Genomic DNA, 71,340 nt, shown 5'->3' with positions numbered 1-71,340 from the left:
ATACATTTTGCATGACTGCATGTGTATAACTATATCAAAGTGCTTATTTTCTCAAGAAGAGGGGAGGGGTAGGAGGAAGGGAAGGAATATGGCACTCAAAAATTATAAAAAATGAATGTTAAAATTGTTTGTTTTTATTTTATTTTTTTCTCAATTGCATGCAATTGAGAAAAAAATAAAATAAAAACATTCCTTAAAAGAAAAAAAAAACACTACCTAGAGGAGCAGCTAGGTAGCTCAGAGGATGGAGAGAATGACCTAGAGATGGGAAGTCCTCGATTCAAATGTAGCCTCAGACACTTCCCAGCTGGGTGACCCTGGGCAAGTCACTTAACTCCTATTGCCTAGCCCCTACAGCTCTTCTGCCCTGGAATTAATACACCATATTGATTCTAAGAAGGAAGGTGAGGGTTTAAAACCAAACCCTTCGTAACCTGACTCCTTCTTTGACCTTTCAGTTTTCTTACAGGTGCTCCAGTGACCCTGGAGGTTCCTTGGGCACAGACATCCATCTCTGGACTCCACTGATTTTCACTGTCTTTTCCCCATGCCCTTATTTCTCTCCCTCTTCATCTCTCCCTCCTGGCTTCCTTCAAGTCTCTGCTAAAATCTCACCTTCTTCAAGAAGCCTTTACCAAACCCATTTAATGCAATTGTCTTCCTTCCATTGTGTCTCTCCAATTTATCCTGTATCTATCTTGACACATATCTTATGAGCTATTATCTAGTTCCTTCTGACTCCCTTCTCAAAGACTGTTTACAGTGTCTATCCTGACTTTCTGCCTGCTCATTAGGAGATCTGACTAACTCCCCAGGAGGCCACAGATAATTATAACATACTATTTTTATAGGGCTCTGACCATTCCCTGAGCTATTTTATAAACATATAACTTGTCCAAATCAAGGTAGGGAGGTGGCTCAGAATGCTTGAGTTGGGAAGACTCATCTTCCCGAGTTCAAATCTGGCCTTACTAACTAGCTGTGTGACCTTGGCCAAGTCACTTCATCCTGGTTGCCTCAGTTCCTCCTATGTAAAATGAGCTGGAGAAGGAAATAGAAAACCACTCATATCTTTGCCAAGAAAACCCCAAATGGGGTCACAAAGAGTCAGACAAAACTGAAACAACTGAACAACATAGCTTATTTGCTAATATTTTATTTAAATTTTTATATCAATGTTCTATTGTTCTCTAATTTTTCCCCCTCTGCTTTTTCTTTCCCTGGCTTAGACATCAAATCCATATTTGTATCAAAGGAGTTGGAGATTCTTCTTTCCCTATTATTCCAAATAGTTTGCATATTATCAAAATCAACTATTTTTGATTGTTTAATAGAATTCACTTGTAAATCCTTCTGGTCCTAGAATTATTTTTTCTGGGAAATCACTTATGGTTTGTTCAATATCTTTGCTATTTGGTTTATTTAAATTGTCTATTTCTTCTTTTGTCAATCTGAACATTTTTTATTTTTATGAGTATCCATTTCTTCTCAATTATAAATTTTATTGGCATATAACTGGGTAGTTCTAAAAACTTTCTTGATTTCTTCTTTAATTGTTGTGAATGTCTCCTTTTTCATTTTTGATACTCACAAATTGGTATTCCTAGCTCTTTTCTCAAAGATCAGTCATTAATCTATTTAATTAGATTTTTAAAACCCATTTCCCTGACACTGCTCTCTTCTATCTTCCTGTAGGCAGTACGAATCATCAAAATGTTCAGGTATTGCACTTCAGCTTGTTGCTTACAATATCTTGCTAGTACCTCAAATAAGCTGGAGTTGATACCAAATCAGTGATGATATTCTAGAGATATTCTCTGGGCTTGAACGTATCAGAGGCAGGACACTGACTGTCCTGTGAATATCTACAGCATTCATCAAACATCAGGCTCACTCTCATATGGCACAAGTCTATGGGTCATCCTCATTCCTTAGAGACACAGGTCTGTCAATGACTGCAAAAGAATATTTATCAAATATTTAAGTTCTTATTTTTCTACTATTTTCTCTACAAAAGAGATTCATCTTTAGACTGGAAAGAATAGAAAAAAATGGTTAATAGAAAGCTGATACCCAAGACAAACAGGGAGAGAGTAAAAGAGCACCTAGCTTGCCTTTGATGAATTCAAGTCACCAGGCCAAGATAAACTATATCCTAGGGTACCGAGAAAGAGCTGACAGATGTGATTGCTGAGTCATTCATTGTTAGGCATATCTGCAAGATTATGGAGAATGAGAGAAGAATACAAGTCATTTGAAAAGAATAGACAGAGAGACAGGCCTGGAGTCAGGAGGACCTGGGTTCAAATGTGACTTCAGACACTTCCTAGCTATATGACAAGTCACTGAGTAATTAGCTACTTCTTCGTTTTCTTCTGTCTTAGAACTGATATTTAGCATTGCTTTTAAGACAGAAGGTAAGGGTTCAAAAAAAGTAGACAGGAGCATCTTTGAGCTGTACCCCAATGAGTCTGACTTTGATTTCGACCAAAATTCTAGAATACACAATTAAAAACAGCTAGGTGGTAGAGTGGAGAGCGTTAGACTTGGCATCAGGGAGGCATGAGTCCTGCCTTCCACACTTATTAGCTCTGTCACCCTAGGCAAATCACTTAAACTTTCTCAGTCTCTGTTTCTTCATCTGTAAAAGGAAGATAGCAATGATTTTGTAGGAATGCTGGGAAAATAAAATGAAATAACATAAATAGAACATTTTGCAGACCTCAAAGTACTATATAATATATATATGTACAATATAATAATATATATGTACCATATAATAATATATATAATAAATAATATATAATAATAATAAATGCTGGCTTTTATTAAATTATGAATCAACATCTGAAAAGGAAGTGATCACAAAGAACTTTCATGGTGCTTTCTTCAAGAACACCATGCCAACACTCTCTGTTTCCTTTATTGATAGGTTTATTCAGTGGGGCAATATTATATATATATATACTTTATTTGTTGACTATATACTATAGTTGACCTAGATTTTAGTAAAGCCCTACACAAAGTCTCTCATGGTATTCTTGTGGATGGAGAAATGTAGGCCAGAATGTGAAACGCAGAAGATGCTACAATAAGGTGAATTTGGAACAAGTCAAATGACTAAATCCAAAGAGTAGTCATGTATAATTCAATAGCTATTTGGAAAGGGTGTAGGGCACTGCAGAGTGCCTCGGGGCTGTGCTTAGCACTATGTAGTTTAACTTTTCTGCCAATACCTTGGATAATGGCATGGATAGCAGAGTTCATATATTTGCACATGATACAAAGCCCTGAAGCAAAGCTAATATACTGGATGAGAGTCAGGAACCCAAAAAGATCTTAATAGATTAGAACATGAGGCCAAATTTAACCTTAGGAAATGTAATAGGGATAGATATAAAGTCTTACAAAAATTTAACTTCTGCTGGAGAACTCCCCAGCCTCAGCCTCTCCAGTGACAGAGACTGTAAGGATTGAGACTGCTGGAGCCCAGAGCTTCACAGGAGGCCCCCATCCTAGAACAAGGATGGAGGGAAGAATACAAAATGCAAGCGCCTAAACTTTAGAGCGCCTAAACTGCCAACTATTGTGAACTCAGCTGAGCTGGTGAGCTGAGAAGGGGGAGACCGATTTTCAGTGCTCATCCACTTGCTTTCCCCTGCTACAGTCTGAGTCCCAGAAATGGGATCCAGGACATACCCATTTTCCTTCTCTTTCCATGACTTATAGATATGGGCAGTTTAGAAATTTCCTCCCAACTCCCCAAAGACCTAGAATGGCAAGTAGGAAGAGTCTGATGAGATGGTGGGAGGCAGATTGTTGGCTCCATATTGGAATGTGATCAATTTCCTTTCCATTTCAATATATGCCATAAACCATGGGACCCCATACATTGAGAATCTGAGTCCTGTGGATGAAGAGAGTGCTGCACTCTGAGAGATGAGAGTCCAGTTCAGACAGGAGATAGGAATTTAAGAACTCTGTATAGACTGCAAGTCCCATATTTTTACATCTTCATTAATATTCCATTTCATTTTCAAGCTCAATTCCAAACCCAGCCAGCTATGTCACTTGAAGCCACAGGCTTGGTGATGGTAGCTACGAGCGTACGGGCTAAGAACTCTCTGGTGGTAGTTGGAAATATCAGAGTCTTTTAGGAAGACTATCCCATATGTGTGCCCGAGAGACTGCAGAGACCACTGGGTTGGTGGCTTGAGTAGATTACCACCTAATGGACAATTCAGATACTACACTCCCTCTAATGAATACAGTGACATTCTTTCTTTCTTTGGACTAATGGACAGAAGCATAAAAGATAATCTGGACTGCTTGTAGTGCTACAAATATTGCTGATGTCACACTCTATTCTTTCTTTCCTCATCAGCATCCCTTTAAAGTGCAATTCAGGAAGTGAACTTTTTTTTTTCAGCAGAATCATCAGGTTTAGTGGGCACAAAATTAAAATACTAATACTAATGTTACACTTATGAAGCGACATATGGCAGGCAACTTAAAACTCTGGAATTTGGGGGCCTCGATTATTTTTATCTCCTTAGAAATTCCTCATAAAGTTCACTGTAGAGTAAGGCATCAGTAATGAATATCATTGCTGCTCAACTCATGGTATTTTGCTTGAATGGATAATGAATGCCAAGATAGCAGAGTAGAGGCACAGAAAGCTTGACCCCCTCTGAGAATCCTCTCCAACCAACCTTAAAATAATGCTTCAAAACAAATACTGGAGAGACAGAACAAACAAGGGGGCAGAGTGAAGCAATTTTCCTGTAGAAAATGGCTTGCAAGGTAGTTAGAAAGGGTATGTTTCACTCAGGTGAGAGGGGAGCACAACCTGCAGGTTCTGAACCTGGGCTCAAGCCAATCTCAAACTCGAGATCCTGCCTAAGCCAATATCAGAGCACTACCTGCTTGAAGTTCTAAGCCCTAATGCAAGCCTATAGTGAAGCCTCAAGCCCTAGCACAAGGCTCTGCCTGGCTAGTGCAAGCCTAAGAAGAGACCCAGAGCCCCAGCACTAAACAGTTCACAAGTGCTCCTGGCCACTGTAAGTCTGGAGTGAGGCCCCAAGCCCCTGCCCAAACTGTCAATGAGGATCCAAACCCCAGTGTTAGCTGGTGCAAACCACAGGGAGGCCCAGAGCCCCTGCCCAAGCTGGCAGTAAGGACTTAAACCCCAACACAAGGCAGTCTGCAGTACACAAAGCCTAGAGTGAGAACCAGAGCCCTTGCCCAAGCCCAAGGTGAGGCCCTAAGCTCCAGTACAAGGCAGTTCATAGTACTCTTGAGTCCTGAAAACCATCAGCAGGCCCTGGGGAGGACTGTATCAGCAGTGGGAGGTAGCTTTCAGGACCCCAGACCACAGGTCATCATACCATCTTAGAAGAATTGAAACTTTCAGAAACTCAGAATGAGGACTGAAGGTATCAGCAAAGAAAAACTAAAGTTTTCAGAGAGTATGCCTTCTATTCTGAGAATAGAGTCCATCTTTGAGATAAAAGTAAAAGTCAAGAAAAAGGTTTGGAAAGTGAGCAACCTTTTAAAAAAATTCCTTACCATAGAAAACTATTAGTGAGACAAAGAAAAGTAAGGCACAAACTTAGAAGGGGCAATGAGATCAAAGCAGCTACATGCAAAACTTCAAAGGAAAATGTGAATTGGCCCCAGGTTCTGGAAGAGCTCAAGAAGGATTTCAAAAATCAAATAAGAGGAAGCAGAAAAACAGGGAAGAGAAATGAATGTGATGAAAGAAGAAAATAACTCCTTTTAAAAAAGCAGAATTGGCCAAATGGAAAAAGAAGTACAAGAATCCAATGAAGAAAAGACTTTTTTAAAAAGTAGAATTGGTCAAATGGGAAAAGAAGTTAAAAAACTCACAGAAGAAAATAATTTCCTAAGAAGTAGAATTGGGCAAATAGAAGCTAATGACTTCATGAGACAGCAATAAATAATAAAACAAAATCAAAATAATGGGGGGGGGAGAAGAAATTGTGAAATATCTCATTTAAAAAACAGACTTGGAAAAAATAGATCCAGGAGAGATAATTTAAGAATTATTGAACTACCTAAAAGCCATGATTTTTAAAAAGCCTAGACATCATATTATAAGAAATTATAACAACAACAACAACAACAACTGCCCTGATAGTCTTGAATAAGAGGGTAATGAAAATGGAAAGAATTCATTTGTCACCTTCTGAAATAAATCCCCAAGGGCCAACTTCAGGAATATTGCAGCCAAATTCCTGAGCTCCTAGGCTAAGGAGAAAATACTGCAAACAACCAGAAAGAAAAAATGCAGATATCATGAAGTCACTGTCCAAATTAAATAGGACATAGCAGCTTCTATATTCAAGGATTGGGAGACTTGGAATATAATATTCTGGAAGACAGAGGAACTGGGTTTATAACTAAGAATCACTTATACAGCAAAATTGAGTATACTCTTTCAGGGGAAAAATGGTCATTTAATAAAATCGAAGATTTCCAAGCATTCCTGATGAAAGAACAAGACCTAAAAAGAAAATCTGATATTTCAATACAAGAGCCAAGAGAAACATAAAAAGGTAAACAAGAAAGAAAAAAATCTAAGGGATTCAATAAAGTCAAACTGTTTATATTCTTCTATGGAAAGATGGTATTTGTAGCTCTTAAAATTTTAACATTATTAGATCATGATATAAAAAAGGTGGGGCAGTAAAAAGGGAATTGCACTGAGAAAAAAGGGAAGGGAAGAGGTGAAATAGGGTAAATTATCTCACCTAACGAGGTGTTAAAATTATTACAGTGGAGGGGAGAATGAGGGTGGACATAGGTAATTCTTAAAACCTATTCACATTGGAACTGTCTCAGAGAACACTAACAACCATACCCATCTGGGTAGAGAATCCAATCTTATCCTATAGAGAATAAATAGTAGAAGGATAAGACAAGGGGTTCAGAAGTAACAGAAAAGAGGGGACAGTCAGGGAGGGGGATGATGAAAAGCAAAACACTTGTAAGGAGGGACCAAAAGAAAGAATAGAACCTAATGGGGAAAATAAGATGGAGGAAATATGAGGAATGGATATGAGGAAATATGAGGAATATGAAATGGAGGAATATGAATATGACAAACTCCCCATAAAACTGAAGCCGATAACAGAGTGAATTAAAAAGCAGGATCCTATTGTATTACAAGCATATGATAATATGATTAAAAGTCAAAATCCTTCACTATGTAAACAAAATTTGAGGCAAGGAGATTCAACAGAGTAAACGGAAAAGGCCAGAGCAAAATTTATTTATTATACTTCAGCTAAAGTAAAAAAGTAGCAATGATGATCTCAGGCACAATTAAAGCAAAATTAGATTTAATTAAGAGAGATAAGGAAGGAAATTTCATCTTAATTTTAAAAAGACCATAAAGAATGAAATACTACAATTAATTAAGCATATATGTACCAAATGGCATAGCCTCCAAATTTTTAAGGTAAAGTTAAATAAGCTCCAGGAGGAAATATTAGTGGGGGACCTCAATTTTCCTCTTTCCAAACCAAATAAATCTAACCAAAAAATAAATAAGAAAGAAGTTAATGTTGTGACTGAAATATTTAAAAAGTTATATTTAATAGATCTCTGAAGAAAATTGAATGAGAATAGAAAGGAATATATCTTCTCTCAGCAGAACATACCACCTACACAAAAAATTGGCCATAAATTGGAGCATAAACACTTCAACCAAATACAGAGAAGCAGAAATAATAAATGCATCATTTTCAGATCATAATGCAATAAAATTGTAATAAATAAATGTCCATGGAAAGAAAAAAATTAATTGGAAACTAAATAATTCCAAAATGGGGTGGTATTAAAAAACAAATTATAGAAGCAATCAATTATTTAATTAAGAAGAATGACAATAAGGGGGAAGCTGGGTAGCTCAGTAGATTGAGAGCCAAGCCTAGAGACAGGAGGTCCCAGGTTCAAATCTGGCCTCAGACACTTCCCAGCTGTGTGACCCTGGGTAAGTCATTTGACCCCCATTGCCTAGCCCTTACCACTCTTCTGCCTTGGAGCCAATACATTTTGGCTCCAAGACAGAAGGTAGGGGTTTAAAAAAAAAAAGAAGAAGAAGAATGACAATAAGGAGAAAACACATCAAAATTTATGAGATACAGCCAAAGCAGCATTGGGGGGCGGGGAATTTCTATCTCTAAATGCTTATATCAATAAAATAGGGGAAAAGGCATATCAATGAATTGGGCATGTAACTAAAAAAACTAGTAGATGAACAATTTACAATCCCCCAATTAAAAATTAAATTGGAAATTCTAAAAATCAAAGTAGAAATTAATCAAATTAAAAGTAAGAGAACCATTGGAGTAATAAATAAAACTAGAAGTAAGGTTGATTAAAAAAAAACAAATAAAATAGATAGAGTACTGGTTAATTTGATTTTAAAAATGAAAGAAGAAAATCAAATGACCATAATCAAAAATTAAGAGTGAATTCACCACCAATGAAGAGGAACTTTAAGCAATTAAAAAAACTTTTAATTTAAGCTTTTTTCCCCAATATTATATGCCAATAAATCTATGAAATGGGTGAATATTTACAAAAGTACAGATTGCCCAGATTATCAAAAGAAGAAATAAAATGCTTAAATAATCTCATCTCAGAAAAATAAATTGAATGAACCATCAATGAACTCCCTAAAATAAAGTACAGTATACGTGCCACCCCCACAGAAGAAAACATTTATTGATCTCTTGATTTATTTGTGCTTTTCCACCACCCAAAATTATTGTGTAATTTCTCCATAAATATTTTGTATATTTTTATCTATGTACAGGTTGTTCCCTATTAGTCTAATGTAAGCTGCTTGAAGACTGATGCATTTTTGTTTCTGTATCTCCATCACCTAGCACACAGTACACAGTAGACCTTCAATAAATATTTGTTTAAAAAAAATCTCATTAAGTTGGATTACTACCAACTCAGTCTCTCCATTCTTCTTCCCTGTCCACATTCCTCTTTTACCACATTACAGGCTAGTTTCCAAAATCAATATCTTTAACATTAATATCCAGGGTATATCACTAAACTTCCTAAAAAGGATCAGAGAATAATTGATAACTGTGAGCAGTCTATGAAGCCTAAAGTCAGCACTATTCCTCCCTCACCAGCATCTCCAAGTTCTAATAGCATCTTACTCAGGCCATTCTCCATATGTATAGAAGCACTAGGTAGTATAGTTGATAGAGCTCTGGATCTGGAATGAGAATTCCTGAGTTCAAATCCAGCCTCAGACACTAATTCTCTGACACTGGATGAATCACTTAACATCTGACCTCCTCAGTGTCTTCATTGAAAATGGGGAAAAGAATAGCACCTATCCCCTAAGGTTGCTGTGAGGATCAAATGAGATTATATCTGTGACGTGCCTGGCACAAAGTAGGTACTTTATAAATGTTAGCTGCTGCTGCTGCTACTACTACATGAAATAGATCGGTCCCAAACCATCTCTAGTAAAGTCCCTCCCTCTCTCCAAAGCCCTGAAGATTGAATAACAATTATAAAGCACTTAGGCACCTAGCAATATATAAATGTTAGCTACTACCACTATGATCATTATTATTACATATTTCTAATGCCTTGTCTTCCATAAAGTCTTCTCTCTCCCACCTGCTCGTCTTTCAAATTCTTTGTAGCACTTTTATTTTGTCTTTATCACATTTTACCTTATGTTGTATTTATTTTTGTTTTTTGCCATACAATCCATATAAGATAGACGCCATAATTTTTAAACCTTTATAGCCCCACCAAGCAAAGATTCTTGTACTTTTGAAGTTCCTAATACCTCACATGCTCCCTCCCTTCTCTCCAATCACCCTGGTGCAGAGCCCTGATCACCTCACTGCTGGACAACTACAACAGCCTTCCCCACTTCAATTTATCCCCCCTTTAATTGTCAAATAAATCTTCCTAAAGCACTGGTCTGGCCTTACTCCACAGACTCCAGTGGCTCCCTACCACCTTGGGATCAAATATAAAATCCTCTGTTTGGCATTCAAGGTTCTTTACAATCTGTACTACTCTTATCTTTCTAGGCTTTTTTTACACTTGACTCCCCTTTACATGTGACACTGGCCTCCTTGCTGTTCTCAAGCAGAAGTCTCCCAACTCTGAGGATTTGTACTAGCTGTCCTTCATGACTAGAATGGTCTCCCTCCTCCACTCCACCTCCTGGCTCCTCTGGCTTCCTGAAAGTCTCAGCCAGTCAGTCAATCAATCAGTTAATAAATAATTCTCAAGCATCTTATATGAGCCTCAGGTCAGCTAGGTGGCACAGTAGATAGTGAGGAAGATTCATTTATTTCCCCGAGTTCAGACCTAGCCTTGGACACTTACAAGCAGTGTGCCCCTGAGCAAGTCACTTAACTCTGTTTCTCTTCATTTCTTCATTTGTTAAATGAGCCAGAGAAGGAAATGACAAACCATTCCAATATCTTCGCCAAGAAAACTCCAATAAAGAGTCATGAAGAGTCAAAAATGACTGAAACAAGTGAACAACCACCACAACGTTTTGCTGGGCACTGTGCTAAGCTTTAGGGATTCAAAAAATGAAAAAAAAAAAGATAGTTCCTGCCCTGAAGGAATTCACAGTCTTATGGGGGAAACAATAAATAAACAAATATCGACAAGTGGGCTATGTACAGGTAAAGTAAAAAATAAATTAAAAAGAGAGAAGGCACTAAAATTAAGAAGGGCTGTTAAAGACTTCCTGTAAAAGGTGGGATTTTCCCTCTTGCTTACTAATTTTTTAATTTTTAGTTGCCAATTTCTTTTTCTTCTTTTTTTTTAAACCCTTATCTTCCATCTTAGAATCAACACTGTGTATCAGTTCCAAGACAGAAGAGCGGTAAGGGATAGGCAATGGGGGTTAAATAACTTACCCAGGGTCACACAGCTGGGAAGTGTCTGAGGCCAGACTCAAACCTAGGACTTCCCATCCACTGGGCCACCTAGCTGTCCCCTACCAATTTCTTAATTGGAGAGTAGGTAGGGAGTTACTGGGAGATGTTAGTGTAACAAATAAATAATTTTTAATTATAAAAAAGAGCTTAAGGGAAAAAAGCAAAGAAAATCTGCCATCCCTAGTAGCCAATCCAGAAATTTCCTAATGCTTTAGGATACAATAGAAGTTTATGAATGAATAGGCTTTTATGCCCAATTTTGTGTGTGCTATACTTGTTTGGGGGTTCTTATACATTGCATTAATGTCCTTGGCATGTGATCCATAGTATATTATGGAATTGATTTGCATTAAACACAAAAATGTAAATAAAAAGAAATTAACTGGAAACTTTTTAAAATAAAAGACGGGATTTTAGTTGAGACTTGAAGGAAGGGGGAAGCCGGTAGGCAGAGACGAGGAGGAAAAACATTATAGGTATTGGGGACAGCCAGAGAAAATGCCAGGTGTTGAGAGAGAATCAAAATCTGATCTTCCACAAGAATCCTTTCCTGATCTCTCTCTATTCTAGTGAAATACTTCTTCTATTGATTATCTCAATTTATCCTGTCTACATCTTCTTTGTACATAGTTGTTTTCATGTTCTCTCCTCCATTAGACTGTAAGCTCCTTGAGAGCAAGGACTCTATTTTGCTTTTCTTTGAATCCCCAGCACTTAGTACAATGTCTGTCACATAGTGGGTGCTTAATAAATTCTTATTGAATGATATCATAGGTGCATAATAAATGTTAATGATTTAAATTAATTCTGAACTTTCAGGTATCAGTGGAATTAGCTAATGGGTAGAAAACTGGATTTACAGGATTATCTAGGTTCCAGGGCGCTCTCTGACAATCTGATTATATAACTCCGGGCAAATCATTTAATTTCTCTAAATGGCTGCCAACTGTCTAAGACTCCAAGTTGTAGAGAAGGTACTGAATTGCATTAAGGGAAACTTCCTACAATGATAAAATCACAAATGTGAAAAAAAGTGGAACTGGATCTAGGGAACCCCTGAACCCCCACCCCACTAGGGCATTAACTGTTAAGCCTTCAGGGAAGGTGAATCCCAACTGTGAGGAGTCTCCAATTCTTCAAGGAGGGGTGGTGGGGAAGCTAAAAACACCTGGAAACAAAAGAATGGAATGGATTGTAAAGGATTATGAGGTCCTTACTGTGTGCCAAGAACTGTGCTAAGGGCTAAGGATATACAAAAAGGATATTGAGAGCATCCTGCTTTCAAGGAGCGGAAGAGACAACCTATCCAAAAAGGAATGGGGAGGCAGGACCTCCCTGAGTCAGAAGGAAGGCCATTAAGTAGCTTTGTACCTCAATCACCAGTTTGGAGGTTGAGGAGGCAGTGAGTGTTAGATGTTACAGGAATCATGGGATTTTAGAAATAGAAGGGGCCCTAGAGATTACCTGATTTAATCGTGTTATTTCATTTTCTATGTACCTTTGCACAAGGCACAATTTCCCTGAGCCCCAGTTTCCTCATCTATAGAAGGGGGAAAATGTATGGGAGTAGAAAACAAAATGCTTTCAGCATCAATGAGAACACTCATCATTTTCTTGTTGTTCAGTCATTTTTCAGTCATGTCTGACTCTTTGTGACCTCATTTGGGGTCTTCTTGGCAGAGATACTGGAGGGGTTGGCCATTTCCTTCTCCAGCTCATTTTACAGATGAGGAAACTGAGGCCAAAACCCCAGAGAAGCTCTGGCAAGTCAATATCCCTTTCTGAACCTACTCTCTCAGAAGCCTGAGAAAGTGAAAGAAGCCAAAAACTTTGGTCTGCTTTTTTTTTTCCTTCCTTTTAAAGGAATCTTGTAGACAATGTGATGTGGTGGAAAGAAAATTATATTTTGAAAAAGGAGATTTGGATATGAACCCTGGCTCTATCACTTCCCTACCCCTGTCCTTGAGCAAATTCCTTCTCCTGTCACAGTGTCCTCTGTGAAAAAAAAGGGGATGGACTAGCTGATTTCCAAGTTCCCTTGTAGTTCTAATATATTCCATTCTAAAGCTCCTTCCAGGTCTAGCAATTCCAAGTTCTATCTTCTCCCCCTTGTAACTCTGATATTCCTCTAGGGAAGTCAGTATTCAAGGAGGAGAAAGGAATCAAAAGAATGAAAAGCAATTCAGCTTTGGATCATCAGTCCTTGCGGTCCAGAATATGGAAATGCAGGCTCAGCAAGAGGCAGGAGAGGGAGTAGCTAGACTTCTAGTATCCTAGAATATCAGGGCTGGAAGGTAAAAAAAAAAAAAGAAGAGGTAGGCTAAACATTCCTATCCACTACACATCAGTCTCACTGTTTTCTCCAAATTAGAACCATAGAACACAGAACAGAGGGGCCACCATTTCCCAGGGAAAGGAAGGTAAGAGAGGCACCCAATGGCTGACCGTAACAATTTCCATCATATACTCAGTCCCCCAGTGAGGATACTGGGAAGACAAGACCTCTCTGTGCCAGAGGAAAGGACACAGTGGGTAAGTTGGCAATTTAATCACCATGCCTAGAGTTTTGGGAAGTAGTGAGTGTCAGCAAATATCACAGTAATCATAGGATGTTAAGAGATGAAAAGGGCCAGAGAGATCATCTAGTTTCATGATGGCAAACCTATGACACTTGTGTCAGCACTGACACGTGTAGCCATTTTCTATGACAGGCGGCTGCATATGGGATCAGTGCTCCTCCAAGCCCGGGAGTTGCCTGGGTTGCTGTGTGCCCGCAGCTGTGGCCATGGCCATGCCCTGACCTAGCTGGGGAAGGGTTGCTCCACTCACTGGCCTCAAAGTAGGAAGGAGTGAGCTGTGAGCGCCAGGCAGCTGGGGCACATAGAGCTCCCATGGGGCAGGGAGGAATGCAGGTGCAGATGGAGTATGCAGGCAGGCAGGCTGGTGGGCAGTAGTCACTCACTGCTCTCACAGTGCCCCCTGGACCAGCTGGGGAGGGACGGGGGTGGGCATGGTCTGCTGGAAGACTGGGTGGGGCTCTGACCCATGTGCAACTGAGGAGTGCCTGGAACCAATTACCAGATACTTTTAGCACCCTGAAAAATATAGCAATGGCTTTACTCACAATTTTTCTCTCTACATACTTTTGTGAGACCTTATTCTCAGCGTTAAATAATATCAAAACCAACAAAAGAAACATTGACAGATGAAGTTAGTAGCGCTGCTTGGGCTTGAAGTGTACAAAATACCAACCTTCAATTGAAGATTTAGCCAATGAAATTCAGCAACAAAAAAGTCACTAACAGGCAGGTTAGTTAAAGAATTCCCCCTCCCCCTCACTTATCTTAGTTCAGGGCACTCCACACAAGTTAAATAATATCAGGGCCAACAAAAGAAACTGACTGACAGATGAACAAAGAAGTCACTAAGTAAGTAAGTTAAATGATTAGTTTTTGGTTTATTAAATACAGTTATGTATCACAATTATATATTTTTGGTATTTAAACTACAAATATTGGGAAATTATGATTTTTTTCTCAAAGTGACACATCACCTGAGTTATGCTCAGTTTTCTAGTGAATTTTGACACATCAAGCTCAAAAGGTTGCCCATCACTGGTCTATCACTGCTCTTTGAACACTGTCATTTTATTTGCTGTGAGTAACCTCTAACCCTCAATTTCCTTATTTATAAATCAGGAATGTTAGTATTTGTTACTTCCTCACAGGAGCTATTGAAAGGAAAACACTGTAAACCTTAAAGCATAAAGGTATTCGTGTATGGGGTAGATTAAGTCACAGAATTTGGAGCTGGAATTTTACTTATTTTTACATTTAAGTTGTAATGTAAAAATAGAGGCTGAAAAAGCTAAATATAACTTCCTATATGAGTTTTGACTCTCCAGATCCAGGCAATTTAGAAAAATTGTAGAATGTAGAAATGTAAATAAATTTAAATACAAATGTAAAATGTAGAAGAATACACCCTCTATCCTTTGTTCCTGGTATGAAACACTCCTGCCTCTCTTCTCCAGTTTCTCCAAAAGAACTATAGAACCATCCAGGTCAGGGTTGTAGCAACAAACAGGTCAATCCCAGTGAATCTGGGATTCAAAAAGGATTTTAAAGATCATCTTTTACATATGAGGAAAGGGAAGGTGGGGAATGGGGGCAGTGACTTGTCCAAGCTCACACACTGCCAGTCAGGAGGCAGGATGTGAAGGCAAGTTTTGTGCCTACACATTCTTATGGGAAGATGGTTTTCTAATCCTCTGTCGGCCAGTTAATCAGGTCTACGTTTTATCTGTAAATAATTTCGTATATATCTTGCTTTTAGGGGCTCTCTAGCTTGTTTGTGTATAATCTTGTCTCTATCTTGTTTTCAGGACACTGCTGGAGGTGACAGGACTTTGCCCCTTCCATCCTCTTGCTGTTAGCCCCGGTTGAACAAGTACCTGGAGCGACGCTCCATCAGGAGCCCAGGTTGGCTCTGGAGTGATGCCGCTAGGGCAAAATCTCTGCGAGGCCAGGGGACGGTACGGTACGAGCCAGCATCCACGTCCCAAAAGGGCAATGAGGGTGGGAGAAGTGGAACGCCGCACCTCACGGAGGAGGGAGGGCGGGTACTCGGTCCACCGCGGGTACTCTGGCAGGGTAGTGAAATACACCATAGCAGGTACGGAGAAGCCTGCGGTGCTCGGACCACTGCGGGGGCCGGCGGGGCTCGAACTCGTAATGGCTCGGTGAAAGACTTCACTCTCACACGCCGAGGCCGCTGAGCCACAGAAGCGCAGCGCCGAGTTCCTGCGCAGGAGCGGGCTGTTCGGTGCTCAGCTAGTTTGGCTGTTCCTGTCTTTGGAATTGCCGCGTCCTCTTAGGTTCCTCCAGCAGAATCAATGTAGCCTGACCGACAACTCGCCTCCCACTTAGACAAATCGCTCGCGGGCTCCCAAACGGATTTCATAATAGATTCCTATGTTGTTGGAGTTAGGAGGGAGGATGAAAGCATCTCCCCACCTCCTCCTTTTACAGACTAAGACGGTAAAGGACGGAGACGCTCAAGGTCTCAGCGAGCTTGTTAACGGAGCAAATCGATCACCCCAGTGCTGCACCCCAAACCCACCGACCTGGGGCCCGACCCTGGGTGGGGCATTGTTCCTTCCCTTCCCAGAGCGTACGAGGCCGGAAGGACGTGGGATCGGAAGTGCCAACTCCTCTTACTAGCCCTTCGCCTGTAAACTCATCCGATATTCAACTGTAAGGCAATGTTGCGTTTGGAAATAAGTGGGAAAAGAGCAACTGGCTCTGGGAGTAAAAGAACGAGGTTCATCTCTCGCTTTGACGCCACCTTTAGGCAAGTCCTCCTCCCCGCCCCCAGTTTCCTAATCGGTAAAATGGGGGGTTTTGGACTAGACCTCGTAGGTCCCGAACACCATAGGATATGTGATCCTGTCTTCCCCACGGTTTTAAGTCTCAACTATTGGACAGACTCCTTATGTGATCTAGCAAAGGCTTTACCCTCTGTTTTCACACGTGTACATGAGCGGTTTGGACGGGATAATTTCCTGGGTCGCTTCTACACTGACATTCGTGTGCCGCGATGGTCTTCCTGAAATGCTCCCATGGCCAACCCCCTCTGACCTCTTCTCTCTGCACCCCAGTGCCATATATTACATAATCATTGAAGTCTTTTTGTATAGGGCAGGCTCAAACTTCAGCCCCACCATCTCCATCATGGGCAGACTAAATCCAAATATATGAACGCCTTTGATTTGCTACTTCCCCAATTTTGGGTCCTTTCAAATACCTGCTCAAGCTCTTTGCACTGGCACCAGTTGTATGTTTGGGTATAATTGGACAGTAATGAGGGTTTTATTCAAGGAAATTAAAAATCATGGGAGAAGGAATTCTCATGGATAACCCAAGCAATGGATCCTTGACAAATTAAGAACACTGGATTTGGAGTGATAAGAGTATGGGTTCAATTCCTGGCTAAAATGAGAGAAGGTATGTAAAATATATCTTGCCAATGGTAAAAATCCTTTATGAATGTGAATTATTATTTGGTAAGTCACTCCTTTTTTGGCTCTCAAATTCATCTATAAATGAAGGAGTTAGATCAGAAAATCTCAAATGTCTCAAATAGTCATTTAAGGGCCAGAGTTCAACACCCTTAGTTCACCACCACCACTACCACCCTGTCTCCCCCAAGGTGTATCACAAAAAAACAATTTATTTCCAGTATCTCTGACTTCCTTGATGGGGAAGTTCTTACATACTCGTGAGAGATCTGGTTTCTGACCAACATTTATTTATATGTTACAATGGGCAGGTAATGTAAGCTCTCTCAGCCTCAGTTTTCACATCTATAAAATGGGGGTACTACCATTTCTTATACAGAGCACTCCTGAGGACCAAATAAGAAGAAATTTGATGTGTACTAGTATTATTGTATTACTATTATTATCTATAGTTTCAGGAGGCCCAGATAGGTTAATTGACTTGATGTGTTACATAAGTAATGTGTTAGAGGTAAGGATATGACTTCCCACATCCAATATTCTATTGACTCTCTAATGAATGAAAATTAATTTTCAAATTCAATAAATACAGTTTTAAAGAAATTCCAAATTTTATTTTTCAAGAGAAAAGATGAACATCCAGAGTATTTTACGTGTTCTGGAAAACTTTTAGCTACTTTTGAGACAGGGTAGATCATTGTTTTAAAGTTCTTCATCCAGAAAGCCAGAGCCACTAAACGAGGTCTGATTCATCCTTGCAGTCCTTGAAGGATTTCAGATACACTGCTACGCTGAAGAGGAGAAAACAGAAAAGGAATTTACATCTTGCCTTGGGAATGCTTATTAATGACCAATTCTCCATGAAATATTAAGTATACATGTGATCAATATTTCCTTTGGAGGTATTCTGAAATTCTGTTCCCAAATGGAACAGGCCTGGCACATCTCTGTTCTCTTTCAATTGGTTCTGATTTCAGTTTAATTCAATAAACATTTATCAGGTGTCCACTATGTACAAATCAAAATGGCAGATAACAATCACCTGCCATATATTGATTATTCTCTGATGGGGAGCCTGGAAAATGAGGCTTTTCCCTCTCTGGGATTCTTCTCTATTTCTCAAATGTCAGAGGAGACATTTATCCCATGTCCTCTGTCTTCTTCCCAGAAGAGACTGTATTGAGGAACTTTATGGCTCTCTACCCACTAGGTCACAAGGTTAGACATCAGAAGGCCTTGGCTCTTCTAGGCCTAGTTCTTACTAGATAAATGACATTCTGGGCCTCCATCTTCTCAAACTATTTTTAAAAAAGAGAGAGAATTGGCAAGTCAAAGATCTCTTTAAGATCTTGTCCTATGAGCCTATAAAGAGTTTATCTCTCTGGCCCCTTTGTGTTTAATGATCTGTGACTATGGTCTTTGCACCATAAATGTGAGCAAGACAAGATATTCCTATTAGAGGCACTAATGTAAGGAACAGGAAATAACCAGCTCTCAAATACTATTTCCTTCAGGGAGCCTTCCTTGATCCTTCTGTCTGGTAACCTACCACCTCAGACCTCATATTTGGTTTTGTAACATCACAATTCATTTATCTTGTAATCATGTGTTGGGCATCATAGTATAATGGATATGCTTTAGAGGATATCCAAATCCCACATCTGACATACAGTACTTACTGTGTGACCCGGAGAGCACAGCACTTCTCAAAGTGTGGCTCTCAAAGACCTTTGGAGGTCAAAATGATTTTCATAATAATATTAAGATATGTTCATTTCTAATACAGTAAATAATGATAGACAAAACCCACAAACAAAAAATTCTTGGCAGAGTACTAAGTAATTTTAAGAATGTGAAGAGATTATAAGACCAAAAAGTTCATACTGAACATGGGGTATTTTCTTGGTAAAGATACTGGAGTAAAGTGGTTTGCCATTTTTTCTCTCTAGGGGATTAAGGCAGGAGTTAAATGGCTTGCTCAGGGTAACACATTGAATGTGTCTGAGGTCAAATTTGAACTCAGGACTTCCTGATTCCTGGCCCACTCTATCCACTGAGCCTTCTAGCTGCCTCCATGACTAGAACAAGGACTAGAACACAGGTCTTCTAGTGTCCAGTCTGATGCTCAAAAGCTGAAATTTATAAAACTCCCTAAAACATAGTGCTTCAGAATAGTCCCAGATCATTGTACTCCTGAGGCAGTCACCTAGGGGGAAGATGGGGGATGGCAGAAGCCAGAGTGCAAATTCCTCTAGGAGCCAGTCTCTGGAGGGAGAGGCCAGCTAGAAGAAGGCTGGGATGGAGTGCTGGAAAATAAATTAGCATCACTCCTAAATCCCTTGAAGCCCTCTGAAAGCAGGTAAAGAAATCATATTTAAAGCCTTGTTTTGCTAAGGCTCCTGCTCCAGGGACAGTTTTTGACAAAACAAATCACAACAGCAATGGAGGATGACAATGAAGGATGATGCTAATGACAGAAAACACAACTTTAAAATATCCCACCATAGCAACTACAGACCATCCAACTTCCCCAAACCTACACCATAAAACCCTCAAGTTTGAATGAGACCAAATGAGCAAGATATGCAATGAGTAACAACAGTGACCTTTTCCACCTCAAGAGCTGCACTGAAAGTCAGTCAGAAGGCAATGGGCGATAGGGAAGCAAAGTATTCACCAGCCCAGGGCATTTTCCCATCATGACCGGAAATTGATCAGAGACAGAACATATATAATTAGCGAGCTCTGTTTGGAAGCAACAAGGGCAAATGGTTTCCCTGAGAAAACTTCAAGGTGATCAGAAACCTTGGAAGGCCCAGGCAGTGACTAGCCAGTTGCCATCATGCTCAGACCAGGAGAGCCTAGATCCAGGGGCTTTGAGATTTTTTTTTTTAAACCCTTACCTTCCATCTTGGAGTCAGTACTGTATATTGGCTCCAAGGCAGAAGAATGGGAAGGGCTAGGCAATGGGGGTTAAGTGACTTGCCCGGGGTCACGAAGCTGGGAAGTGGCTGAGGCCAGATTTGAACCCAGGACCTCCCATCTCTAGGCCTGGCTCTCAATCCACTGAGCTATCCATCTGCCCCCAGCTTTGAGATTCTTAACACTTTGAACTGAGATGCCAGAGGGACCCTGAAAATCTAGCTTCTCTCTAGCTTTCATTTTTGAAATGGGGTTTGGGCCAGGGCCAGAAACAGGCCCTCCCCTGGTGCTTAACTTCAAAGTTTCAAGGAAGTTCTAACCCTAGATGGTAAAGGAAGGTCAACTAGGAGATCAAACAAGGCCAATTATGTGCCCTCATCACAAAATGGAAAGTTGGGGAAGGGAGGTGGACTAGACCCCAGAACAAGACCCCAAATCAGGGAATAAAGCTAGACAGATTAGTAAATCAAAGAAAGCACCAACCAGTATCAAAAATTATTACATCTAAAGATCACTCCCCAAGAGCAAGTAACTGTAATAACTGAAAGTAGAGATTCAAAGTAAAAAATGGATTTTCCACAAGGACTATATGAATACCTAGAAGAAACAAGATAGAAGACAAGAAATGAAAGCTTTGGAAAAATAATTGATTGGAGAATAATTAGCTTAGACCTTCAGAAATGAAAAAATAAGGACACTAATGTACTTTTGGTGGAGTTGTGAATTGATCCAACCATTCTGGAGAACAATCTGAAGTATGCTCAAAGGGCTATAAAACTATGCATACTCTTTGACTCAGCAATACAACTATTAGGTCTCTATCCCAAAGAAAAAAGGAAAAGGCCTTATAAGTACATATTTATAGCAGCTCTTTTTGTGGTGGCAAAGAATTGGAAATTGAGAGGAAGTTCATCATTTGGGGAATGGCTGAACAAGTGGTATATGACTGTCTAAAGAATATTATTGTGCTATGAGAAATGATGAGCAGGATGGTTTCAGAGAAACCTGGGAAAACTTATATGAACTCATGCAAAGTAAGCAGAACCAGAACACTGTACATTGTAACAGCAATATGTATGATGATCAGCAGTATCTTAGCTACTCTGATCAATTCAATGATCCACAATAATTCAAAAGTAGTCATGATGAGAAATGTCATCTCTTCTAGCTATTTAACCCCAGAAGAGACCTAATGGATTCGGAGTGCAAAGTAAAAATTTTTTTTCTTTTTCTTGGATTTTTTTGTAACATGGCCAAAATGGAAATGTTTTGATTTTACATATATAATATGGATATCCTTTTGCCTGACTTCTTAATGGGTGGGGGAGGGGCTGGAGGGAATTTAGAACTCAAAAAATTTTTAATGCTTATAAAATTAGAAGTTTAAAAAAGAAACAAACTTCCCCCAAATTAAAATGACTAAAAAGAAGTCAATAACTCCATGCATCAGCAAAAAATATTAGGACAAAATCAAAAGGTTCAAAAAGGAGAAAAATAAGGTATCTGATATCAAAAACAACTAAGCCTAGAAAACAGATCAAAGGAAGGTTTCATTAAACTACCTGAAAAACAACAACTTGGGCACTATGTTTTAAGAAATCATAAATGAAAACTGCTCAGATCTAATAAATGCTTGTTGAAGGACATATTAGAACCAGAAGGCAAATTGAAGACAGGAAGAATCCACTGAACACCTTCTGAAAGGAATCCCAAAGTGAAAAGTCCAAGGAATATTATAACTAAAATCAAGAGCTTCTACATCAAAGAAAAAATACAAGTATCCAGAATGAAGCAACTAAAGTACTAAGCAAATATAGTTAGCAACACAGAAGATCCAGCAGATATGCAATGATCCAAAAGGCAAAATATATAGGTTTACAAACAAGAATAGTTTAACTTGCAGAGCTGAGTATAATCCTATGGGGGAAAACTGCCTTTAATGGAAGGAGGATTCCAAGTATCTTTGATGAAAAGAGCTAAGTAGAAAATTTAAATACAAACATAAGTTGAGAGAAATCCAGAAAAATATATTTGAGGAATTGGAAGTTATAGAGAATAAGTGACTCTTCACAATCATGTCTTCAATAGGTATAGAGGGAGTTAAATGAGGGAAAACAAAGCACCTGGGAGCAGATTAGTTCCATTCCCAGGATTTAAAGTGGAGACTAAGAAGAGATGAGAAAACCATTAAGCATATAACCCACCTCTGGAGAATAATGATATAAACAAGACACAGAGACATACATTTTTGGACACTGTATAGACTGTTTTGGCTTGCCTATGCTTATTTGGTACAAGGGTTTTTATCTATCTTTTTTTTTGACTTGAGGGAGTGAGAGGGTTTAGTAATGGTGAAAAAAAAGAGACATTGTAATATTTTTTAAACATACAGAGTGAAAAGAAGTTCATTCAGAAGGAAGGGTAGACAAACAATAATTTAAAAAGTAAATATAGAATTCATTATAATTTTAAAAAAGTAATATGAAATATTCATGATTTCATATAGAATCCCCTTTTTATAGAAATGCTCTTTTTGATGTCTCATTTTAGAATATATATTTTTTTTTACTAAAAAATAAAAAAAACTTCCAACACAAGTTTTGGTAGCCTCCCTGGAAAATTTATTTGGAAATAAATTGTATGGTACTACCAGAGAATTTTCTCCTATCCAACCATAGACCGCTTCCTTCCTCTTAGTCGTACCTCATCTAACTTTTTTAGCACAGGGCCTGACTTTTTGGATTCTGATGAGTAACTTTTTAGAAGTTCCTGGTACATTGTCTCTGTGTTGGGATGTGTACTGAGAAAGGCCTTTTCTAGGACATAGAGGTCTACACCTTTATCTTCTGGAAGGGCAGAAATAAAGCTGAGCCCAAAGTCTATAAGTACCAGGTTCAGCTGTTCAACAGGCAGCTTCAGGAGCATGTTTGAGGTGGTCAGATCTCCATGAATAACATCTTCATCGTGTAATTGTGCCAGAACCTGTCCCATCTTTCTTGCTAAAAGGGAGAGTTTTTCAGGATCACTTTCGGTTATGTGAATTGATTGAATATAGTCCCTGACAGTCAAGGATTCTTCAATATCTTCCAGGTATAGGCAGTTGGAAGCATAGTCCACAAAAAAGACAACTGGTGCTGATATCCCTGAAGGAGAAACAAACAATAAAAGGTTATTTTAATAATTTAATTTAATATTTTCAATAATTTAAAGGTTTTATTACATATATTTTTAAAAGTCCAAGAGTTTCCTCATTGTGCCAAATCATTTCAACAAAAGGAGAAGGGCAGGATTGTATCTTTTCTAAACTTTCTAAGGAGAAAGGCGAGTTCTCTACAATCAGGCAACAATTGGTGCCTTGATATTAAAAAAAAAAACATAAAAAGTCTCTAACTTCAAAGAACTTACATTACACACAGTAACCTGTCTCTTCTCTTAGGAGAAACTTGAAATTAAGATGCCATCATTAAGAACCCTATGGCAGGATTTCCCAACTAGTCATTGTAGTTTTTCCAGCTTCGAGGTGTACAATAACAATACCTAGCATTTATATAGCACTTTATGTATAGTTCCTTTGATCTTCACACAACTCTTGAGGTAAGTTGCTATTATTATCCCCATTTTACAATTAAGGATTAGGGAAGCATTAGTGAAATGACTTGCCCAGGGTCACCTGGTGTCCAGCTGGGGTTTAAGCAGAGGTCTTCCTGACTCCAGACCCCGCAGATGCTCCAGCCACAGCACCAGCTAACGGCTCTTCTTATTCTGGATACTTTGCATTTACTAGTATGTGAATATTTTATTTTTCCCCTAGATAAAAAATAAGCTGCGGAAGGACAGGGCTTTGGCTTTGGGCTCCCTTACTCCATTCTCCATCCTTAGAATTCTCCCCTCATCCCCCGGCCCCTTTTTTACTGCTGTAGTCTTCCGGAATGAGAATGGAAGCCCCTTGAGAGCAGGGAGAGATCTTATACCGCCTGGGTAAGCACCGCGCTCGGCCCACGAGCAGCAGGATAAGCGTGATGAATTGACCGCCGCCCCGCCCTCCCGCGCACGCACTCCCGCGCTCACCAGCGCGGCGGCAACGCATCAGGGCCCGGGCCTCTTGCACCGTACGCCGCCGACTCAGTCGCATGTCCAGGACCGGGTGCCGGTAACGCTTCGGGAAGCGCTCCTTAATCACTGCCGCACGGCCCAAAAAGCGGCCGCGGTACACGCGCGCCTCGGCCCCCTGCTTCACTAGCTCCAGGCTCTGCAGAAAGTCTCTGCTCCTCTCCCTTTCCCGTTCCAGCTCCTGTTCCCGTTCCCTTTCCCGCTCCCGTTCATGCTCTTGTTTCTTGGGGACGGTCAAGCCCGAAGTCCCCGCCACAGCTTCTCCCTCTTCGCTCCCGGTCTCAGGGACGGCCGCCATCTTGCCTGTCTCTCAACGGCTGCCTCTCGGAATTCTCCGGCTTTTTACGGAAGCCCTGGTGGCTGATCATCCCCCTCCGTGGAACACTTCGTATTTTTCCGGAAGCCCCGCCTCCTTCTCCTCCTCGAACTTTCCCTGGCTTTGAGAGAGATGGAAGGGACCTCTGAATCCGAGTCCTTCTCTTATTTTTGGAAGGGGATTGGGAGGGGGTGAGCGCCGAGGCCCACAGAAGTTTAGCGACTTCTTGTGTTTCTTACCACCTCGGTAGATGGGGGACAGGGAGACAATTTGGAACTCAAGAAACTTAAAAATCATTGTAAAAAAAAATTTTTTTTTAAAGTTTAATGACCCGCCTAAGGTCCAGTTTTCTCCCCGTTATACCGAGAGTCCCTTTAAGGCAGAGATTGGCTCATAGTATCTTTGTATTTCTTGGTATCACTTAATAAATGGTCGTTGACTGAAACAAGTAGTGGCAGATCTGGAAATTCAAACTTATTATTACAGTGCCTTCTAGGAGTTAATGAATGAAAAGGCATTCATTAAGGCTTACTTTGGGGGCAAGCATTGTGCTGAGATTTGGAGACACAAATATAAAAGTGAAGGCTGAACCTGAACCCAAAGAGTTTACATTTTAATAGGGCATAGGGGGAAGTACAGGGGAGAGCGATTTTTTTTGGAAAAGTTACTAGGATTATAAGTGGAATTATTAAGGGCTTAGAGTGGCACACACTTTTTAGAAGCAATGGCAGTAGCCCTGACTTCTGGTCTTGCCCCTGAAGCATCACTACAGGCAGGACACTTGTCAGTGCTATGGGCAAACTCTGTGGTACAGAAAAGATCCCAGAATTTACTTAATTTCTTTAGTCTGTACTAATGAAATCACAATCCAGTCTCTATCCAGAACTGAAGAGTAAGGAACCTGGTTTGGGAGGAACATCCCAAGAGGATTGGGACTCATCTGAAATAGTGAGCCAGGGGACATATTGATAGTCATTAGGGAATGGGGGACAGTGAAGGTAGAGAGAGGAAGAGTGGGTGAATTCTGAAAGGGTTTTAATCTTCAGGGCATAGCCTGTGGTCCATGTGGCTAGGCAGCTGGCAGGGAAGTGGCTCAAGATAGGGAGAAAACATCTAGTTTACTTGCTTCTTTGTTGAACACCTTCATTTTTCTCTCATAGGATCATCTAGTCCAATCCATTTATTTTACAGAAGAAGAAACTGAGGCCCACAAGTGAAGTAGCTTGCTTAAATCATACAGGTAACGATAGGAAAGTATTCTACTCCCTGGACCCTCTTCATAGACTTTCAGAATTTCTCTTTTGTTTCCTAACAGCCCCTTCCAAGATGCAAGGTTATTCTTTCATCAAACATTTATTCAGCAGCAACTAGAAGTACAACAAACATTACAGAGTCAGCAGATAATGTATTAAGGTATGTTCCAGGCCTTATTTCATGGATAAAATTCACACAGAACTTCCAAGTGAATGAAGGGGAAGAATGCCAATTTTCTGAATTATGACATGTAGTATGGGCAGGTAGCCCACTGTATTTACCTATTTGCAAACATTCCCACAGCCAAATATCTGACCCTCGAAGGCGGGGTCTGTTTCATTTTTGTCTTTGTATCCCTAACACCTAGCACAGCGCCTGAGGTACTAGTAGGTAGTTAATAAATGCTTGATAATTTAAGTTGATTGAGTTTACATGTTGGCCCTTTGTTCTGACACTGATAATTTCTCCTTAAGAAAATGTGAATTCTTTATCTTGTGTTGAGTACTTGTTGCCATGGGTACTTAATAACATATCTGTGTTAACAGGTTGATGAAGTCAAGAAGCCTGACCAGTATCCTTGGACTTAGCCTTTAAATGGAGGGAGTTAACAGGTGGGGATTGGAAGAGGGAGGCCAGCACATCTAGGCAGACCTTTCAGGGAACCAAAGCTCCAGTAAAGGCAGTAAACAGAGGCAGTGGTGCATAGTTGAGGAGCTGATGGGGTCAAACAGTGAGCTGCAACAAAATGAGTCATATAGCAGAGAAGAAGGGCAGTGGCAGAGTGATGAAGGACTTCTTAGACCACACTTCCTGTTGCCAGGAGTTCCTGGACCAAGTGAGAGTTGGTGATCAGAAGCAACAAGGGACAGGATGATGATAGAGAAGAGTAAACCTAGATGTGGCTTTGGTAGTATTGTGAGTTGTACAATATGGAGTTTTTTGGTTTGGCCAACAGAAAGGAAAAGTATTTCCTAAGCACTATTATGCTAACTACTCTCTAGGAAATAATTTAAACTGTGAGAGGCAGTACATAAAGTACGGTTTATGTGTTATCTTTAGGAATTGTGGAGTCCAATTTTCAGAAAAGGAAATTTATGCCCAGAAAGTGTGACTTGTGCATTTTAAAATTTTTTACTTATTTATTTTTTAGAATATTTTCCCATGTTTACATGATTCATTTTCTTTTCCTCTCTTCCTACCTCCCAGCTCCCAAAGCCAACAAGCAATTCCATTGGGTTATACAAATGTTGTCACCTAATACTTGTTTCCATATTATTCATTTTTGCTATAGAGCAATTTTTAAAAAAAAAGCCTAGACCCCAAATCACATACCCATATATATGTGATAAGTGATGACTTGTGCATTATTAAAGAACTAGTAAGAACCTGATATGGGATTTGAACTCAGTTTTACTCTAATCCTCCAAAACTATGCTTCTCGATTCTCTAGTTAACCCTAAACACATTCTCTTTTTTTCAGGTCTGGGGAAGGGAAATCTAGGGTAGTACTAAAAGCCAGAGGACAAGTATAGGCCTCTGGAAGGTATACTCAATTGAAAGTAGAAGACATGAATTTGAAGTGGACCCAGGCTTCACAGTAGTAAGATTCCATTGGTGTTCTTCAACTTAACGGAACTGAAAAGAAAAATAGCAGAGCTGATCCAAGGCTAAGGATTGGCAGGGAATGAATTGTAGTAAAACTAGGAGATGTGGGAATCAAGTGCAGAGGACAGTGTGTAGTTAAACTGATCACTCTAGGGTCTAGACTAAAGAATCTTTAGTCAGTGTATGGCCCAGAGGCCCTGCCCTGGGGACTTGTACCCTTTCAGAACTCACAATTTCCTCTCACAAACACATTCCTGTATTTACCCAATACATGCCCAGAGCAAAGGTAATGTATCTAGAGAATAGGAAAGAATAGGAAGGGATAGAGGGACTAGAGGTCTTGGGGAAGATGAAGAACAGGTTTAGGAGATAGTCATTAAACAAGAATTAATTAAGTGCCCTACTATGCATCAGGCACCTGTGCTAAGCCCTGAGGATATAAAGAAAGGCAAAAGACAGCTTCTGTCTTCAAGGTGCTCCCAGACTAATGGAGGAGAATTATAAATCAGCTCTATACAAGCAAAATACAGGTATCCCATCCTCATCTTGATTTTTCCCAGGGAGCTTTCCATATACACAGGTTGGCATAAGAAATTAAATGGGAATTTAAGGGAAGTTTTGCAGCTTGTAGGCACCACACAAAGGCCAACAGACAAATAGAAAGTTTAGAAACTCACAAGTGTATAAAATAGCTTATGACCAAATACTTAACCCAGATTTTACAATAAAGTACTGTAAACACCCATTAAAGGAAAAAATCAGACTTTCTGGTACAAAGGGAAGACCAAAACATTTTACACTGTTTTCCAGATCTTGAGGACACCTCACCCCTAACCTCTGCAATATGGAAGAGATACCTGTATATACTGGATAAATCTGAAATAATAGAGGGAGAGCAATAGAATTAAAAGGAGATCTGAAAAAACTTCCCTGTAGGAGATGAGATTTTTGGTGGGATTTGGAGGAAATCAGAAAAGCCAAGAAAATTCTAGGCATGGGAGTCAAACAGTGAAAATGACTGGAGTTAGACTATACTATCTCTTGTTTGAGGGACCAATAAGAGGTCATCATCACTAGGTTGCAGAGAACTTGGAGGGTTGTAGAGTGTAAGAAGAAAAGGAAGATGGTGTTGGGAATAGGTTACAAAGAGCTTTAAGAGCCAAAAAGAAGATTTTATATTTTATATTGGGGTTGGTAGGGAGCCACTAGAGTTTATTGAGTAAGAAGAATGACATCTCAGACCTGTGTTTTAAGAAGGTCACTTTGACAGCTGAGTGGAAGATGGATAAAAGTAGGAAAAGATGAGACAGGCAGATCCACAAGCAGGCTATTTCCTGCTTCACATCCAGGGTCTAAGATGTTGGGGTCTGTACCCAGATGGTGGCAGTGGAGTGGATGTGAGAGGTACTATAAAGGTAAAATTGAAAAGCCTTGACAAAAGATTGGATGTGGAAAGTGAGAAAGAGAATAACTGAAGATGAGATTCTACGAGTCAGTGGCAAAAGGAGAGAGAACAAGAGTCTGATCCGAGAAGGGAATCATAGTTTAAGATCATACCTATGAGTGAAAATAAGATCTCCCTGTAAACAAGTCCCTTAGGAATTAAGGAATTAAGGAGACTGGATAACCAGGAGACCAGAGTGCTAGAGAAGACATTGCCAGATATACTGAAGCCAAATCCCTTTCTCCTGCCCAAGTGTGGGAGCAGGAATTGAGTTGGAGACAAAATTGTGAGTCACTTAAGAACCAGAACTGAAAAATGAAAGAAAATGACTTGGAGGCCAGTAGAATATACCACCAAGGATATGAACAAGAGGATATGAATGAATGGAGGTGAACCTTAAAAGTGGCTCAGTGCCGGTAGCCAATAGGATAGATAGATTAGAATGGAATAGAATGAGGATGGCATTATTTTGTCTTTGTGTCCTAAGCACCTTCCACTGTTCCTGGCATGTTTTAGGTGTTTAACAAACTCTTGTTGATTTATTGATTGATTAGTAGTGGAATTTTCTGTTTATCCAGGTGAGAGAAAACCACTAGTCACTTAGAGTAAGGAAGGAAGGAGATTTATTACACATGGTCCCAGAAAGGATCTTTCCTCAAAGTTCTGGGCCCTGAGGAATGGGGGTCCTTGTGATTTTACACACTTATGTGAGGACATATACAGATACAGGGTGGAGGTTACACAATTGGAGACACACAGAGAATTACATGATTGGATGAAAAAGGGAGTGGTCCTACATTCTGTTGCAGCATTGATCAAGGGGATGCCCAGGTTTCTATAATTCTTAGTATGGTATAGACAGCATAAGTCTAGAACATCAATCCATCATGGATTTATCAGGTTATAGCACGGAAAGTAACAGTGCCCTATGAAATGGAATCATTTGCTTTGTTCAGAAGTTCCAACAGGTACAAGGGAAGGAGGGACTATCAGTCACCCTCTCTGTAGCAAGTTTCTGAGGGTGTGAGCTTCACAAAGCCAGTCCTTAGAGCATAAGGGGATCCCTAAAGGGGAGATCTGAGGATTTTCCACTACACAATGGGGAACAAAGAATACACTTATTTCTTCTGATCAGTGTGCTAAGGAACATGGAACATAGATAAAGAACAAGATAAACCAGCACTTCAGAAGATGATTTTCATCTGGAGAAAGCCAAATTTCCCTGAATCCCCAAAAGTGGGAAAATGATCAATAGAAGAGATAGAGGGAAAGGGGGAATGTTTTGATGATTGTGCAGGTTCACTAAAGGGCACCATGGAAAAGAGAACAGAGGACAGAAGGGACTACAGAATGGTATAGTCATACTGTAGCATCCTCTTCTCTGCCTCTCCTATTCTGGTCTCCTCTCAGAGTTCTGCCCTCATAAAATCCTAGAATTATCCCAGCTTTTGGGACCAAAATCCACTCTTTGATAGAAACTGCTGGGAAAATTGGAAGACTGTATGGGAGAGATTAGATTTGGATCAACATCTCACACACTATACCAAGATAAACTCAGAATGGGTGAATGACTTGCATATAAAGAAGGAAACTATAAATAAATTAGATGAACAGATAGTATACATGTCAGATTTGTGGGAAAGGAAAGATTTTAAGACCAAGCCAGAGTTAGAAAAAATCACAAAATGTAAAATCAATAATTTTTATTACATTAAATTAAAAAGGCTTTGTACAAACAAAACCAATGCAACCAAAATTAGAAGGGAAGCAACAAATTGGAAAAAATCTTCATAACAAAAACCTCTGACAAAGGTCTAATTACTCAAATTTATAAAGAGCTAAACCAATTGTACAAAAAAATCAAGCCATTCTCCAATTGACAAATGGGGAAGGATACGAATAGGCAATTTTCAGTTAAAGAAATCAAAGCTATTAATAAGCACTTGAAAAAGTGTTATAAATTATAATCAGAGAGATGCAAATCAAAACAATTCTGAGGTACCACCTCACACCTAGCAGATTGGCTCACATGACAGCAAAGGAAAGTAATGAATGCTGGAGAGGATGTGGCAAAGTTGGAACATTAATGCACTGCTGGTAGAGTTGTGAATTGATCTAACCATTCTGGAGGGCAATTTGGAACTATGCCCAAAGGGCACTAAAAGACTGTCTGCCCTTTGATCCAGCCATAGCACTGTTGGGTTTGTACCCCAAAGAGATAATAAGGAAAAAGACTTGTACAAGAATATTCATAGCCGCGCTCTATGGTGGCAAAAAAAGTGGAAAATGAGGGGATGCCCTTCAATTGGGGAATGGCTGAACAAATTGTGGTATCTGTTGGTGATGGAATACTATTGTGCTCAAAGGAATAATAAACTGGAGGAATTCCATGTGAACTGGAATGACCTCCAGGAATTGATGTAGTGTGAAAGGAGCAGAACCAGGAGAACATTGTACACAGAGATGGATACACTGAATTGAATACAATACAACACAATTGAATGTAATGAACTTCTCCATTAGTGGCAATGCAGTGATCCTGAACAACTTGGAGGGAACTATGAGAAAAAACACTATCCACATCCAGAGGAAAAACTGTGAAAGTAAAAACACAGAAGAAAAGTGCTTCATTATATGGGTCGAGGGGATATGATTGGGGATATAGACTCTACATCCTAATGTCTACATCCCAATGATCATCCTAATAAAAATATCAACGACATTGAAATAGGTTCTGATCAAGGACACATGTAAAACCCAGTGGAATTGCATGTTGGCTACATGAAGGAGTGGGGGGAGGGGAAGGAGGGAAAGAATATGATTATTGTAACCAGGGAATAATGTTCTAAATTGACTAAATAAAATAAAAAATAAAATCCTAGAATTTCAGAATTGAGAAGAATTAGAAGGGCATCTCTACAGTGGATTAAAGTCAAAATCTGGGTTCAAATCCTGATTATCAGAAATGTAACTGGAAAGTCACTCTTTCTGGCTCTCAGTTTTCTTATCTGTATAATGGGGTTATTAAACTCCATCTGTGACTCCTAAGAGTCCTTCTACCTCTAAAACAATTATCCTGTGACTTTTAAAATAATCATAAAAACTCACTTTTCCTTGATACTTGGCAAACCACTGGATTCACACCCAAAGTAGGAAGTACAAACATACCCATTTTGCAGAAATCTTCAAGAAAGAAAGTGACAATCACTATCTGTGTTCTTACCTGAACCCAGGTCTTCTAATTTCAAGTCCAGGTCCTCAGCCCACTTATATATTTCTGGTTCCCCCACCCACCCACCCATTTGAAACAGCTATAAATGGAAGGGAAAGGGAATAGTTACTCCCCTAACTAATGCAATAAAGGGTAGGTCCCCACTCAGGGCAACCGTGCCAGCTACTGAAAGGCCTCCTACAGCAGAGCTGTCTGCAATTTCTGTCTCCATAAGGCGCAAATTCTTGGTCATTTTCTCCTGAAAAGCAATTAAAGCTTACTTCAGAGAAATTGCCCCTCCATTGTTCAGTCTTCACAGTACCTCACTTAATTAGCATGATTATTAGTATATTGTTATAACCATCACCAGGGTTACCAACCCCTTTGGAGCACCTGCCTAATTAAGTCCCTTTGACAATTTTTTTTGTTCCATTCTAATAAAAAGACTATACAGTTTGATATGATAAATAGCATCTGCCGTTCTACTTATTCTATTATTCTATTCACTGTATTATACTTCCACTGGAGAATAACAATAACTCCAGTTTGTGAAGTTTTCTGGGTATAAAACAGTTTCTTATACATTATTCCCTTCTCACAACAACCCCAGGGGAGGAGGGGTACAAAGGGCAGGGATTATTTTCATTTTATAGATGAGAAAACTAAGGTCCAGCCATAAAGATTCATGGTCATCAACCATTAAGTAGCAGAGATGGGACTCTGGAGTCATTGTTCAGTGATTTTTCCACTATACGATATCCCTATTTGCTTTTTTTTTCCTCCTATAACTTAACTTTTAAAAATATTACTTCTGGGGACAGCTATGTGGATTGAGAGCCAGGCCTAGAGACAGCAGGTCCTGGGTTCAAATATGACCTCAGATGTATCCTAGCTGTGTGATCCTGGGCAAGTCACTTAACCCCTATTGCCTAGCCCTTGTCACTCTTCCACCCTGAAACTAGTATACAGTATTGATTCTAAGATGGAAAATAAAGGTTTAATATATATTATATACATGTTATATAATATATATATTACTGCTATCTTTTGGGTTTATTTTTTAACATTAGCTTCATTTCCAAACTTTTCTTTCCTTTTTCCTCTATGAAGAGAGCCATTCATATTAAGAGAATAATGAAAAAGAAATAGAAAAAAATGAATTCAGAAAAAGTAACCAACACTTTAAATCTGACAGTATTTTTGTCTTGGTAACAACTCTAAGTCAGAAGGGTAAGGGCTAGGCATTTGGAGTTAAATGACTTGCTCAGGGTCATACAGCTAGGTAATATCTGAGATCAAATTGGAACCCAAGTCCTCCTGATCCCAGGCCTAGCTCTATATCCACTGTACCACCTAGCTGCCTCGTAACATTTTATTTCATTCCTAACTCAGATGTTTCCAATCTAGAGTACACTAGAATATTCAGTAAATAACTATGTTATCCTACTGACCTTAATTCACTATTTTTGTTTTTAATTAGACAACATGCCATAGTGGATTGAGAAAAAATCAGATGTAAATTCAAGTCTCACCACTGACACTTACTGGCTGAGTGACTCTAAGCTGGAAAGTAGGTGCTATTATGATCCTCATTTTATAATTGTGGAAACTGAGGCAAACAAGTTAAATGACTTCCCTAAATTAATGCAGCTGCTAGGATCTGAGGTCACATTTGAACTCAGATCAACCCAACTCCAGGGGATGTGCTGGGATTCCAGGAAGGTACACCAGGACGTGCCTTCATGGGATACAGACTTTTGATGTTCATAGAAATGGGGGGGGGGGACAGTTCCAGACCCCTTCCTGTTTTTGACATTGGCACATAGCATTTTATTTTATTTTTTAAACCCTTCCCAGGGTTGTGAGGATTGAATAAGATTGTTAAAAAAGTGTTTAGCACAATACCTAGCATGTAGCAGGCAATTAATAGTCGTTCCCTTTCTCTTCCCCCCATAAAACAGGCTTGATAAATTTAATAATATTTTTATTTTCCCCTATTACTTGTAAAGACAATTTTTAACAATCATTTTTTAAAGTTTTGAGCTTCAAATTCCCCCCCTTCTTCTGACTTGCACTCCTGCCCTGCCCTCTCTTGTCCCTAGGATGGTAAGCAATCTGATACAGATTTTACATGTGCCATCATATGAAACATTTTTCCACATTAGTAATTTTGTGGAAGAAGTAACTCAATGACTGTAAAAGGTAGAGAAGATTCAGGTCTACATTAGGAGAGAGAGTTTCTAGTGAAATGAGGTCAGATCTCCAGGTCCTGTCCCTATTTTATTTCTTAAATGCACATTCATGGTAAACTCCAGAATTTGTTTCCTTTTACATAGAGTAGGGGATACAGGAAGGTTTGCTGAAAGCCACGGGGTACAACAACAAAAAACAACAACAACAACAACAACTTTGGGACCCATTTTAACTCATTCTCTAAACCTTCACAAAAGAGCATAGGATGTTAGAACTGGAGAGGATCTTAGAAATTCTTCAGTCCAAACTCTTCATTTTATAAAGATCAGGCTCTTAAAGGGGAAATAAGATAAAAGATTAGATTATTTTTTAAAAAGAGTCAGAGAAAACAAAGTGTCAGAGCTGGAAGGAATCAGAGATTATTTAGCCCAACTTCCTCATTTTTTAAAAAATTTTATAGTATTTTATTTGATCATTTCCATGCATTATTCATTAAAGACAAAGATCATTTTCTTTTCCTCCCTCCCGCCCCCCTCCTCCCCTAGCCAATGCGTGATTCCACTGGGTATCACATGTGTTCTTGATTCGAACCCATTGCCATGTTGTTAGTAACCAACTTCCTCATTTTAAAGAGAAGGTTGCATATGGACCAACTGGACTATAGGACCTTCACTGACAGGAACTATATCTTCTATTTTTCTCATATCACCTGTAGCTTCCAGTATAGGACTGACCATGAAGTAAGTGCCAAAATCCCAGCTTGCATATTTGAATTCTTTAAAAAAATATGTTCTTCTTTTAATTTAAAAAATTGTCAAATAAAAAATGACTCCTTTCTGAATATATCCTTTTCCTTCCTCAACCCTTGTAACAAAGATTTAAAAAGAGAAAAAAAAAACAGTTCAACAAACCAACCAATAACTACTTATACAGTATTCCACATCTGAAGTCCTTCTCTCTGTCAAAAGGAGAGGAAGGATGGTAATTAAATTTTTTTTTCTTTTTTTGATGAAGGGTGGAGAGTAAGTAGTACACTCTTCAGGAAAGCTTTTGCACACAAGACCTCATCCAAATTTACTTTGATGATTTGAGCTAGCGTGATTTGGATAGCTGATGCTTAAGTTAACTGTATTTTGGTCAGTTGTAGGTTTAAAATGCAAGCGCAAGGAGAAAGAGTTTATTTCAACTGCCTAATGATTTTACAGCCAAATTAGGGGAAGTTTTGAGAATAGAAATTGGTTGCCGTCTGTTTCAATGGAAGAGGCAGCTGCCCACGTCCTTCCAATGCTCCTGAGTTGGGTTAATAGGATTCTGTTGTGAAAGGGTCACAAAATGAAGTGAATTCAGCTGAAGCCTCATTAGTGCTAAAAAGATTCAGAGATCCTCAATCTTATCATTTTCGTTTTCTGGAATTGGATCGGATAAGTATATTTTATCTTAGGATTTCAGTTCATCTAAAGTTGACTATATGCAGAGAGAGGTAGACAGAGACAGAGACAGAGAGAGGGAGGGAGGGAAGGGGAGAGGAGAGAGAGAGACAGAGAGAAAAAGACAGAGAAAGGCAGAGGGAGAGAGAGGGAGAGGGGTTGAGATTCTCTTTGATTATATTTGACTATTCCATTTACCTAGAATTTCTGCCTGTCTCAATTGTGATATACTTGACTTGTGGGATTTAGACAGTTTTTGCAAAGGCCTGGAGCATGAGCTTTGCAAAGCAGGGTCTGCGCGGGACCTGGGCTCACACATGGAATGGAAAAGAAAGATCCCAGACTCGGGGAAAGGGATAAAAGGTGGAACCTGAGGACCAGGGGCGTCTGCTGACTGTCGGACACCAGGAGAGCAGGGACTGACTTCCTGTGGCCATCTTGTGAAGGCTAGAGGGAGTTAACTGCCTTTCCCGACCAAACCTTGGAGGTTCCTGTCATGGAGCTTGTCACGAGAGGTTTTCCATTCCTGACCCAGAGGTCATTACCTGTGGATTCTGTGAGCTGAGCCATTCTTGTACGCTCCTGAATTCTGTGTGTGAGCTGTGGAGGCCCAGTGAATCTACAAGAGAAGAACCCTACCCTCTTGGGAAGGCCTCAGGCCTCCAGGGGGTGAACTCAACTTGATATTGCCATCTTATCCTGACGAACTGTTTACTTGTCAGTACTTGTGAGTGGACCACTTAGAACACGATTTAGTTAGCTAGATTTTACTAAGGGAGCTGAGAGAGTAGAGGGAGTAGCCATCATCCTCTATGAAGGCAGTCCTTGAGGACGCGGGCTGGATTTGGGGGGAGAACTGAGATGATAAGATTGAGGGACCCCTGAACCCTGGTCCACTGACCTGAGATCTGAGTATTGTAATAAAACAACTGCTTCATCACTCTCTGTGAAGCAGTCAGATTGTACTGTACCATCAAAGACAGGTTAGGCCTACCTGTGGCCACCATCTTAACTCCAACCAGCTGAACCATCACTGGGTTCCTAGGAAGTTACTAACCTACTTCAGCTCCGTACACTAATTAGGTCATCGATCACCTAAATATTTCAAAGTGCAGAATAAAGACTTATTTGGAAAATTGTGTGTGTGTGTGGCGGGGGAGAGCTTTCTTTGGGCTAGACTCACAAGGTAAAGGCCCAATAGCATTGGGCTCTGTGAGAACATGGGCTATTTCTGTTGTCTTAGTCCTGCACCTAGCACAGTGCCTTGTACAAAGAAAATGCTTAATTATTATTGGATTGGACTGAATCAGATTGAAAAGGTGTCTGGGAATAACTGAGAGGAAGGAGCAAAGATGCAAGAAAACCTCTGGGGATGCTATACTTGTCTTAGAAAATATCTTCCCTACATAAAAACAGCAACCCACAAGTATTTAATGAATGCCTACCAATCCTTCAGTCAATGTTGCTGTCAAGGTTCTAAGGATACGAAATACATTAATGAGACCGCGTGTATTAGAAGGGGTATAAAGGCCATTTTCCAGTATATGGATGAGGCGGTGGGCTGGCAAGTAGTGAGAATGAGGGAAAGCAGAGAGAACAGGAATAGCCACCGGTGCTGCCAGGGGGCCAAAGGGATTTGAAAGAGGAAGGCCTCCCTCACACTGAATATATCTCCTTGGGAAACTTGGACAAGTCACCTATCATCCAGAGTAGAGGAGTTGTGATCTGTGTTGATAGAGGGAGCCTCCTCGTCAAAGAAAATAGAGATGTTGCAAAATAAGGGAATCAAGAATGGATCACACTAATCAGGAGTTGATTTAGTCTCTGAGTCAGAATGGATTTTAGAATATAGATTGTCTATGCCTACTAGAATTGGGCACTCTATGGGTGAATGATTATTAACACTGGGAAGGAATTCTAGCACAAAATCTTGGAGGATAAAACTTAAAATGTCAGCCCAGCTCCTCTGACTCCAAATTCAGGATTCTTTCTGTTGTACCACATAGAAGATAGTACAGTTTTTTAGTGAGTCAGAGTTATAAAGTCAGCCCTAGACCAACCCAGTGTAGAGGAAAGAACAGTGGATTTGTAGATATCCTATATGGGTTCAAATCTTGCTGCGCACTTACTGAGCTGGCATGACCTTGGTCAAGTCCTGTAACTTTTAGGGCTTAGAATTCTCTTTCACAAAATAAGGGAGTTGAGTTCCCTGATAGAATATAAAGGATTTCATTTTATTTTTTGTCTTTTTATCCCTAGCACCTAAAACAGTGCTTAGAATATACATAATTGATATTGTTCAGCAACAGGTGGAAAGAACACTTCAGTCAGCTTCTCAACCCACCCTCTTCAGTGGACCAAAGCGCCCTTGACCAGATCCCCCAAGACTGCTCCACTGAAGTGTTCAATAAATGTTGCTGATCCTTGGGGCTACTAAATTACTTCCAGATCTAGAACTTCTAGTTCTACAAAGGACTTGCAGAGGGAGAAACTGAATCCAGAAAGAGGAAACAATCCCTAAAATCCTACAGCTGGTGCAGGTTAGGAGCCAGAACCCAAGACTCCTCTCCATTGCATGATAGCTTTGCTGGCTCTACTGAGAATTTCAGAAGTCAAAATAAACTGGGGACAGCTGGATCGCTTAGTGGATGGAGAGCCAAACCTAGAGATAGAGGTCCTGGGTTCAAATTTGACCTCACTTCCCAGCTGTGTGTCTCTGGGCAAGTCACGTGACCCCCATTGCCTAGCCCTTACCACTCTTCTGCCTTGGAGCCAATACACAGTATTGATTCTAAGACAGAGGGGAAGAGTTTGTTTAAAAGTCAAAATAAATTTAGAGATTCTAGAAAAAACATGTGAGCCTCAGTTTAATTCTTGATGATTGATGGCAAAGACGTTTATCGTCCCTTAAAGGAGGGCACGGGACAAGTGCCTTTCAAGTCCCCCCGGGCCTGGAGAAGGCAGGACCCGCTTTCCTTTCCATCCAGGCCCTCGTCTTGGCAGAGGAGTCTGTGCTCAGGAACAGTTGGGCCTCGGGCACAAGAGCACCAGGCTTGTTTGGATTTGGGTGTTCTATGTTTTCCTATCCGGTTTCTCTTCTCTAAGGGCGGGAAGTGCCTGTCCTACATTCCCGAGCCTTCAGGGAGCCGGAACTGTGGCAGGTTGGTCGGGTTTCAGATGAGCCAGTCCTGCTGGGGGCAGCTGCAGGTCCCGCTAGGTGCCAGCGCCAGCCCGCAGGCGTTCTACCCTTGGGCCTGGTCCGCTAGAGTTCGGGGCAAAAGAAAACGGGTCACTGGATGGAGAGCTAGAAGGTTCCGTGAGGGGCACCTCTATTCCGATGCCTTCCATTGACAGACGGGGAAGGAAAGAGACTCGATCGAGGTCTCGCTGCTAGCGCTGCTGGCAGAATCTGGATTCGGACCTAGGGCGCTTGGCATTCCTTACTTATCTCCCGGTCCGAGATGCGGCGCTGAGGGCTTCGCGTCCGACCAATATGAGGCTCGGGGATTGGGCTAGTTGGGCAGGGGCGGGCCTCGGCATATTGCCCCCTCCCTCGGCCCCTCCTCTCCCAGCCGGGGACCAGGGCTGGGGCGGGGGCTGGCCGACGTGGCGTGGGCGCCGCCGGGGTTCAAGCCTGGAGGAGGTCCGCAGAAAGTTTACTTAGCGGCTGAGCGGCGGCGGGGCCGCCCCAAGGGATGCGCTCCACTCTCCCCCACCGAGTCGGGTCTCCCAGCGCGCCCGAACCCGGCTAGCCATGGGTAAGTAAGAGGCGGCCCTCAGGGGGAGAGGCAACTACCACTTTCCGTTCAGCTCTCTCCTGGGTTTTTGCCGTGCCCCCAATTCCCAGCGCTCCTCCCAAACTACGCTCCAGGGCCCTCCTCTCCTGCGCCCCTCCTTTGCCTCTTTGGGCTCCACCCCCTTCCCTTTCTCCCTATTTTCCTTTCCCCGCTTCCCATCCTCTCACTTCCTCCGCCGCCCCAGCTCCCACCCCTGGAGATAACCCGAGGCATCCCCAGCGACAGGCTTCCCCAGACCGCTGAAGAATCCCGATCTCATCCTCTTCTCTCTGTCACTTTGTCCCCCTCTCCATGACCCTCTCTCCATTCCATCCACCAAGGCAGATCCACAAACCATAGTTTACACGGTAGGGAGTTCCCCCGACTTTCTGCCCAGAACCTGCCTTCTGGCCTCCACGACTCCACAGCCTTTCCTCTTCATTGCAAAGAGGAGGAAGCAGACCTCCAAGGGGAGGTGATGGTGTGACTTCAGAGTCCCACAGGACCCCAGGTTTCTCCTGGCCCAAGACTTTCCCTTACGCCACTTTAGGACCAGGGACTCAGAGTTCATCTGATCCACAGTCTTCATTCCTTTTTAAAAATTCTTTTTCTTCTTTGAGATGAGACCATGCCAGACTCACAGCAGACACCGTGTCAGCTTTAGTTCTTTTGCCGCTAAACTGTAGCTCCAAACTCCCAAACTCAAGTGTGGAAAGAAAACTAAAGCAAGTTCTGGACTTTCTGCCTCTGTGTTGGAACAAGCAACAGTGGGAATATTCGAGAGAGAAGCAAGTGACAAGACTGACAACCAAAACTCAAGAGATCTACCCCCCTCAGCCTCCCCAAGAGCAAAGATGAAAAGTTGGAGTGTTCCTCTAGTTTCTCATATGCTAAAGAAGAGAAATGAAGATTTAGAGAAGATCGGAAGTAGCAGAAGCCTGGATTTGGAATCAGAGAATGTGGAGTGTTTGAGTTTTTGGGGTGGCCAGTATGGTCAGTCTGGCCCGAAACTCTCCAAAGACAAAGCTGTCCATGCTGTAGTCATAGCTAGTAGCTTGAAATAGCTGCTTCTCAATTGGTAAAGGGCTTTCCCAAGGTTGTTCTTTGCTCCTGTAGCTGGGTATCCCTTCTCAGAAGTAGAGTGGTTATTTGTCATAGTGGCTAGAACTCTGGATTGTAAAGGAGACCTGTGTGAGAATCCTGTCTCAGATACTTTCTAGCTTTGAGATTCTGCACAAAATTACCTTACCTCTCTCAGTCTCAGTTTTCTCATCCGTCAAATGGGCATGTTTGCTTCTATCGCACAGACTTGTGGTGAGGAGATCCTATCTATAAAGTACTTTGCCGTACAGTTTGGGCCACCAGCAGAGAGCAAGAAAGGTCTGGTTGAGAGATCACAGGACTTCCCTGTAGTAAGTTTTCTGTATCCACAGTCAACATTATGTTGACTTATTCTTTCCCTTTGGCCCAAAGAACCAGGAAGTTGTATACTGTGTGCTCTCACTTTGGCCATTCATGACCAGGAAAAAAGAATAAGAAAATGTCTAAGCTGGAGGGGATTTGGAAACACAGAATGTGAGAACCAGAAACATAGAGCATTTGATGCCTGAGCTGGAAGGACCTTAGAATGTGGCATGGGAGAGCCAGAAGGGACCTGCTCACATGGAAGGCTGGCACTACGGCTGGGGAATATAGACTGTTAGCACTAGAGAGGAATTAGAACATGAGCTTACTGTGTCTGAGCTAGGACATTAAAACAGAGAGCTGTAAAAGTGGGGTTCTTCTTGTATTAGTAATAGATGGCTTTGGCTCACTGGTTGAGGTGTTACACCAGGGAGGTGTTGGGACGATCAAGTGATCAGGAACAGGGTTGAGGTGGAACCTATGAGAGGGAATGGCAGCCCCTCTCTGGAGCAAGCAGGATCAGGGCTTGAAGTAAATCTATGAGACAGGGAATGGCAGTTCCCTTCTCCCCTTCTCCAGTGATAACAAGCCGTCTGTATCCCTTGAAGCCCTTTTGATGTAAAGGCTGAGGGCATGAGATGTCCGTCTCCCCTAGCAGCATCTCTAGAGGAAGGTTTCTGTATTACCTTCCCCAAAGGAGATCTGTGGCCGGCCTTGCCCGACCTTACCACGGAGGGACGGGTCTCTAGCTTGAGGCCTGTCCCCAGTTCCTTCAGCTCTCTTCCTTCTGCGAATTAGGCCAAGCTGAAATCTGACTGCTAGTTAAGGGATTTATTGACAAGGAAAGGTAGACTGAGGGGAGAGGAGAGAGGTAGCCCCGTCAGAACATCTACGCACTCGTTGGCTCAAGGGGCTGATGTCTATGCCCAGGAGCATCTCTGCCTCTTTCCCAACTAAATGTCCTTTCTATAGTCTATCCTAAAGGAATCAACTAGACACAGTTCTGAGAAGGCAGGGAGGATCCGGGAGGGCTGGGCTCTGGTTTGAGTCCTAGGCAGCACCCCCTCAGGGGTCAGTGATGTTTGCAGCAGGGGGAGGAAACAGTCGTAGGATTTCTGGAGAGAAAGCAGCTACTGGTTCCAGGCAAGAAGCAGAGTCTTCACTGGTGGCTTCAGACGTTCTTCAGCCACTCAGAAACCGAACCTCTCCGCTCTCCGTCCTAAGGTAGAAGAACAAGGGGCTCTTCAGAGTCCCCTCAGCCCACCGTTCTTCTCCCATAAGCCCTTGCTCTTCCAACTGTCACTCCAGTCCTGTGAGTCAACCATAGAATTCCAAAAACTCTCCTTGCTCCATACTAACAGAATGTCAGAGCTCTGTTTGAATAGATGATGTGAGAGCTGGAGTTCAACTCCATTCAAATGCTATAAAATGCTTACAAGGTCCCAAGTACCCTGCTGGATGGTAGGCAGATAAAGCCAGAAATAAACTAGCCTTTGCCCTTTGTGAGTTTACATCCTATTGGGGAAAGAAAATGATGAAAGTGGTTACAGATATATCCAAATAAATATTAGGAGAAGGGAAAATGACTGTGTTCATGGAGGAGGTGCCTGAGCACAGCCTTGAAGAGATGCCTTAATTTTGAGACCAGGGATAAGGAAGGAGAGTATTTCAGGCAGAGGAAATAGCTTGTGTGAATGCCTTCAGGTGGAAGCTGGCAGGATGAATTTGGGAAGCAGCTAGCAGTTCAGTTTGATTGGAATGTAGAGGTCGGAAAGGAGAGTAGTATGAAGTGAGACTGGAATGCAGAGGAGAGACAGGGAAGGAGATGGAGACAATAAAAGTGAAGCAGGCAGAGGAGTTATTTAAAGGTCAGGACTCTGGGAAATTATTTTGGTTGCTGTGTAGTTTAGAAAGTTTGGGGAAGGTAGAGACTGAAAGAGAAACCTTTTAGGAGGTGATTGCAATAATCCCAGCAAGAGGTGACGAAGGTCTGAAGGATGGTGATGGGAGAGACAGAGACAAGACAGAGAGGCAGAGAGAGGGAGAGACAGAAAGGGAGGGAGGGATTGCAATAATCCCAGCAAGAGGTGACGAAGGTCTGAAGGATGGTGATGGGAGAGACAGAGACAAGACAGAGAGGCAGAGAGAGGGAGAGACAGAAAGGGAGGGAGGGATTGCAATAATCCCAGCAAGAGGTGACGAAGGTCTGAAGGATGGTGATGGGAGAGACAGAGACAGAGACAAGACAGAGAGGCAGAGAGAGGGAGAGACAGAAAGGGAGGGAGGGAGACAGAAACAAAGATAGAGAAAGGGGGAGGGAGGAAGAGAGAGACAGAGAGGGAGAAAGACACACACACACACACAGACAGAGTGTGTGTGTGTGTGTGTGTGACATTTACCCTCCTGCATATGGAGAGACGTGGTAGTAGAAATGACAGCTCTCCTCAACTGAGGACTAAGGAAGAAGGACCAGTGATTTTTAAAATGTAGTAAAACTTTGATCAGAACTGTTGTATTCCTGTTATTAGAAAGGTGACACACCGTGAGAGAGGAAAATGACAAGTAAATATAGGCATATACTTTTTAAAAACCAGTGATTTATTAAAAGAATAGCAACCTTTTAAGATTTGCAAAGCATGTTACATATGTTATATCATTTGATCCTCACAATAAACTCATGATGTAGATGTTACTAACCCCATTTTACAGATGAGGACACAAGCAAATGGAATGTAAGTGACTCATCTAGGGGTCACACAGCTAGTAAGGATCCAAGGCTGTATTTGAGCTCAGGTCTTCCTGACTCTAGGTCTGGTGTTCTACCCATCTGTCTAATAGGAGAACAAATATAATCTCTAGTCCATGATTCCAAGCCTAGCACTACGCCACCTAGGTCACAAGAAATGGTCTGAGCTCAGCCTGTGGTTTTAATTTTTCCATTTCCCATTTGTATGACCTTGGGAAAGTCTTTTCTCCTTTCTAGGCCTTATTTTCCTTGACTATAAAAATCTTGGCTCAGTCTCAGTGATTTCAACTACAGTGTTCATTCCCTATGTCTATAGCTTTGGGCAGTGAACACTGATGAAGAGAGTGATCACTTCAGGGCTTCAGGAGAACCTCTCTCATGAAAGATAGGTTTAGTTATGTTGTTATTGGTGAATTGTTTCAGTCCCATCTGACTTTTTGTGACCCCATTTAGGGTTTTCTTGGCAAAGATTCTGGAGTGGTTTGCCATTTCATTCTCAAGTCTGAGTGTTCTTCTTGGCTGGTGGCACATGTTTGGCTTCTCTTCATTTTACAGATGCAGAAGTTGAGGCAGAATGAAATGACTTGCCCAGGATCACACAACTAGTAAGACTCTAAGGTCAGATTTAACCTGAAGTCTTCCTGATTCCAAGCCAGGTACTTGATCCATCCACTGCACCACCTACCTGCTTTAGTTATATTAAGCTTACTCTATTTACTGAGGCAGGAAAAAGGCACATTTTAGCAAGATTCTTAACAAACTTCAGGCAGAAATGATTGCATTATTTATATCAGTTAACTAAGAATTCTAGCATACGGAAGTACCCATTCCATGAGAATTCTGATTCATGAAGTTTGAGCTATCCATGATAAGATCAGCAGCTTCGTTGAGAAATATCACCTCTGTGACCCTGGGCAAGTCACTTAACCCCCCATTGCCTAGCCCTTAACACTCTTCTGTCTTGGAACCAATACGCATGGTTCCAAGACAGAAGGTAAGGGTTTAAAAAATAAAGAAATAAAGAAATATCACCTCCATGGAATACTATTGTGCTCAAATAAATAATGAACTGGAGGAATTCCATATGAACTGGAACGACCTCCAGGAAATGATGCAGAGCGAAAGGAGCAGAACCAGGAGAACATTGTACACAGAGATTGATACACTGTGGTACAATCAATCTTAATGGATTTCTCTACTAGCAGCAATGCAATGATCCAGGACAATTCTGAGGGACTCATGAGAAAGAAACTATCCACATCCAGAGGAAGAACTGTGGGAGCAGAAACACAGAAGAAAACAACTGCTTGGTCACATGGGTTGATGGGGATATGATTGGGGTTTGGTGTGAAAAGATCACTTTATTGCAAATATGATTAATATGGAAATAGGTTTTGAACAATGATACATATATATAACCCAGTGGAATTGCTCATTGGCTACGGGAAGGGGGGGTGATGGGAGGAGGGGAGGGAAAGAACATGAATAATGTAACCATGGAAAAATATTCTAAATTAATTAAACTTAAAAAATATATATCACCTCCAAAGTAGTTAGGTAGCTCAGTGTATGGAGCTCCAGGCCTGGAGCCAGGAGGATCTGGGTTCAAATGTGGCTTCACATACTTCCCAGCTGTGTGACCTGGGGCAACTCACTTAACCCCAATTGCCTATCTTTTGCCCTACTGTCTTAGACTTGTTACAAAGGAAGGAAGGAAGGAAAAAAAAAAGGAGGAAAGGGAGAGGGGAAAGAAGGAAGGAAGGTAGGGAGGGAAGGAAGAAGGGAAGGACTGAAGGAAGGAAAGGGAGAGGGAAGGAAGAAAGGGAGGAAAGAGAGGGAAGGAAGGAGAGAAAGAACAAAGGAAGGAAAGGGAGAGGGAAGGAAGGAAGAAAAGAGAGAGGGAAGGAAGGACAAAAGAAGAGAGGGAAGGAAGGAAGGCAGCCAGCTAATCTGTTTCCCTTGCTTACGCCATGAGAGACTGAAGCAGCTCTAGGAACTCATGATTTTCTTCTTTGCCTTTTAGAACTGCGCTCTCCAGTCCTGTTGTTGTGTGCCTCGGTCTCCTTGCTGGGAGGACTGACTTTTGGCTATGAGCTGGCCATTATCTCTGGAGCACTGCTGCAGTTGCAATTAGACTTTGGGCTCAGCTGCTTTGAGCAGGAGGCTCTGGTGGGGACCCTGCTTCTTGGGGCTCTCCTAGCCTCCTTAGTTGGAGGGTTCCTCATTGACCAGTATGGGAGGAAGAAAGCCATCTTATTTAGCAATGCCATACTGCTTGCTGGCAGCCTGAGCTTAAGCCTCGCAGGCTCACTGCCATGGCTGGCCATGGGCCGAGGCATGGTGGGCTTTGCCATCTCTCTGTCCTCTATGGCCTGCTGTATCTACGTCTCAGAACTGGTGGGACCTCGACATCGGGGCGTGCTCGTGTCCCTGTACGAAGTGGGCATCACGGTGGGTATCCTCCTCTCCTATGCTCTCAACTACGCGCTTACTGACACAGCGCAGGGCTGGCGGCACATGTTTGGCTGGGCAGCTGCCCCGGCCCTCATGCAGTCCCTTAGCCTCATCTTTCTCCCAGCAAGCCTCTTTCCACAATTCAAGGCTAAATCAGACTCCCATAAGGGCCTCATTCCGCTCCGAGGCCCTGAGGAAGCAGAAGCAGCCACATCCAGTTCCCACAGGAAGGAACAGTACTCTTTCTGGAGCCTCTTTAGGGCCAAGGCCAACATGCGGAGTCGGACGGCCGTGGGTCTAGGCCTTGTGCTCTTCCAACAGCTCACCGGCCAACCCAATGTGCTCTGCTATGCATCCACCATTTTCCATTCCGTGGGTTTTCGAGGGGGCTCTTCGGCTACCCTGGCTTCTGTGGGACTCGGAGGGGTAAAAGTGGCTGCTACCTTGGTGGCTATGGGACTAGTGGACCGCGCTGGGAGGAGGGTGCTGCTGATGGCTGGCTGCGCTGTCATGGCTGTCTCAGTCAGTGGCATTGGGCTGGTTGGCTTTACTGTGTCAATGGACCCCACTCAGGGCTGCCACAGACCTCCTGAGACATCCAACATGACCACTGCCTCCAGGTTTCCTGCTTTCCAGGCAGACCCCAGCCTTCCCCCTCTCCAAGGGAGCTCGGACTATCCCGACATAGGATTGACTTCCCTAAAGATGGACACATCTGGTGCCAGAGCCAAAGGGACAGTTGCTAATTCCTCAGGAGTTCAGGGAGCTCTTCTTCCAGCTCATGACTCACTGGCACATGGCACCAGTAACCTGGTTACCAACTCCTGGACCAGCAGGCACAGGGTCTTAAACTGGATTGCTTTACTCTGCATGATGGCATTCGTGAGCGCCTTTTCTTTTGGATTTGGACCAAGTAAGTATAAGCAACCAGATCTCCCATTGGCTATACGCCTAGCCTCAGGGAATCCTCAGGACCCATCCCAGTATTCAGTAGCGTCTGAAATGAGCTTTATGTAGAAGTAGAGTGGGTGACCTCTCCTCTGTCATGCTTGCAGAAGCACCCCCAATTTTCTCCTTTCTGGAAATCTTTCCCCAGTATCAGACATCCTGAAATTCCTCTAGTCATTTCTTCAGCTAAATAAAGCATTTAGTCCCTAAGTCTTTTTTTTTTTAACCTTTGGAAAGATTTGAAAGTGAAATGAAGGAAGTACTAAGTGACTTGGAGCCAAGAAACCTGGATCTGAATCCTGGCTCCAGTGCACATTACTTCCTTTCTTTGTGAAATGGGCATGATAGGACGTATACCACCCACATAATTGCAAATGAAATAATATATGTAAATCACTTTGCAAAACTTAAAACTCTATAAAAATGTTAACTGTTGTCGTCATCGCCACCTAAACTCACAGGGTTGTGAGGACAATGTTTTTTTTATAAACCATAAAGTCCAATAGAAATGTGAGTTATTATTAGTCAATATTAATATATGAAAATGTGAGCTGTTAATCATGTAATAATAGCATCAGCCATCCCTTGCCTTTATATAATGCCTTACTTACAATAGATTATCTTCACAACTTTGTGAGATAGTACAAATATTACTATACCCATTTCAGAGAAACAGAAACTGAACCTTAGAGAGGTAAAGTGATGACCATACTTTCATATAATCAAGTGACAGACCTGGGGATCTGAACCCAGGCTCTTCTCTCCCAGGCTATAACTCTTTTTTTTTTAAACCCTTACCTTCTGTCTTAGAATCAATACCATGTATTGGTTTCAAGGCAGAAGAGCAGTAAGGACTAGGCAATGGGAGTTAAGTGACTTGCTTAGGTCACACAGCTAGGAAGTGTCTGAGGTCAAATTTGAACCCAGGACCTCCTGTCTCTAGCCCTAGCTCTCAATCCACTGAACCACCCAGCCTCCCCCAATCTATAACTTTTTTTCACCAATTTGTGAAGCCTTCTAGGAGGACCTGGGGCAGCATGAGAACACTGAATGCTTAGACCAGCAGATACTACAAAGGCCCCCCCAAAAGGATCATATATTTAGAGCTAAGAGATACCATAGAGGCCCTCTAATCCAACCTCTTCATTTTCAAATAAGGAACTTGGGCCTTTCTAGGCCAAGAAAGATTAAATGGTCACTTGGGTAGTAAGTTGAAGAGATGGGATTTAAAAAAAATATTTTTATTCAGAACTTAACATCAAAAAAATTTAAGTAGGCATTTCCATACACATAAGAGAACTGAAAAGGAAGATTAGATATGAAACTATAGAGCTCCATTATGCATAGCTGGCTCTCTCTTCCTTTTGAATATAGAACGATTTTAACTTCTAGCTTTTGAAGGTGAGTCTGCTTCTTTATTCATCTTTTTATTCTTGTCATTAAAATAGGACTTGAACCTGAGACCTCTGACTCCAACCCTCCCATATTTTCTGCTGTACCATACTACCTCAGTACTAGGTTAGTTATTAGGGCACTGCAAAGCTTCATCTAGGAAGTAGCTATACTACTAGGCAGGGGCATTAAATATGGCATCAGGAGAGGACTGGGTTTTGATCCCTCCTCTGGCAGTTATTTACTATGTAACCTTGAGCAAATCTGTTTTCTAGGCTGTAAGGAGAATACCTGATTATTAGGCAGACTTCACATCAAGTAGGAGAAAGAGTGTATTCCTGAGAGTCAGGAAAACTGGTTTCTGGAACCCTGAATATGCCTCTAACCTGGCATGTCACCTTGGGCAAGTCACTCTTCTGAGCCTCAGTTTCCCTATCTTACAGATGAGGGGAAAAGACTACATAAACTAGCTTCTAAGATCCATTCCAACTCTGATGTTTTGTGTTCTATTGTTTTAAGGTCTTTTTAACAGCTAGACTATCCTATGTTTGAATTCTAAGAGCCCTTCCAGCTTTCATGTTTTGTGTCCTAAAGGTCCATTTAGCTCTAATATTCTATGTTCTATGTTCAATTTCTAAGGACTTTTTCAATTCTAATACTATATAGTCTTTTAAGTATCCTCCATCTCCAGCATTCTGTGTCCTGTGTCTCCCTTCTAATTCTATTACTAAATGCTGTTCGTTACAAAGTTTTCCATGTTTTGGCTATTCTTGCCCAGATCCTGTAGTAGGAACCCTCTTTTGTAGATGGAAATGCATAAGTTTGATCTAAGCATAGGTCATAGACTTTGGGCTGGGAAGGGCTTTAGACATCATTGGGTCTAACTTTTATATGTAGAGAAAAATTAATTTTAGAGGAAAAGTGACTTGATTAAGGTCACAAAGTGAGTTTGTCATGGAATTGAGACTTGAACCAAAGTCATTAAATGCCCAGATCGGTGTAGAGAGCTTTATACAACAGAAAGCTAATAATTAGCATTTATATAATGCTTATTATATGCCAGGCACTATGCTAAGTGCTTTACAAATATTATCTCATTTGATTCTCACTACAACCCTGGGACCTGAGTGCATTTATTAACCTCATTTCACAGTTAGGGAATCTGAGGTAAACAGGTTAAATGACTTGTCCAAAGTCATACAGCTATTAATTGTCTGAAACTAGTTTTGAAATCAGTCCTTTTTGACTCTAGGCCCAATACTTTATTCACTGTGATACCTAGCTGCCCAAAGAAAAGCCACAAATAATGGATTATGGAATTTGATACAGAAGGAGTGGTAAGGAAGGGGAGATATGAGGACTTGCCCTGTGTACCTCAGATCACTCTAGGTAGGTAGCTACATACTTAATCTACAGGTAAAAGTTGCCTCAATGTTCTACTTTCCAGCTAAAAGTTCCAACTAGCTATATAGTTTTCTCCTCCCTTTCTTTCCTTTACCTTAATGATCATGGTCCTTATTGACCATTAGGGTGGGTGATGGGTGCTCAGAATTCTGATTCTAACCTTGTTGTGTGTGTGTGTGGCTGCTTTATCATCCCTTACCCCCCCCCCCCCCCCCCCATCTAGGACTATTTTATTTACCATTTGGCTCAGGAGGGAATCAGTCCCAGATCTCACATTCTGTTTAGTCTATCAAGGTTGGCTTGATCTGTATCCTCCCCCATCCCATTTGTCTCCTAGTCACCTGGCTGGTCCTCAGTGAGATCTATCCAGCTGAAATCCGAGGACGGGCATTCGCCTTCTGCAACAGTTTTAACTGGGCTGCCAACTTGCTGATCAGCCTCTCCTTCCTGGATCTGATTGGTGAGCAATTGCCTTGAAGTCAAACCACTCTTTAGCAGCCTATAGTGGACTGGCAAGCATAGGCTTTGTTCCTGTCAGGGAGTCTGGATGTTAGGCATACTGGTGGGTGGGTGGTTGTTTCTCAACAGGTGTTTGTCTATATTGTATGAAATGAGGGCTGGGGATAAGGGAATAAAATCCTACCTCCTCTATGAAACCATCATTCAGAAAGTCTGGTATAGTGTTAGTTCAGTTCAATTCAACAAATATTTATTACCTGGAATCAGGAGACCTGGGCTCTAGTCCCAGCCTTGCATGCTCTCCCTCATCTTCTCCACCTCTCAACTTCCTCGATTTTCTTCAGGTCCCAGCTAAAATCCTACCTTCTATAGACAGGCTTTCTGGGGCACTCTTAATTCCTGTGCTTTCCCTCTGTTGAATTTTCCCAATTTACCTATATATAATATTTGTATGTACTTGTTTGCATGTTGTCTCCTCCATTAGACTGGAAGCTCTTAAAGGGCACAGACTGTCTTTTGCCTGTATTTGCATCTCTAGTGCTTAGTTAGCTCAGTGCCTTTTCCAAGACCCTGTAATCCTAGTGCTTTCCCTCTAAGATTATTTCCTGTTTATCCTGTATATATTTTTACACATTGGATATATTTTATATTATATTGTTGTAAATATAAAATTATAAATATATAATTATATATAAAATAATTACAAAGCAGAAGTTATTTAAAATATTATGTATATATGTCTGTACATAGTTCTTTGCATGTAGTCTGCCCCATTAAATTGCAAGCTCCTTAAGAGCAGGGACTATCTTTTGCCTTTGTATCCCCAATGCTTAGTTACCAGTACCTTGTTAGCAAATCTTTTCTGAGTTCGAGTGCACAGAGAGCAAATTCAAGCTGTCTGTGAGCTCGCCCCATTACCACAGAGAGTTGAGGGAGAAAGTACTCACTTTGGGCGGCTGGACAGAAGATCGGGGTGTGCAAAAAATGTTCTTGGGTGCTGGGAAGAGGGGGAATGGAGCAGCTCCCCAAGTGCCTGCTCTGCACACATGCCATGTCTTCACCCAATGCTGGTCTAGTGCATAATCGAAACTTGATAAATTTTTATCAACTAATCTACTGCAACAGATTCATTGTGTGACCTTAGACAAGTCACTTAGAATCATAGACCTGGAGTAGATCTTAAAGATCTTCATGATTTTGAGTCAGAGAACCCATGTTTGAATTCTGTCTTTATTGCTTACTATTTATGTGACTTTGGGCTAATCCCTTCATCCCTTTCAGACTCAGGTTGTTCAATTGTGAAATAAGGGAATGAACCACATTCCCTTCTAGCTCAAAAGATGTGATTCTTTAATGCCTCTGGACCTAATGCCTAGGTCTAAATACCTGTTGCCATTTTACCTAGGAGGAAACTGAGGCTCAGAGTCCTTAAATGGGCTTTCCAAGGTCATATAACAGCTTGGTGTGAGGGAGGGAGCACTGGACTTGGAGTTAGAACAAGTTGGTTCAAATCCATGCTTTGTTACCCTGGACAAACTACATAACTTCTCAGAGCCTCATGGGAAATGAAGGGGTTGGACTAGATGATTTCAAGGCCTGTTCTAACTCTTAATTGTAGTCATCCTTAAGTGACAGAGCTGGGACTCAAACCCAGGCTCCTTGTTCTCTAGGCCAAGGCTTTTTCCGTTAAATTACCTTGTGTGTGTATATTTATATTTATGTATTATTGTTTATATAGAAAATAAATGTGTGTATGTATATATATATAATATACTTTTTAATTTTTACATTCATAGGACTCCCCCAATAAAATGCAAGCTCATTATGAATAGGGATTATTTCATTCCTTGTGTTTATAGCCTCAGTTCCTAGCCTAGTACCTGGCCTATATTATGCTCATTGATTAAAAGATCTTTTAGCTTACTCTTCCCCTTCCGAGGCCATTGTTCCCTCCTCTGATGGGGTGAAGATGTTTCTAGATCTAGAGCAGCAAGAGTCCTCAGGAGCTATCTAGTCCCCCCACCCACCCATTTTACAGATAAGGAACCTGAGGACTAGAGGGGTTAAATGATTTGCCTAAAATCACAGCAGAGGTGTCAAGGATAAGATTTGAACCTAAGTTCTCTGGCTGTAGAATTAAGACTTTTTCCACTTTATCACACTGTCTCCTTAAGGGAATTGGTCTTGGCAAACTCTGGAGACTCAGAATAAGAACCAGCTTCTGCCCTGTTTCTTCTTACAAGAGCCAGACCACCATGCCTAGCACATGCTCCTTGACCTTACTTGTGACCTGTGACCACAAGCCATTACACACATCGTCCCTTTTGTCTCTTTAGGAGCCATTGGCTTATCCTGGACCTTCCTGCTGTATGGGCTGATGGCTGTGGCTGGCCTCGGTTTCATTTATTTATTTGTCCCTGAAACCAAAGGCCAGTCCCTGGCAGAGATAGACCAACAGTTCCAGAGAAGACGGTATGTACCACTAATGATGTGAGGGTCAGAGACTTAAAATCTCCACAAATTGCCCACCTGTTCCTGTGATGGAGCAAAAAAACCCCTGGTAAACAGCTCTTGGATTTTCTGGTCTATATTCTGCCATCCCCCAAATACTGCTCATTTCTTGGAAGTAGCTTACATTGTCCTCTTGGCTTCTCATGTCTTTGTGGCTTCATTTTTTTAACCCAATTCCTAAGAATCACAAAATCTTGGAGTCCCAGAATCTTGGCGTCATCATGTTTGAGTTAAAAGGGATCTTAGTGGTCCTGTCGTCCACTTTCCACCCTATGCAGGAATGTCCCTTTCAGCATCCCTTCCAGATCATCACCTAGCCTCTTCTGGAATACTACCATCACAATGCAGCTCATTCTGTCATCCATTAGCCTTTCCATAGTTCCACAGCTCTAACAATTGGCAAGTTTTTCCTTTAAGGAAGAGGAGGAATGGGAATTCTTTTAGGGAGGGAGGCTGAAATCTGCCTCCTTCTAAATTCCCTCCTTCCATTGACCCTGGTTTGCTCTTGTCTTCCCATAGACTAAATCTAGTCCCAAACTTTTGAAGGTAATGGTTAAAACTCCCCTAAGCTTTCTCTTCTCCAAGCTAAATATCCTTAGTTCCTTTATCTTATCCTTCTGTGACATGGTTTTGACTTCTCCTCCCCATCCTGCTCCATCCAGAATGACACGCAAGGCCTAGTCCAGGGCTCAGGGCAAAGGAAAGAGGCAGACCTAGAGAAGAGGAAGAGATGATGGTCCCTGGAGTTGTGAGTTGGGAGAGGATACTGAGGAGGGGTCTAAGGAAGCATTCTGGGCAAGCCAGTCTAGCTAGCTGGTCAGAGCTTAGGAGCCCAGGAGATGAGATTGAAAGGGGGGGGGGGGCAGCAGCAGGCCTGGAGAGCAGAGGCCGGGTGCAGATGTCATCATCTGCTTTAGCCTAATAAAGACAATTCAGCTTAATCAAAATTTTAACAGGATAGCTATGTTATTATTAGGGTTGGTTTCAGGTGAGAAGTTATAATGTGATTTGCATCAGAAAACCAGTTTCCCTTGACATAGCTGAGTGCCCAGGGCCTCACACCCGATTATGGGCCACTTTGGACTCTGAAGTCCAAGATAGCCAGATGACTCTTAAATTCCTATGAATCCCGTGGGACCCTGGTGTCCCCTACAGATCCGTGGCTCTGTAGCCTTTAGGGATAGCCCTGATTTGGCACTCTCTAGGTGTGACTCTTGGAGTACTACATCCTACATCCTCCTGGAGTGCCCCTGAGTTCCCCCCTTCTCCCCTTCTCCCTACCTTGAAAACACTTCTGTTACTATCTAATGGTACTCTTTGTCTTGACAGGTTCTGTCCTGGGAAAATGATCGGCAGCCATCTGGGCCAAGGACCCAGCTCAAACTGGGCTCAATACAGCCTGTTAGACATGTCTGCTGCCTCCTGAGATACTCCAGCTTCATGGAAGGAAAGGAGGGAAGGAGAGAGAGACAGACAGACAGACGGTTGGGGGCTATCTAGTCACCAAACATTTTCATCTTTCTCTGATAAAGAATCATTGTATCTCATAATGGAATTGATTCAACTTCAAAGTCATCTTAGTGCTCTCATTTGCTAGGAGAAAAAAGGCCAATTTGTGGCTGATCATTTCCTCTCCCTACCCCAGAATGGAGATTCCCTCTCTTCTCAAGAAAAATCAATAAATCCTGAACCTCGGGTCTCGGGTTATAACTGGTGACAGGGAACAAGCCTCAACTGATGTTCTTTGCCTTAGTTTTTTCACCCTTCTGGGTTTCTGTAATAGAATGTTTAACATGTGAAATATAAGAATTAAAATCATAGCTTATGGAGTATTTCAGTTTTCAGAATTTATTGTCTCTTATTTAGTGCTCTGCAGGAGAGTTTCTTGCAGAACCTTCCTATGAGATCAAAGTCACACCAACATGGTGTGGGTTGAGCATTGAATTGGGAAGGAGTCAGAAAGACCCGAGTTAAATCTTGTCTCAGACACTTAATAGTTGTGATGTTTAGGAAAATCACTTAACTTCTGTCTGCCTTAGTTCCTTCATCTGTAAAGTGGGGTTAATAATACGTCCCAAGATTGTGATAAAATAAGATAATTTTGCAAAGTAGTGTGCAAATATCAAAGTACTACCTAAATATTAATGTGTTCCAAAGCTTGTTGTATGACCTTGGACAAATCAACTACTCTCTCTGAGCCTCAGTTTTCTCATCTGTAAAATGATGGGGTTAGACAAGATATTATCCAAGATTCCTTCTAGCTCTTTATTCTATAATAGTATGAAATTTGTTATCTTTTCTCATCTTTTATGGGAATTTAAATTGTATTATTTTTTTTATTTTAATGCTTAATTAAAATAATTATTAAAAAATTTTAAATAATGAGTGAAGCTGTCATAGGCAAGGATAGGATTAATTACCAGTGGAGTGGTTTAAAGGCCAAAGTGCTCTAAGAATTCATGGCAACTGAGCAGTCAGGAAAGACCTCACAAAGGAGGTGGAGTTTAAGCCAGGTCTGGGAGGATGTGTATGAAGTCTCCAATTTGGATGAGATTTAGCTTTAAGCTACCAGGGTAAAGAGCACTGACTTTGGAGTCCAAGAACTTGGGTTCTAGTCCTGCCTCTGTGTGACCCTGGAAAAATGACAGCCTCTCTGGGCCTCAGTTTTCTTTATTTGTAAAGTTCAGGGGCTAGTTTATATTATTTTTTAATTGAAAATTTTTATTTAATTAATTTAGAATATTTTTCCATGGTTACATGATTCATATTCTTTCCCTCCCTTTCGGCCCCCCTCTGCCATAACTGACATGCAGTTCCACTGGGAATTGCAATCCACATGTGTCTTTGATCAAAACCTATTTCCATATTATTGATGTTTACACCAGGGTGATCCTTTAGAGTTCACATCCCCAATCATATCCCCCTTGACCCATGTGATCAAGCAGTTGTTTTTCTTCTGTGTTTCTGCTCCCACAATTCTTTCTCTGGATATGGATAGCTTCTTCCTCATGAGTCCCTCAGAATTTTCCTGGATCACTGCATTGCCACTAATGGAGAAGTCCATTACATTTGATTGTGCCACAGTGTATCAGTCTCTATGTACAATGTTCTCCTGGCTCTGCTCCTCTCACTCTGCATCAATTCCTGGAGGTTGCTCCAGTTCCCATGGATTTCCTCCACTTTATTATTCCTTTGAGCACAATAGTATTTCATCACCAACAGATACCACAATTTGTTCAGCCATTCCCCAATTGAAGGGCATCCCCTCATTTTCCAATTTTTGGCCACCACAAAGAGCACAGCTATGAATATTTTTGTAACAAGTCTTTTCCCTTATTATCTCTTTGGGGTACAAACCCAGCAATGCTTTGGGCATAGTTCCAAATTGCCTTACAGAATGGTTGGATCAATTCACAACTCCACCAGCAATGCATTAATGTCCAGGGCTAGTTTAAACACACCTCTGAAGTCCCTTCCAGGTCTGGATCTATGATATCTGGGTAACACTAGCCAATTCTCCTCTCCCACACTTCCACCCTCCCACCATTCTCTAACCTTTCTATGGTTCCTAGAAATTGTTTAATCATTTGCAGACTCTTAGTGACCCCATTTGGCATTTTCCTGGCAGAGATACTAGAGTGGTTTACCATTTCCTTCTCCAGTCCATTTTTCAAATTAGGACATGGAGACAAAGTTAAGTGACATTTCCATGGTCATACAGGGTCTGGGGCTGAATCTGAACTCAAGTCTTGTTAACTCCAGGACCAGGGCACTATCCACTGAACTGTTTTGCTAGCCGCCTACCCCACCCAAGGTGCCCCATCTGCCAGGTTTCTTTTGACCTTCCAGGGAATATTTGGCCCATCTGGGATTTCTCTTTGCCTCCTGGTTTCTCTAGTCTCTTTGAAGGCCAACTAAAGTTTCCCCTTCCCTAAGAAACCTTGGCCTTTAATTCCAGTGCCTTCCCCCTGTTAATGACTTCCTGTGTGTCTGGTCTGTATCTTGTTTGCATATGCAGGGATCCCTTCCACCCTGTACCCACTGGATCTAGAAAATCCCAGTAGGATTTTTTGGCCCTCCCGTTATACCAGAAAAGAAATCTGAATTTTTTTCTTTTTCTTCTCTAGGATGTTTACAGTAACTTATTGTAAAATTTTGGTTAAGTGTTTGGTCATAGGTTCTATGTAGGCCAATGTTAACATTTCTGGCCTTTGTGTCATCCACTGGCTTTTAGGTTCTTTTCATAAACTTTAACTTTTTATGTATCTTAACTTTAAAAAAGTCATATCTATTTATGGAATTAAAAGAAAAAATACATTGATATTATATTTTTGTATACTATCTATGCTTTTTACTATTTTATAATATATTTTATGCATTTCTGAGTTTTTAAACTTTTTCTGTGCCAGAAACTGTGAGGGGGAAAGTCCTGAGGTGGAAGGAATAGTTTTCTCGTTCTTTCCCCATCAGAGTGCCAATTCTCTGGGGCAGAGACAGCCTTTGCCTCTCTTTGCATCCCCAGCACTTAGCACAATGCTTGACACATGGTAGGCACTTAAATGCCTATTAATTAACTGATTTACTTTAAAGGGTATGGGGGGGCAGGGCAGCTAAGTGCCTCAGTAGACAGAGAGCCAGGCCCAGAGACAGGAGGTCATGGGTTCAAATAAGACCTCACACACTTCCCAGCTGTGTGACCCTGGGCAAGTCACTTAATCCCCATTGCCTAGCCCTTATCACTCTTCTGCCTTGGAACCAATACCTAGTATTGATTCTAAGATGGAAGGTAAGGATTTTTAAAAAAAGTATTACTGAAGACCCAAAGGGGCCATCCAGTGCTGGGAGCAACAGACCCCTTTATTTGGAATATTGAAGGAAAGGCCACATGGTTTAACTGGAAGAGGAGGCAGGGGCAACCAGAGAAGAATACTAAGGCAGCATCTCCTCCACACACAGATTAATACCTCCAAAACTGGATGGAGAAGGGATTTGAGCAGGGATGGCACCAAAAAGCCTACATCTCAATGGTCTTTTGGCCATGGCAAGAGGAAGGAATCCAGATTGGTCTAGAAAACAACTGCTCTCCAGGCATGGAACAACAACAAAAAATCTTAACCCCTACCTTTTACCTTAGAATCAGTACTGTCAATTCCAAGACAGAAAAGCCACAAGGGCTAGACAATAGGGTTTAAGTGACTTGCCCAGGGTCCCACTGCTAGGAAGGGTCTGAGATCAAATTTGAACCCGGGACCTCCTGGCACTCTATCCACTGTGCTACCCAGCTGCCAGACTCCCAGGAAACCAACTTTTGACCATTTGATAGACATCTTCATTCTGTGGGCCAAGGTGGGCTGCCATATTGAGGACACGTTGATTAATTTCCCACCTCAGATCACAGGCAAAGAGTAGCAATGACCTAGGTGGCTAGAAGCTTCAAACCTGAGAGGTACAGAAAGACTCCGGTCAGTGTGGAGGGAGTCTGTCCCCTGGAAGATTCGGTCCCTCAAACCAGAGCTTCTGCAGGTCTACCACAGGGGGTCACTGTGATTTAGCCATTTCATTCTGAATTCTTAAAGAGGATGCACTAGATGGAAGAAAGCGTGTCTGTGGGGAGTCAGGAATATCCAGAAAGGGGGAGTGGACCCTGGAACAAATGACTGAGAGATTGGTGTCAGGGTCTGAACAAACTCCGAGTGGGCATGACAGAAGTCACCTCCTGGAGCGGCTGGCCTCTCTCCCTCATCTGTGAATTCTCCTGGTCGGATGCCCAACTTCATAGGACGCCAAGCTGAGGGGGACCTTAGAAGGCATGTTGTCTAAACCTCTTATTTTATTTATGAAGAAACTGAAACCCAAGAGCTTAAGCGACTTACCCAGCGTTAATTTCATATCTAGTCAGTAGCAGATCTGGGACTCGAACCCAGAGACCCTGACTCAGGTATACCCTTTGGAGCCCTTGTACCATCACGTGGCCTTAGGTAGAGGAGATGCTTAAAGCAGCTTAGCCCTCGTGGGCTGGACTTCTTTCCAGGATTCAAAGCTACCCAGGAGACGGTCAGGTTGCCTTGGGAAGGTCCTTCCCTCCAGGGGTAATGTTCAGGGGACAGTGGGAGGTAAAGGGGGTTGAGTCTAAACCATGGACCTTAAATGCTGGGTCGACATGCTTTCTAAACAAACCACTTAATTTCATTGGGCCTCAGTTTCATCATCTGGTAAAATGAGGGGGGTTAAACTGGATGATGCTTAAAGCTCATCGTTTCTGAGTCCTCTGATTCTGTAATCTCATTGCTTAATCCTGCAGGACTGAGGAGCAATGGAAGGTTCCTCAGCAGGAGAGTCACTGAATTTTCCCAGTCCGTTCCCCCTCCTAATACCATAGAATGATAGATACATTAGAATGAAGAGCTAGGATGGGCTCTTCTTCAGTCATTTCAGCCATGTCTGACTCTTCATGACCCCATTTGAGGTTTTCTTGGCAGAGATACTGGAGGGGTTGGCCATTTCCTTCTCCAGCTCATCATACAGATGAGGAAACTGAGGCTAGCAGAGTGAAGTGACTTGCCCAGAATCACACAACTAGTAAGTATCTGAGACTATCTTTGAACTCAGAAAGATGAACTTCCTGATTCCAGGCACTACACTTTCTCCATTGTGCCACCTATTTGCCCATTCCAGAGAATGGACTCCAGAAATCATCTAACTTTATAGTAGGGAAGGGAGTGAGAGAGGTTAAATAATTTCTACAAGGACACACAGCCAAGAACCCTAAGCCTTTCCCCATTGGACTAAGCATAGACACAGACACAGACACAGACACACACACACACACACACACACACACACACACACACACATGCAAAAACTCCCAAATTAAGTAAAAATATACTGGGGGTAGCTAGGTGGCACAATGGAAAGAATGCTATGCCTAGAGTTGGGAGGACCTGAGTTCAAATCTGGCATCAGACATTTTCTGTGTTACCCTGAACAAGTCACTTAACCCTAATTGGCCTAGTCCTTGTCTTTCTGTTCTAGAGTTGTTACTGGAACAGAAATTAAGTGTTAATAAAAGAGTATAGAAGAAGTACTCTGTGAGGAGTCAAGACTACTGGGGTCAGGCTCCAGTTTTGCCATGAACTTGTGGTGCGATTACAGCCAAATTATTCCCCCTCCATGGCCTCAGTTTCCTCCACTTTCCCCCACTGAGGAAGGATTGAACTAGATAATTGCTAAGGACTCTTTTTTGTTCTAACAATCCATGGATCTACAAACCTGCTTAAACCGACATTGCAACATGACACGGAGGGTTAAATTCTGGAAGTCTTGGTAACTCTCTGACCTCGATCAAGGCACTCAGTGTCTGAGACCTTACCCTTAGTTTCCTCATCTATAAAATACGGGGGTTGGACCAGATGAGCTCTAAATATTACGGTTTTTCTATCTTATCCTTCGACTCTCCTGCCCTCTCTCAAACTGTCCTCAGTCATTGCTCTAATTCTCATCAATCCTATTGTATTGTAATGAATATTTTCAAAGTCCTTTTTCATGGTGTCATTGAACTCTCATTAGCCAAGTGAAATAGAAAGATGAGAATTATGATCCCGCTTTACAAATGAGGAAACGGAGGTCCTTTACCCAAGGTCACAAAGCTCATTAAATGTTTGGTCTTGGATGGATTGGGGGAATGGGATGAAAACGGTCCATCTGAAAATGGGAAATATTTGCTGCTGCTCTTTTTGGGTGGCAAAGAATTGGAAATTAAGGGGATGCCCATCCATGGGGGAATGGCTGCACACATTGTGGTATGTGATAGTGATAGAATACCATTGTGTTGTAAGGAATGATGAACAGGATGATTTCAGAAAGCTGGAAAGACCTCCATGAACTGACGTGGAGTGAAATGAGCAGACTCAGGAGGACATGGTGTGCAGTAAGCAATATTGTGGAATGATCAGCTGTGATAGACTTTGCGACTAACAGCAAAGCAACAATCCAGGACAATTGTGAGCCCTTATGAAAAAGGATGCTCTCCACCTCCAGAGAAAGGACTGTGGGATAGAAATGCAGATGAAAGCACAGTATTTTTCACCTGCTTATTTGGGGTTATGTTTTGGGATTTGAATTTTACAAGATTATTCACTTACAAAAAGGAATCTTGTAGAAATATGTTTTGTGCGATAATACATGTATAACCCAGAAAAAAATTTAAACACCTTTCGGGGGAAAATGATCCATTGGAAGTGGCTAGACTCCCACTGTCACAAGCCCTGGGACCACCCCAGAGAGCGAGTGCCCCCAAGAGTTTTGAGATCATGAAATGGTGAACTTTCTGGCCCTACTTTGGGTGGAGTGAGAGTGTGAGAACAGACATAACCAAGGGATGGTGAACCAAGATATAGACAACCAGTGCAGGCAGGACCTGGTAGGCTCTTCCTCCTTTGGCCCAAGTAAGGAAGCAGCCTCGTGTTTTTAAACCCCTACCTTCCATTTTAGAATCATTACTATGTATTGGTTCCAAGGCAGAAGAGCAGAAAGGGCTAGACAGTGGAGGTTAAGTGACTTGCCCAAGGTCATACAGTGAGGAGGTATCTAAGGTTAGATTTGAACCTAGGACCTCCTCTCTCTAGGCCTGGCTCTCAATGTCCTGAGTCTCTTAACTGACCCTGGCAGCTTCATTTTTAACTTGGCCAGAGTTGCTCAGCAGAGTCGCTGCCCCAGCAAAGACAGCGCTATGTTCCGGCAGGTGCATTGCACGGGACAATACCACCTTCTGCCACTAGATGGTGCCCAGGGATTGTTTGGACATGATCTTAATGCTGCAAGAATCTACAGAGACTGTCCCTTCTCAGCCGGGGCAGCTGGGTATGATGGGACCTATTCTGGATTTCAAATGAGAAGACCTAGGTTTGAATCTTGCTTCTGTCATTCAGTAGCCATGTGCTTTGTGCAAAGTCATTGCACCTGAGATTCCTCCTCTGTAACATGGGGAAACTAACCCTAGCTCTGTAAAATGAATAATATGGAAATCTTTTTTGAGTGATAACACATGTATAGCCCAGTGGAATTGCTTGTCAGCTCTGGGAGGGGGGAGGGAAGAGGAGAGGGAGACAAATGAATCATGTAACTTTGGAAAACTTATGTGGAAATTTGTTATTGGAATAAAATAAAGATTAAAAAAGCATAGAAATTTAAAATGGAAAAGAAGGAAGGAAGGAAGGAAGGAAGGAAGGAAGGAAGGAAGGAAGGAAGGAAGGAAGGAAGGAAGGAAGGAAGGAAGGAAGGAAGGAAGGAAGGAAGGAAGGAAGGAAGGAAGGAAGGAAATCACTGGTGAGAGCCTGTGAACTATAATTTTGAGTGAAGACTGGTCCACAGAGTGTCTTGAATCAAGGTAATTTTCTTTCAGAATGTGTGTGTGTGTGTGTGTGTGTGTGTGTGTGTGTGTGTGTGTGTTGTGAGGAGTGCCCCAGACACTGCAATCAGAAAAGGAAAATGAGGCTTAAAGAGAAGTGAGTTGTCTAAGGTCATGAAGTAAGAGGTATCACAAGGACTCGAACCCTCAACTCTTTTTTCCCCAGTATTCTTTCTGTTAGAGCTAGGGGGGACGTTAGAAATACTCTTGTCTAGTCCCATATGTGGGCATGATCTTTCTTTCCTTCTTTTCTTCCTTTGCCCCTTTCTTTTTCTTTCCTTTAGGCAGTTAGTGCTTTTAATAATTGGGTACATACCCTGGGTGGGTGGGAGTGGAGAGGGGAGATTGGCTAGCACTTGGGAAAGGGGCCCCTGAAGGAAGGCCTCCAGAGCTAGGCTAGACTAGGGATGGCTAAATTTGGACTGTAGGGGTGAACATAGCTTTGAAGATGGATAGCCTTTTATTGACAGGCTGAGGAAGAATGGATTTTCCATAAGTGGTGACTTTTCCAGATAGAGACTTAAACTGACGGAAAAATCAAGGAAATTTGACTCACAGTCAGAGGAATCCAGACTCAATTTCCCGGCCTTGGGGAAGGACTTTAGGCCTATTGCTGTTTTTTGTTCTCATTATAATTTTTCCTCAACCCTCTGCCCCTTCTTCTAGACTGCCCTCTCCCCTTCAATCCTATTAGTCCTGGGAGACTTCCCTCCAATCTGATTCCTTCTCTTTCAGGAAGACTTCCTGCACCATCTCAAGAATAGCACCCAGAGATTTCTACCCCTGAGAATCAGTGACTCCTATCAGAATCTTTCCTTAGAACTGTAAGGGAGGGGCAAGAGGGCAATTGAGCCCTGGGGCTTGGAAGAGGGAAGGTGGAGATTCTACGAAGAGGAAAAAGGACCCAGAACAGGAAGGCAGCAATATGTGGAAAGAGCCTTGGATTGGGAACTAGTCTCCCTTCTGCCCCTTTTGAGTTGCATTCCCTTGGATAGCTCTCTTCTTCCCTCCATGCCTTAGTTTCTTTATAAGCGATTCAGTTGGATTAGCTGATCTCTAAGATCTCTTTAAAGTTTGACATAAGGATTCTTGGGACTTGACTGGCTGTGTGTGTGTGTGTGTGTATGTGTGTGTGTGTGTGTGTGTGTGTGTGTGTGTGTGTGTGTGTGTAGGGGGGAGAAACAGAGAAAGAGAGAAAGGAAGGGAGAGAGAGAAGAAGGGGAAAGGGAGAGAAAGAGGAGGGAAGGGGGAGGGAGAGAGAGGGAGAGAATAGAAAGGGAGGGGGGAGGAAGAGAGGGAGGGAGACACACACACAGAGACAGAGAGAGAGACAGAGAGAGAGAGAGACAGAGAGACAGAGAGACAGAGAGACAGAGAGACAGAGAGACAGAGAGACAGAGAGAGACAGAGAGACAGAGAGACAGAGAGACAGAGAGACAGAGAGAGACAGAGAGAGAGAAAGAGAGAGACAGAGAGAGACAGAGACAGAGAGACAGAGACAGAGAGACAGAGACAGAGAGAGAGAGAGTGAGCAAGTTAATCTTCTAATAGGTGAAAACAACCCATGGAAGAGGAGGGGGAACCCAAAGCACCAAAACATGGAAATAATTTGGAAAGGAGATAGAAACTTGCATCCCAAGAGGTGAAGTGAAGTCACCAATCAGAGCCTGAGGTAGTTTTGGAAGCTTTTAGAATTATAGCATCTCAGAACTAGATGGGACCTTAGTTGCCATCTTGGCCAAATCTTAGCAGAGCAGAGATCTCTGCAGCAATCCTAGCAAGTGGTCGTCCATCCAACTTAATACCTCTAACGATGCCAAGCTCACATCTTCCCTAGTAAGCTACATTCCTCTTTGGGAACACAGGAGAGAAAAGCAGTGACTCCTTCCTGCTTTTTTTTGTGATTTGTGAAAACTCACCAGCTACAGCTAGAGCCTGGGACAAACTGTCTGTCCCTGGACCCCTTTTCCACAGACACACACACACACACACCTCCCTTTGCCTGCGATGCCCAGCTGAAATAACAAAGATCTGGAGCCAATAGGGAAGTAGGTCAGAGGGCATTGCCCTAGGAGAATTGTGTTCGTGGTGATGAGTGAGATTGGGTCAGGCAGGTGGTCCTTGGCAGGGTTGCCCCTGAATGGTCAGCAGCCAGGAAAGTTTGAGTTTCTTGGAATTTTCCAGATCATGAAGTGTTACCTCTCCATCCCCGCCACGCAAGTCATCTGTCTCGATGTGAACAAGGTAGGCCTTTGCTGAAAGTTTCTGATTGTGTCTATCTTGCCAATCTCTCCTTTTCTGAACTAAGGTGGGGGAAGGAGGGTGGAGGGTGGATGCTGGGAGTCATAGAACGCTAGTCCTGGCCCAGCCCTTACAACCCAGCCTCTCCAGAGTCTGGCTATGGCCTGTCTTTCCAGCTGTATTTTACATTCATCCCATTCTCACCCTCCCTTACAGCCACACTGTCCCGCTTGCGGCTCTGTGCATTGGGCTTTCCATCTCCCATTTGCACAGGCCGTCTGAAATGCATTCTTTCATATCCCCACTTCCCAGAACCCCCAGGCTTCGTCAGCGTTCAGAGAAGATACCACTCACTGCTTGTAGGAGACCTTTCTAGATCCCCCCAGGTAGTGCGCTCCCTTTCCCAAAGCCATATCTGAAACTGGGCAAACAGGGCTTTGTCCCAGGTGCCAGTGTCTTCAGGTGGTCTGCACAAAGGTGTTTGCTTTCTGGAGAGAGGGACGCGTCTGGAAGGCCATCCTTGAGCCGTATCTGGGGCGCGCTCCCTTCCAAATTCCAAAGAGTAGCAAGCCCACAATCCCATTGCACAGGACCTTTTCCCTTAGACCCCCCTTCTCCTCACAATTTCCATAAGGACTAATGCTAGTGAACAGACAGTCCCCTTCTTACCAGTTCTCCTGTATCCTCTGTCAGAATGTCCTCTTTGCGGGTGCCTACTTAACCTCACCTCCATTGTTGTTGTTTTTTAATTTGGACAATTTTAATTAATTAATTAAGAAATTTTTCCATGGTTCCATGATTCATGATCTTTCCCTCCCCATCTCCCATAGCCAACGAACAATTCCACTATCTTCATTGATTTTACCCCTAGTGAAAAACATTTCTTCTTGGTACAGCTGGGTGGCTCAGTGGATGGAGAGCCAGGCCTAGAGAAAGGGGTTCAAATCTGGCATCAGACACTTCCTAGCTGTGTGACTCTGGGTAAGTCACTTAACCCCCCTTCCCTAGACTTTGCTTCTTCTGAGTCTTAGAACCGATACATGGTATTGATTCTAAGATGGAAGATGAAGGTTAAAAAAAGAGAGACCAAAGAAAAACATTTCTTCTTTAACCATCAAGCAGCAGAGAGCGATTCACCGGGTAGCCCCATGCTCATTCTGGTCATCTGCACGTGTCTTCCCTAAAGCAGCTATACTGGCTAAATATTGTGCCCTCTACAAGAGAATCGTCAGTCTGTCCCCACAGCCTGGCCTCTGCTCATAGAGCGGCCCTGACTTCTTGTCAAGGAAGAGGCTTGCAGACATACCCAGCAGGATTAACTCTGAGAGGGGCAGCTAGGTTTCTCAGTGGATAGGGCTCTAGGACTGGAGATGGAAGGTCCATGGTTCAAATCTGGCCTCAGATATGTCCCAGCTGTCACTTAAGTGCAATTACCTAGCCCTTACCTCTTTTGTACTTTGGAACTAATACTTAGTCCTAATTCTAGGGAAGGGTTTTTTTCTCTTTTTTTTAAACCCTTGCCTTCCATTTTGGAGTCAATACTGTGTATTGGTTCCAAGGCAGAAGAGCTATAAGGGCTAGGCAATGGGGGTGAAGTGACTTGCCCAGGGTCACACAGCTAGGAAGTGGCTGAGGCCAGATTTGAACCTAGGACCTCCCATCTCTAGGCCTGGCTCTCAATCTACTGAGCTACCCAGCTGCCCCCAAAGGTTGTTTTTTTTTAAAGGATTATCTCTAAGCCTCCACTCATTAGGGAAACCGCACCTCCTTTTGACCCTGCTGTATTCCAATGAATGGCACTCCATGTTGCCGTAGGGTGATTAATTGGTCATTTTTAGGCAGCTAGGAGTCACAAAGATCCAAATTCAAATATGGACCCAGATACTTACTAGCTGTGTAACCCCGGACAAGTCATTTAACTTCTGTTTGCCTCAGTTTCCTTAGCTGTAAAATGAGGATAATAATAACACCTATCACAGTTATGAAGTTGAAATGTGTAATAACTGTAAAGTGTTTACAGTAAATGCTACATCAATGTTAACAATGGTTATGTTTTTTTTCCCATACTCCTTTGGGAAGCTTATGCAGAGGAGTGGCTAGGCACAAAGGTCGGCATGCGATTATAGCCTTTTCACACAAAGTTAGGCTACTCAAACCTCCCACCATTTCTAGGCTTGGAACATTTTCTATGGTTTTCCCCTTTACCTTTTGAAGTTTCTATAGTTGAGCTTTGGCAGGACCTTCAGTTTTTGCTGGTTTCCCTTCCCTTCTCTCCTCCCTTAAGGAGCAATAAGCAAATCAACAGTAGATAATAACTTATAACCCAGGGTGTCGAGCTGGGAGGGACACTAAGAATCGTCAAGTGCAATAGAGAGAAGGCCAAGGAAAGGACGGGGACTGCCCAAGATGATAAATTTACTGAGATTCTGAGCCAGAATCTGTGTCTTTGGACTCTGGTGTCTGTCCTTTTTTTTTTTTTTAGTATGGCCTGATTGAGAGACATTGGCTTGATAGAAATAGTCGTGGTCTTGGTGTCAGAAGATTTATATTCAAGTCCTAGTGCTGAGATGTATAACTCTCTGAGCCTCAGTTTCCCCATCTGTAAAAAGGGGGCAATCATCTTTGATTTTCTTCTTCATGATCTTCTATGTATTTCTTGGGATTATTGTGAGAAGAGCGCTTTGTAAATTGAATTCTTTTTGGTGATAGACGGTGAATACACATCCCATGACGGAAGAGAAAGCCAGATGATGGAGGAAGACTGTGATGGGGTGGACTGTAGAGATGGGAGGGAAGTTGTCCTGAGAGGATAAGCTGGCTATAGATAAATGAAGGCTGGCTGGACCATGTTAGAAGTCCTTCAGAAACCCTTCACTCTCGAGCAAGGGTGAAGCCCGTCTCTGATCCAGCCCCCCTCAAGACTGGGTGTACAGAATCTTCTATCTGCCAGACTCAGGAATGGTTTCCATATTTGTTCGAATTTGTCTATTTTATTTTCCAGTTTAAATATTATTTTTTCATCTGTGGCTTTGGAGGATGGAATTTTGATGGGAGGCAAAAAGGGAATCACTCAGCCACCCTCTGAGAGCTTTTCCTGAGTCTTATGATGCCCCTGGCTCTGCTCCCAGGCTTGGGGAAGCCTCGGAACATACATTGGACTCCCTGGGGGAGGGGAAGCCATTCACTCTACCTCAGAGGAAGGTTCCTACGTCTATACCTAGATAAAGTATTAGGCAGCCCTTCAGTTAGCCGATAAGCATTTATAAAGTGCCTACTATGTGTCAGGGACTGTGCTAAGTCCCCCAGCATATAAAGAAAGATAGATAACGGTCCCTAGCCTCAAGGAGTGTGCATTCCAGTGGTTAACAACATGTAAATAACCAGCTGCATGTAAGACATAAACAAGGTAGAGGGGGGCGTCTTAGTTGGACGGTTTCACTTTTTGTTGTTGTTGTTAGCGGACATGGGACTGAGAAGACTGTTACGAGTCAAGCGCATGTAAACCTTTAGACATTACAGAAATGTGAGCTGTTATGGCCAGGGGAAAGAATCTTTCCTCCTAGTCACTTGGGCTTGAAACCCTTGAGTCGTCCTAGACTCTTCTTTCCCCCACCCAACCACCTAGAGATTCCCTCTCTACCTCTCTCATCTAGCTCTTCTTCATTTTGCATGGCCGCCTCTCTAGTTGGACTCCCATCATCTTACACAATGACTGTGTTGCTGTTGTTGGTCGTTTTTCAGATATGTCTGACTCTTCATGACCCCATTTGGGGTTTTCTTGGCAGAAATACTGGACTAGTTTGCCATTTCCTTCTCCAGCTCATTTTACAAATGAGGAAACTGAGGCAAACAGAATGAAGTGACTTGTCCAGGGACATATAAGTAGTATGTGTCTGAGGATGAGGAGTCTTCCTGACTCTCCATCCACTGTGCCACCTAGGTGCTGCCTCCGTAGCAGTCTCCCTGGGCTCCCTGCCTCCAGTATCTCCCTTCTTCAAGCCATCTTTCACAAAGCTGACAAAGTTCCTTTGCTTGAAAATCTTCAATGGCTCCCTATTGCCAATTACAATAAAATATACGTTGGTTACTCAACATTGAAGCCTTCTACTATCTGACTCTGGGGAACCTTCTGGTGTCATTTCCCATCACTCACCTTTATTCCATCCAAACAGGACTACCAACTCTTCACTGACGGTGAAATGCTCTCTTCTACTTCAGAGCATGGCAGAGGCCACACTCTTATCATCCTTTCAGACCAGAATACTTATTTGCTTTCAGACCATGTCCTCCTCAAATATTACCAGTGTCCTTTGTCCATGTTCAGTCAGATCCTGTCTTGTGTTAGGTAAATGTCATGATTCCCTCCTTCCCCCTCGACCCAGATAATATCAACGTCTTTTCGACAGGGATATAGTTATTTTTATCTTTTTATTCCTGGCCCTTAGTATAGCATCTTGTATAGAATAGGGACATAATAAATGTTTGTTGAATTTAACATAGTGGAAGACCTAGAGTTGGTTTTTTTTTTCCCAGTTCTAGATTACTACATGATGCTGGGCAAGTCTCTTCTCTCTGTGTATTAGTTTCCTCATCTACAAAATGAGGGATTTGGACTAAAATATTTCTGAAGTTCCTCCAGCTCTGGGTCTCTGAGAATTGTTTCAGTAGAGAAAAGGTCTAATTCTGTTTGTTTGTTTTTTTCTGGGTTTGCACAAGGGGCAAGGGGTCCAGTGCACGAGAAGGAGGAATTTGTGCCTCTCTGGTCATCACAGCAGGACTATAGTCACAAAAGGGCAGAAAGGAGATAACCCACAAACTCTTTGGACAAGTCACCTAAATTCTCCAGGCCTCAGTTTCCTCATTTGTATTTTTACTTCAATGCTTCAGCAGTGGGAATACTACCCCCCTCCACATCTCTTACTGGGGCCTCAGGCAATCCCCTTTCAAGTTTATAAAATCTTTTCACCTATATTACAATCTTCATATGCTTTAGCAAATGTAGTTTGGATTTTATCTATTTATTTATTCTCTAAGATAGGAGGGCAAGGGCTAAGCAAACAGGGTGAAGTGACTTGCCCAGGGTCACACAGCTAAGAAGTGCCTGAGATCAGATTTGAAGTCAAGTCCCCCTAACTCCAGATCTGGTGCTCTATCCACTGTGCTACCCATCTGCTTTAGTTTTGTCATGTGGTCCATCCTTGGACCTCTGTTCAGAACCTTTCCAGGTTGGGAGAATCTACTAAACTTGTGGTATAACACCAGAAGGCCTGGATTTAAAAATACTGTGCAGAACTATGCTGCATTAACAGACATAGCCAAAAAAAAATGCAGATAGTGGGATGAAAATGTTTACTTTGAAGTGAAATGTTAATATCTGCTTATAGCTATTTGTATTTTTACAAAACCTTTATCTTCTGTCATGGTATCAATTCTAAGAAGAGTGTTAAAGGCAAGGAAATGAGGGTTAAGTGACTTGCCCAGGGTCACACAGCTAGGAAGTATATCTGAGACCAGATTTGAACCCAAAGCATCCCATCTCAAGGTATGGCACTGTATCTACCACACTACCTTAACTGTACCTAGCTATTTGTATTTAAAATGCATTTTCATGGATAGAAGAAAGAAAATATTCACCAACAAATACATTTTCTTGTAAACACTTATTTAAGAATCACTTTTTATGGACTTTTTTGTCACACATTTGCCACAGATTTTTTGCAGATGAAGCACATACTTGTGGTCCTCTTCCCACATTTTGTACAATCAAATAGGCTGCATTTTTGGAGGAGAAGCTTCTGCATCTTCCTACCATGGTTGGTACAACTTCTATTTGCTCTTTTGACAATCTCCAGTAAACTCCTCACTTACCTTTCAAATATATTCATGATGGCTAATGTTTGAGACACAAACTTTTAAATGTATGATCTATTTTGATGGGGGCCATTGCTATGATACTGTAGAAAACTTGCATAGGGCATCTCTTACTGCTTTCATCACCACCTTGCCATTTGGCTAAGAACATCACCTCTGCCATTTTTTTTTTGTAAAACAGGACAGGATCTGGCTTTTGCTTTGGGATTGTTCTCTGCTAGAGTCTGAGCACCTGGATAGAGGATATTCATGCTGGTTATGTGCCTGTATTGCCTACCCTAGAATGAAATCAGGGTCACTGTCTGCCTCTCTGTCCATTTCCAAACCAGAATTTCTTGCAATGGCCTGTGTATTTTCATTATTTCTGGAAATCCTTAATGGTTCTGAAGAATAATCCCAACCCTGCTGTGCTCTTGTTTTGGAAGCCTCCAGAAAAGGTCAAAGGTATGAAAGGATTGCTAAAGATTATATCATAGCCTCTTAAAAATAGTGGTTTGATGATCTTTAAAAATGATATCAATAAGATATATTTGGTATCACTGTTCTAGTATTATCTTTTCCCAAGTGTGTTCAGTTGTTTTCAGTCATTTATGACTCTTTGTGACCTCATTTAGGGTTTTCTTGGCAAATATACTGGAATGGTTTGCCATTTCCTTCTCCAGTTCATTTTACAGAGGAGGAAACAAAGGCAAACAGGGTTAAGTGACTCGCCCAGGGTCACACAGCTAGTCAGTAAGGATATCCAATGAATGATTATTTGTTTTCACTTTCTACTGCTGACAAAATCTCAGATCAAATTTGTCTGGTTTGTTTGACATATATTGAATAAATTTACAACATTCCTTGAAAGACATGCTCATCAACTATTATATAGACATCCGGAATAAATGTCTTATGATAGTTTCCAATAAAAGAATTCTACAGTGTGGACGCTAGACAAAACTTGGTCTGAAAGATAAATTTTGCTTCCTTTTGGCTTTCAGGTTAATGCAAAAGTACCCATCATATCAAAGAATCAGTTATATGGCATAGTTTTATTGAACAAAGGCCTTCCCCGGGAGTTTTTCCACTTCTTTTTTATGGGTAGGTTTCTTCTACTTATAACAACACAATGATAAGACCAATGAACTTTTCTAATTCAGTTAATGTAATGGACCAGCTCACATTGCCTGTTACTCATTGACTGTCAGCCCTTGTACCTTGTTTGTGAATGGTTCTGAGCACTGGCTCACTAAATAAAATCCCAAAACAAGAAGT

General features: G+C 42.0%; 2 protein-coding genes and 1 long non-coding RNA gene across 7 annotated transcripts; 2 read left to right on the top strand and 1 right to left on the bottom strand.

Moving 5' to 3' along the window:
- Positions 1-17,576: 17,576 nt before the first annotated feature.
- On the bottom strand, positions 17,577-24,369 carry TP53RK (TP53 regulating kinase). Of its 3 annotated transcripts, none has more exons than XM_007475806.3 (3): positions 23,980-24,369; positions 22,801-23,054; positions 17,577-17,780 (listed from the first exon to the last, which is right to left on the bottom strand). In XM_007475806.3, exons 1-3 carry the CDS (start codon positions 24,317-24,319, stop codon positions 17,739-17,741), a joined length of 636 nt encoding a protein of 211 aa, XP_007475868.1. In that variant the 5' UTR covers positions 24,320-24,369; the 3' UTR covers positions 17,577-17,738. The 3 variants fall into 3 exon arrangements, with proteins under 3 accessions (XP_007475868.1, XP_007475867.1, XP_001379393.2); XM_007475805.3 differs by having other exon boundaries at positions 22,615-23,054; positions 23,980-24,368; XM_001379356.5 differs by lacking the exon at positions 17,577-17,780 and having other exon boundaries at positions 22,510-23,054; positions 23,980-24,367.
- Positions 24,370-24,486: 117 nt separating this feature from the next.
- On the top strand, positions 24,487-37,361 carry LOC103094143 (uncharacterized). Its single transcript, XR_008915442.1, has 3 exons — positions 24,487-25,750; positions 26,137-26,162; positions 35,721-37,361. It is a non-coding gene; the product is annotated as an uncharacterized LOC103094143 (long non-coding RNA).
- Positions 37,362-39,004: 1,643 nt separating this feature from the next.
- On the top strand, positions 39,005-54,397 carry SLC2A10 (solute carrier family 2 member 10). 3 transcript variants are annotated; one of them, XM_007507817.3, is made up of 5 exons: positions 39,017-39,229; positions 45,421-46,764; positions 49,933-50,055; positions 52,391-52,526; positions 53,895-54,397. In XM_007507817.3, exons 1-5 carry the CDS (start codon positions 39,226-39,228, stop codon positions 53,989-53,991), a joined length of 1,704 nt encoding a protein of 567 aa, XP_007507879.3. In that variant the 5' UTR covers positions 39,017-39,225; the 3' UTR covers positions 53,992-54,397. The 3 variants fall into 3 exon arrangements, with proteins under 3 accessions (XP_056668986.1, XP_056668985.1, XP_007507879.3); XM_056813007.1 differs by lacking the exon at positions 49,933-50,055 and having other exon boundaries at positions 39,013-39,229; XM_056813008.1 differs by lacking the exons at positions 49,933-50,055; positions 52,391-52,526; positions 53,895-54,397 and adding an exon at positions 49,444-49,801 and having other exon boundaries at positions 39,005-39,229.
- Positions 54,398-71,340: the final 16,943 nt, after the last annotated feature.

Source organism: Monodelphis domestica, chromosome 1 (genome assembly GCF_027887165.1).
Source record: "Monodelphis domestica isolate mMonDom1 chromosome 1, mMonDom1.pri, whole genome shotgun sequence".
NCBI lineage: Eukaryota > Metazoa > Chordata > Mammalia > Didelphimorphia > Didelphidae > Monodelphis > Monodelphis domestica.
The sequence above is the reverse complement of the archived record's forward strand: the minus strand, read 5'-3'. Positions and strand labels throughout refer to the sequence as shown.

What these genes read in the sequence shown, in the direction of transcription:
- TP53RK (XM_007475805.3), bottom strand. Translation starts at nt 24,319, where the DNA reads ATGGCGGCCGTCCCTGAGACCGGGAGCGAAGAGGGAGAAGCTGTGGCG. An exon ending in GATGCGTTGCCGCCGCGCTG is followed by an intron (nt 23,055 to 23,979) that starts GTGAGCGCGGGA and finishes TTTCTCCTTCAG; the next exon opens with GGATATCAGCACCAGTTGTC. An exon ending in TGCTAAAAAAGTTAGATGAG is followed by an intron (nt 17,781 to 22,614) that starts GTACGACTAAGA and finishes TCTCCTCTTCAG; the next exon opens with CGTAGCAGTGTATCTGAAAT.
- SLC2A10 (XM_007507817.3), top strand. An exon ending in TTCTTTTGGATTTGGACCAA is followed by an intron (nt 46,765 to 49,932) that starts GTAAGTATAAGC and finishes TTTGTCTCCTAG; the next exon opens with TCACCTGGCTGGTCCTCAGT. An exon ending in CTCCTTCCTGGATCTGATTG is followed by an intron (nt 50,056 to 52,390) that starts GTGAGCAATTGC and finishes TTGTCTCTTTAG; the next exon opens with GAGCCATTGGCTTATCCTGG.